A 71,498-nucleotide genomic window follows, 5' to 3' on the forward strand; every position below is an offset into this window, starting at 1 on the left:
TGGGTTGAAAAAACTCCTGCTCTAGAATCTCGATGATACGCATTGGCTTCTAGATTATATGACATATGGTGGTGTGACAGTTTACAGCCTTTGCGTACCATCAACTAATTTATATTGTTTAAAAGTAATACAGTCGCATGACCATATGAGGTTTACTTTTATGCAATAACTGCTTATAGAAATTACATTTAAATAGAAAGCAATGCAACAGGATTTATGTAAGCACTGTCGGTCTCATCCACATTGCTATTTTGGGCAATAAATGCACCTAAATGACAATTGTCATGTATAAATCTACTCAAAAACAGTCAGTACACCAAACAGTGTTTTCATTATGTCAATGAGTTTGATGAGAATGTTAAAGAAACTTGATTTTTAAGTTGTTGGCCCACATTCAAGATTCCTGTCTCCGCAAATATTCTTAAATCTGATTCAGGTCCAATTTTTGATGAATGCGCAGCATCTAAATTCAATTAAATTCAATAAAAATGCGAGTTCCTTTTTTTCCAGAGGCTCAATGGGCAAGATATCAATTTTAAAATGCTGTATACATAACAATGTATACTTTTTTATGTAAACTTGTGTTTGTCTCTGCACACCAAGCTTGATGTTAAGACCTTCATCTACATGTGTAGAGCATATGATTTCTTCAGAGAGCTACTCCGTGTTGCACCAAAGTCCTAATATGAAAAATATAATTATAAGCAGCCTCGGGAACAAGCAACAAACAGATGCAATCTTTCTATGAGCTGAATTTATGAGCTTTTTGATATGCTTATGCCTATGGCCAACAATCAGGAGAGAACATAATGTATTTCATGGTGCAGGAGCATTTGTTTACATCGTTGTCATGTGTTTATGGTTATTGCTCTGGGATTTAGAGGTTGTTGCCACTGCGTTCACAAGCTGCATTGTGTACAACAAAAGACGCTGATGTGACCGTAAATATATTTTCAAACTGTAACCAGCATGCCCTCTCAGACATAAAACATAAATCAACCCAGAGGATATTGTACCAGTAGTTTCCCTGCAGCCCTGTTGAAGGCAATAAATGTCTCATCCCCCAAACCCACTGCAAACAATTGAGTTCTTAATCACTCTCCAACGTGGAAAGCTATTAAATGGCGCTATCTTGTGGTTGGTTGTGCGTACTGTCTTGTTGCAGACTTTTTAATAAATTGCACCTGTACAAATTTTACTATCTTAACCGGACCTTTTTGGGATTTCAATCCTTTTTTTTTCAGATTAGATTGAGGAAACACCCATGTGATTTTAGTATATTTAATTGAAAAATAGGAGAAGGCACTAACGTATTTCCTTTTGTCAATCATTTTGACTCTTGCTTACGTGCAGGATATTTTTTCCAGCCAGTATGCACCAATGCTCCTAAATAAGCAACGTTTAAGGGGAGCCCTTCATGGGATATTTCCATCAGTTAGATATTGATAGAATTTTAAGTTGCACTATCATGGTACTGATAGGAAGAGAAATGGAGTAGGAGTTATCTTGAAGGAGGAGTTTGTGAGGAATGTTCTGAAGGTGAAAAGAATGTCAGATAGACTTAGGAGTCTGAAATTAGAAATTGAAGATGTGATGCTCAATTATGTTCATGTCAATGCCCCACAGGTGGGATGTCAGTCAGAGGAGAAGGAGAGGTTCTGGAATGAGTTTGATGAAATGATGCAGAATATCCACAGAGATGATTAGATTAGATTATATTCAACTTTATTGTCATTACAAATATAAGGATTCGCTAACTAAATGCAGTGTGAATGGTGAGAGAGTGGTCAATGAACTTGCCCAGACTTAAATGGACATGTTGGTGCGGGCAACAGAGGTGACGAGGAAGTGATGGGCAGGTTTGGTATCCAGGCTAGGAACGCAGAGGGACAGATAGTGGTAGACTTTGCAAAAAGGATGGAAATGACTGTAGTGAACACTTTTTTCCAGAAAAGACAAAAACATAGGGTAACTTATAAGAGCGGCGGTAGGAGCACACAGGTAGAATATATCTTGTATGGGTAAGGTAACCTGAAAGAGATCAGTGACTGAAAAGTAGTTGTAGGTGAGGGTGTATCCCAGGGGGGGGCAATTATTTTGGCTGGCAGGCCACATGTCTTATTTAACTTTTATGCACGGGTCAACAAGTTATCATGTCAACTGAACAAAATGAAAATTTCTAGTTAAATACTCCATTTTTTTGGCATTTTATTTCAACTTTAAAGTAATTAATGATCAAATAAATGCGCCGACATCAGTTTGTAAGTAATCATCCATACAAAATTAAGCAAAGGGGAAAAATAAAGAGTTTCTAAATTCAATATTGATTGAAAATACTTGTAAAAATATTCAAAGAAAATAGTTTGGCGAGCCGGATATGAAAGCAAAACGGATCTGGCCGGATGGTAAAATGCCCACTTCTGGTTTGTAGGATGACTGGTGACAAGGAGATCAAGGTTTTCAGGAAGGTGAGGAGCTGATATCTACTGAGTATACTTAACATAATAAATGTTTGTGGATCTTGCATAACTGTGTGAACCCTTACACTACAACAGAGTACTTTTTGGTAAATACCTTATTCTGTCGACTCAAATGGAGTTGAAGTTAGCTGTGAGAAAAATGACCGCCGTCCTGACAGCTGGGATTTTAGTTCCTTCACCTTTCTCCTTCTCAACTCACTTTTCGGAGGGAAGTCGGTGCCGTAGTTTTTATGAACGGTCTGAAAATGCTGATCCACATTTCTCTTTTTCGGTATAGCGATTGCAGACCGGCAGATGAGGCGAATGCACTTTGAAAATGATACAGTAAAAAAAAAGTCCACCCATTCTGTATGGAAGAGATACATCTTACATACATTGTTTTCACTCTTTTTATATTGTCGTTTAGCTCTGGTTCTGTATTTTTATCCCTTACTATTCCTTTATGTTGTCCATTATTATCCCTGATGTTCTTGTTGTATCTGTGGTCTATTTATTTGTGGATGTCTCGCTATCTTCTGTCTCTCTCTACTTATATTTATACTATATATACTTTTTTATTTTTTGACATCATTACTATTACACTACCATGAAAAATGAATTTCCTCTATGGAAACGGATTAGGTTGATCTGATCTTACTATAGGTTGCAGGTAATTGGGAGCAGGGGAGAGCGTTTAGTCAATGCTAATTGGTCGTGGCCTCCTATTGGTCCCTGCCAGGGCACTGAGCTTTTTAACGTCGTGACGTCATTTCTGGGAGACGCCAGGGCTCTGGGGGAGAGCCAGCTGGGTGCAGTGCGGCCTCCTTTGACTGGGAAAAGCACACCTTGTCTTATTTTGTCTTTCAGATCTAATGCGTTTGTTTGGCGAGTGCCTGTGGACTGGTATTTCTGACTTTAGTTTCATCAGGTACATGACACAGGCTCTGCTTAGTTTGATTTTTCAGCTTTTCTGAGTTACTCTGGCCCAGTCCAATGATTTGAGATGGGAACTTCCTTTGCACACCGTTCATGTCTGGAGTAAGTTGGTGTCAGATTATTAAAGTGGCCGTCCGTTCTGTGTTGGAAAACCCTTTCTGTTTTCCAAAAGTTTCTGAAATGTCAAACTAGACCATTGAGAAGGTAGCCCTAGCCCTCTTAGCTTTAACACTTTGAGGCGTACATCAGTTTCACTGCAGCACCTGTCTGTTCATCTGTGGCACTGTTTCCCCTCTATATGTTCCAGGCAGTTCTGAGCAGCTGACAGCATTTAGTAAACAGTAACCAGTTGCAGTCCCCTATTGGTCCTGGGCGATGCCGGGGATGTGAGATTCCGGCTGAGTGCTGCGTGGTCTCTGAACCGGGGAAATTCCTTATGGAGGCAGCAGTTGTTGTCATCAAGTCACAAACTGCTTAGGAGCCAAGGACTTTCCACTTTTTACCATTGTTTTTGCACGGTGTTAATAAATACACTTTCCTGTAACTCGTGTCTGCATACTGTTCCTCTTGTTGGGTCTCCCTGAGCACAGATAAATGCACAGGGTTGCATCAGACATAACTTGTGCCATAAACAAATATGCGCCTTGAACAGATCGGTGGAGGCCTGGGTTGACTGCCATTAGTGCCGCTGGAAATAGGGCAGCAGAGACGGAAAGTGTGGGACTGAGTAGGGTCATTGATTATGGGATGATACAGGAAAAGGCAGAGTTGGCTGACATGATGCGGAGAAGGAAGGTGATGGGAATGTTTGGTATCTGACATGGGAGGGAAGGATGGAAATGGCTTTAGTGAATATGTTTTCTAAGGTGACTTAAGAGCGGTGGCAGACTAAATCTTGTGCACGTGAGGTCATCTGAAGATCGGTGAGTCAACTATTTTGCAGGTTGTTGCAATGTTCTCGGAACGTCGTCTACGAGCCAGTCTTTATGTGAATTCAGTGGCTTCTTCGGGACTTGAAGGTTACAAGTTATATTCCCACTTATTCAACTATATAGCTGTCTGACTCTGGATGTAAAGTCCCCCTCAGAAAGGTTCTGTTCCTGCAAATCTATATATGTACATACAATTCAAATCAGCTTGGTGGGAAGTATCCCAGTGCATTTGCTCAATATTTTGAACATGTTTATGAGATCTGGCTGATACAGAAGGGTATTGGCTCAAATTGATGGATATGGTATATATATCTATGTAGTCTCAGTAAGGAGATAAATAATCCTGTCTATCATCCTCAAACAACTTGCTGGATTGCACGCATTCCTCGGGGTCCTCCTGTTTGACTAAAAAACTAAAAATTGGCATCAAGAAACAACCTTGATGGACTGTTGTCGTAATGTTTCTTTTGCAAAGTGTCATGAGTGTGTTTTTCAGAAGTGCTCGGCTAAATAATGGTAAGTGATGTCCTTGATTTTTCTTAGTTAATTCATGTTATTTAACGGCACTGTCTCATTGTATGTTTGCAAATCAATGTTATGTGTTTGACAGTGGATCCCTAAATGTTGTGTTTGTGCTTGTAGGTGCGGTGAGCCCCAGAAGTACGGAATCTAAGAGAGCCAAGGTAGTGTGTGCAATATGGATAGTTTTGTGTAAAGTTAGCAAAGTGTTTGAGCGGTGTTTTATTGAATCCTGTTTTTCCTCATTTTAAATGTTTTAATTTAGTTTTATCTTGTATTCTAAATTTGTATTTTTATTTTGGCATTTTCTTTTTAAAAACTATCTTGTCTTTTTATTTTCCTTGTATCTTTTTCCAAAAATCAATAAAGTATCCATACCCCACCAAATGTGTGTCTGGGGCCCCTATGTGGATGAAAAACCCGAAGTGCCACGGCAGTTTTTTTTTTTTATTTTCTCCAGCAGGCTGGCTTCAACGGTGTGTCTTTGCGTGTGCTACTCCCAAATTCCCCCTGGGGTGCCGTGGTTAGTGGGGGGCCCCCTCCTCCCTATCTCTCGCCCTGCTCCTTGCTTTGCCTGACACTGCCCCGCATCGGCCTTGTATCAGGGCTGGGACCCGAACTGGCTGTTGTCGGCCTTCCACCAGGTTGGGCACCCGATGTGGCTGTTAACTGGTGTCATAAATCCGGGTTGCACATATATAGCCTCATACTTAGAAGAAAAAAAATACTAAATGTCATTTCTTAGGCAAGATGCAGAGTAGCAGCAAGCATGCTGAGTCAGCTAGAAAGAAAATATGCGAGAGGACTTAGGTTTCGATTCAGGATTTCACTTTATTTTCAAACATTTGGCCAACTTTACACAACACTTGGAAAAAAGAATCCCCAACTGTCATTTGTAAGCTAGTTTACCAAGTTATCTAGTCAGCCCTCCATCCACAAATGTGCATAAAAACATCCATATTTTGTTGGTCTAGGAATTGAACCTCCTTCACCATGTGGATATTGACTTGTCGATCAAGATGTACACATACATCTCTATAGGAAGTCGTCGGAAAGAAAAGATGCGCAACTTGACTGGACACCGGTTCACCCCTCCGGATAAGAAAGTCTTGGTTTTAGGGGATCCAGTGTTTGCTTGTAAATAAATTGCCCATTAAAATCAGACTCCAGCTTTTCAGAGTGGTGATTGATGCTTACGTGTGTGTTCTGGCTTTACGTGACAGACTGAAATTTTTACAAATAAGGACACACATCTATCTAGACCTTGGACCTTCAGGCTGCAGCAGCTGGACAGACTGCCAGTAAAACCTTCACATTTTGGTACAAAAAAAAAATTTGTGTTTCCCCTTCACACACAGGTAGGGTCAAGTCAGTCAGTTCTCATGCTCTGCCCCTACAGGCTCCTGGGGGTCTGTGCATACAACGGCAACCCAACCCAGTAAAAGATCGATAGGGGCAATGCACCTCTGCATAGCTTTTAGATTATTGCCCTCACCTGCCCCGTTGCGATATGCAGTGATTTCACAGAAAAAGTAGACTGCTCCAAACCTCCCAAAATATGTCATATTGAAAACACCAAGTTAGATAAAGGTTGCTGGATGACACCATTAAACAGACAGCTAAAATTAAATGGTTCTTATATGCGACTTCTTGCCGACATTAAATGCCGTTTCAAACACATAACATACCGTGATCAATACAGAGACAAAAACAAGTCAAAGGACGGACAAACTTTTGATCTTGCCAGTTTGAAGGCTGAGCAGAGGATACCGGTGGGCAAGTGCTAACTTTCGGCTGCCGAGAGGAGACACGGCTGGGATTAATTCGCAATCGGCGTCAGCTGCCGCTAATCAAGAGCCCTATAAAGGGCAGCGGCACGCTCTGCCTGAGGCCGGGGGATTGTGGATGTCCCAGACCACTGCGGTACCCTGTCACAACCAGCCGGTGTAACATCTGACCCTGTCCTGCCGTCACCCCGCCTGTGCAACTCTGTCTCGGGGCCAGGGGCTTACCAGCGACACCCTACCTGCCGTTCTACTCAATAAAGCGCTTCAACCCAGATTCCTGCTCTGAGGTCTGGTTCCCTGCCTGAGTCTGCCCCCGCACCTCGTGACACAAATGGTCCCTACTTTGTCCAGCAGTTTAAAGTTCTTCTTGCAACATCAACTCTTAGTTGGGCTCTCGTGTGGGAATCATTTTCAAATTGGGAGAAGGCAGATGAGTCAGCGCCGGAACGGACGAGCCTAAGGGGTCCGCATGTGAAGAGACTGTATCTCGATCACCCGTCCGAGGAAACACAAATTAGCATTACCTACTTTGAGAGGGAAAAAAAGCACATTGGTGAGTTTACAGAATTCCAGCACAGGTATTTTAGTTCGAACAGAAGGAAGACTACAAACGAAAGATAGTCCTACCATATGCCGCCGGTGTTTGGGGAAAATCCAAAAGACCCCGAAGACCGTTAAATTTCGAAACCGACAAGACCCTGAAACAAAAAAAAAAAAAAAACTGTGCACTCAAAGGACATAAGATTGAGATTGTGGTGCGAGTGTGGTCACTTGCACTGAGGATGCCTACATTGGAGAGACCAAACGATCTCGGCACAAACGGATGGCGCGACACAGGAGAGTCGCCACTTCAGGGCAGGAGTCCACGGTCCACCTACACCTGAAGGACGAGGGCTGTTTGTTTGAAGACAGCAGTGTTCATATCCTGGCCAGAGGAGACCAATGGTTTGGGGTAAGAGTCAAAGAAGCCGTCTGTCAAAACATCTCTGAACGGGGGGGGGCGACTCAGGCATTACCTTTCAAACACATAACATGATCAATACAGAGACAGATTTGCGCATGCGGACAAGGACCTTCGGTATCCCCCGATCGACTGCCAGAGCCGACCCCTGGTAACTTTCGCATGAGCCTCGGTTCATGTGAAACTCAAGTTTCACGGCCTTGACATCGAGGCGGTTCTCCAACAGCTGATGCGGGACCGTGCCGACAAGGGTCCGACAGTGACACTGTCCTCCGGATAGACAAACACAAAAATGTTAATAAAGTCAAAGAGTACATGGTTAACCAGGGAAGTGAACAACGGGTCATAAAAGCAGTCTTACATTCGTCTCCCTGGCAGGCATCACAGAAGTCGAGGGTGTGGGGGGGGCAGTTGCACCTTGAGTGGGTTCAAAAGCTGACAATAGGAGGAGTAAAGGACCCGTCCTCTTGATAGGATCAACGAGTGGTCAAGCCGTGTACGAGGGAGGAACAACCAACGATCTGGCCCAAAGGGTCGCTGGCAGACTCCTCTTGTCCTCCTCTTGACGAGGCCTGATGTGTCGCAGGTGCGCCGCTGCTCCCAGCTGTATTCTGAAAGTTTAACTCGTGCTTGCAACCTTTTTTTTTTTCCCTTCCTAAGCTGGAGGAGCATCGTGACACCCGGAAGCGGATGCCAGAGCTGCAGAAGAAACAGACCCGGGTGGTGCAGGAGACGGACGACTCCTCCGCCCACAGCCTCCCCGCCAGACCCGGGCTCGGAGCTTGAGTCGGACACTGTGCAGGAATGGCAGTAATTTAGCAGTAATTTATCTGGCCGTGTATATTACGATTCTCGATCAATAAAAAAAAGTGTACGTAAATAGTGTACGTGTGAGTTTGCTGACTGACCACCATGTTGTGTTGTTTGTTGCACAGAACGGTACTTTGTGACTGCCTTTCCAACACTTTTGACGGCTTAAAATGGCTACACATTTTTAACTGGGATACGTGCATGTTTGGAAGCAGAGAGAGAGGAGGAAAGGAAAGAGCCCGGGACTGAGAGTAGGGACTTTGAATATCGGGACTATGATGGTAAAAGGTAGAGAGTCGGTCGACATGATGCATAGAAGGAAGGTGGATATACGGTGTGTCCAGAGGACCAGGTGGAAATGTAGTAAGGCTAGAAGCTTAGGAGCAGGCTTTAAGTTGTACTATTATGGTACTGACAAGAAGAGAAATGGAGTAGGAGTTATCTTGAAGGAGTTTGTTGGGAGCGTTCTGGAGGTGAAAAGAATGTCAGATAGACTTAGGAGTCTGAAACTGGAAACTGAAGGTATGAAGTTCTGGAATGTGTTAGATGAAGGGATGCAGAATATTCCCAGAAATGGGAGAGTGGTAATTGGTGCAGACTTCAATGGACATGCTGGTAAAGGCAATAGAGGGGATGAAGAAGTGATGGGCAGATTTGGTATCCAGGATGGGAATGCAGAGGGACAGATGGTGGTAGATTTTGCAAAAAGGATGGAAATGGCTGTAGTGAACACCTTTTTCCAGAAAAAACAGGAACATAGGGTAACTTATAAGAGCGGAGGTAGGAGCACACAGGTAAACTACATCTTGTATAGACAAGGTAACCTGAAAGAGATCAGCAACTGCAAAGTAGTTGTGGGTGAGAGTGTAGCCAGACAGCATAGGATGGTGGTTTGTGGAATGACTCTGGTGACAAGGAAGATCAAGAGGACAAGAGCAGAGCAGGGAACAAAGTGGTGGAAGCTGAAAAGGGAGGAGTTGAGAAAGGGTCTGGGTGGTCAGGGAGAGCTTCCAGATGATTGGACAACAACAGCTGGTGTTATCAGGGAGACAGGTAGAGGAGTACTTGGTGTGTCATCTGAAAGGCAAGTAGGAAGTAGAAAGTGCTCAGTTGGATAGTAAGGAGGGTGAGACTGATCTATACAGGTTGGAATGATGGAAAGGATTACAGCAGGTCCGGGTGATTAAGGATAGAGTGGAAAACGTATTGACAGATGCGAGAGGAGTGATGGGAAGATGGGCAGAGTACCTTGAAGAGCTGATGAATGTGGAAAATGAAAGAGAGGCGAGGGTAAAAGACGTGACTATTGTAGACCACAAAGTAGCTCAAATTAGTAAAAGTGAAGTGAGGAAGGCATTGAAGAGGATGAAGAGTGGAAAAGCAGTTGGTCCTGATGATATACCCATGGAGGTGTGGAAGTGTCTAGGAGAGGCAGCGGTAGATTTTCTGACTCGATTATTCAACGGGATCTTAGAGAGTGAGACGATGCCTGAGGAATAGAGACGATGTGCGATGGTGCCTATTTTTAAGAATAAAGGGGATGTGCAGATTTGTGCCATCTATAGAGGGATAAAGTCGATGAGCCATACAATTAAGATATGGGAAAGATTAGTGGCAACTAGATTGAGAGCAGAAGTCGGCATTTGTGAGCAGCAGTTTGGCTTCATGCCTAGAAAGAGTACTACGGATGTAGTATTTGCGTTGAGAATGCTAATAGAGAAGTACAGAGAAAGCCAGAGGGAGCTGCATTGTGTTTTTGTAGACCTAGAAAAAGCATATGACAGGGTGCCAAGAGAGGAGCTCTGGTATTGTATGAGGAAGTCTGGAGGGGCAGAGAAGAATGTTAAACTGGTGCAGGACATGTACGCTAGCGGTTAGACAGTGGTACGGTGTGCTGTAGGGGTAACAGAGAAGTTGAAGGTGGAGGCGGGCCTCCGTCAGGGATCAGCTCTGAGCCCCTTCTTGTTTGCAATGGTGATGAACAGGCTGACAGATGAGGTTAGACAGGAATCTCCGTGGACCGTGAAGTTGGCAGATGACATTGTGATATGTAGTGAGAGCAGAAAGCAGGTAGAGGAAAATCTAGAGAGGTGGAGGTATGCTCTGGAAAGGAGAGGAATGAAAGTTAGTCGCAGCAAGACAGACTATATGTGTGTGAATGAGAGGAACTCGGGTGGAAAGGTGAGGCTCCAGGGAGTAGAGATCAAGAAGCTGGAGGATTTCAGGTATTTGGGGTCAACAGACAACGGAGAACAACGGAGAATGTGGAAAAGAGGTGAAGAGACGGGTCCAAGCAGGTTGGAAGGGGGGGAGAAAAGTGTCAGGGGTACTATGTGATCGAAGACTATTGTCCAGAATGAAAGCAAATGCCAAGACAGTGGTGAGACCAGCGATGCTGCATGCTCTAGAACCAGGGAAAATTATGAAAAGGCAGGAGGCAGAGCTGGAGGATGCAGAGATGAAGATGTTGAGGTTCTCTTTGGGAGTGACAAGGACGGTCAGGATCAGGAATTAATCCATCAGAGGGACAGCACATGTTGGATGTTTTGGAGAGAAGGTCAGAGAAGCCAGACTGAGATGGTTGGGTCATGAACAGAGGAGGGATAGTGAATATATTGGCAGACGGATGCTGGAATTGGAGCTGCCATGCAGGAGGTCTAAAGGGAGACCAAAGAGAAGATTTATGGACGTAGTGAGAGAAGATATGAAGGTAGTTGGTGTGCGAGGGGAGGATACAGAGAATAGGGTTAGATGGAGAAGGTTGAGTCTCTGTGGCGACCCCTGAAGGGACAAGCCAAAAGGACAAGGAGAAGCACTTTGTATTTAATAATCAGCTACCGGTAATCTTATTTGACTCCGTACCCAACAGTAAACGACCGCCTTTTCGTGAAGCGTTCAGGTATTACTTTAAACTTGCCGTGAAGAAACATGGATTTTTATTTGACAATAAACTGTGTCACCTGCCGAATACCTCCGAGGTGATGTGACATGTGTTCATCATAATTAGACAAATGAGAAAAACTAAAATGTGAATAAAGAATCTCTGGGGTTTTTTTTTGGCCAAACCCACGAGTAGCGCTGGGTTTCCCATCGCCCAAGGAGAAGTGACTCCAACTACGACCGTTTATTTAGTGGATGTCAATATTCCTGTCCTTCTTAATCATCCTGCGATGTTATAGTCACTTATTTTCATGAAATGTATGAATTATTTTGTCATGTAAAAAAAACCTTTTAAAATACACGCAGATGACATATTCTTGATTTGAAAAATCTAATTGGGAACTTACTAGCGCTTTTTTATTCAGAAGAAACTATCTAGTGTTCAATAGTTCATTCTGTAAATGAACGGAATGCGACAGAGTGATGCACGGTCCAATATGCAAAGACTTTAACAAGGTTTTTCTTTTTCCCTCACCGGTTTTGTTGCAGAACTGAGGCCTTCCAGCCATTGAGTCTTATAATTGTTATGTGCAGAATAAAAAAAGATAAACGTGTTTTCAAAGTGAAAATTAGCCGTAATGGATGAGTACAGCTGAAGTGCAAGCACGAAATCCCGACTTTCACTTCTGAATCGATTGGTTATTATTGAATAATGTTTGGCAATAATTGTGCCAAAGATACGAATGAACTTTAGTCGCGATTCTTGTCTCAATGTGGAAGATTAATAACGTTTATTATGCTACATTTACTCGTTAAACAATAAGCTACAAGCCATTGCGCATGCGTGGCAAGCTGGCGGAAGTCGTAAGTACGTCTGCCGGAAACTGTAACGTCCTTTTTGCTCCCGGACTGCCATCATGGTGAGTTCGCCATAACGTGTCTAGCGATTCAAAAAGCAAATATATTTGTAATATCGTCCCCTTTCCCCTACCTCCGACATCTAATCGTACTCCTAACACATTTTTATGTATATTTGTGAAGTGTTTGAAATCCTTCATGTCGGGTTATCCTACTTTTCTACGACAATACTGAGGCTAATGCTATGCACCGAAATCCAACGTGGTACATACGGATAGGAAGGCCGAAAACGGCGCTATCAAGTTAACAAATGTAGTTGCCACCAAATATTACATTAATCGGCGATAATACATACATAAATCTGTTTGTTTCATGTTCTCTGGTGATGCACGATTAACGACAAATAAATGCTTGCTTATAATATGGAATATGTGTATTAGCTATGCGTACTCTCAAGCTAACCCTGGTGTTTTGGGTCAAACTGAGTTATTGAGAAATCAGGAGTATTCTCTATTTTCTCAGCAATTTCCTGGCCCTGCTTGATGATGTCTTAGATATCACAAACTCAACCTTATTATTTGTAAATATATGAACTGACGTTTTCTCAGGTGTACAAGCGCTTCGTTGAGATCGGGCGTGTCGCCTACATCTCTTTCGGACCCCATGCTGGCAAGCTGGTGGCCATTGTTGATGTCATCGACCAAAATAGAGTGAGTGATCTGCCGGAAATATGCTTTCATCAGTGAAATAGTGGATTTAATCGTTGGTTTATTTTTCTGCAGGCCCTTGTCGATGGGCCCTGCACAGGTGTGAAGAGGCAATCCATGCCCTTCAAGTGCTTGCAGCTCACAGACTATGTCATCAAAGTACCTCACAGGTGAGACTGCTGATCAGCTTATATGCTTTGAGTCCTGACATACCCCCGGTGTGGGTCCTGTTTTAGAGTCTGCCTTCATATCATCCACCTGACCTTTCTTGGTCTGTCAGTCAACTACATAAATAATAGTTCATATTGGAAATATAAAACTGGTAATAGCGTGAATTTTTAAAAATGTTGCGGAACGCAACACATGCTCTCTTTGAAGACTGGAGTTGTAGTTGTACCAGTAAATGCCCCAAATTCTTACCTTTTCACCCACTCTTATTAATGAGCTCCATTACTTGAAAATCCCAGTCCCTTGTGAACTGTTTAGCACAGGGTTAAGTGTCTTCCGATTTTCTGATTTGCTTTTGTCTTCGGGTAATGGATGAAGTGGTAACATTTTGTGTTTTTCATACTATGCCTAAATTGTGTTTTCAATCTAAAACGGGACAACTGTTGTTCAGTAAGGTTGAATGATGCTAAATTTTAATTATTATGAGTCTTCTCTACTGCTTGGCCGGGTTCTTTCTTTTATCGAACTTTTTTGTATAGCGTAACTACTGTAAATATTTGTTTTCCAAACGTGTAACAGGCAGCATGTCTGAATTGCTTTAGCCAAAATTGAACCACCTTCAAACAGTGGTGAAGAAACTGTGTCACGGCTGATCACAGCGATGCAGCTCTAACACGCTATATTCATCATTGACAGTATCAACATGAATCTGGAGTCCCCTTTCATCCTAGAAACAGGTTTATGAGTCCAACATTCTTGCTATAACAGTTCTGGTATTTGATGTTCCACAGTGCTCGTCAGAAGTTTGTGAGGAGGGCCTGGGAGAAGGCCCAAGTCAATGAGAAGTGGGCAGAGACCAGCTGGGCCAAAAAGATTGAGGCCAAAGCAAAGGTAAGATTTGTAAGAACTCTATAGCGGGCTGTATATATTGATGAGATCGTATGAAAAGGTGCATAACTGGTCTGTAGAAAAATAAGAACCTGGACATTTTAAATACTGTCTTGTGTTAAAGCCACTGCAGTATTCCCATATGCCCAGGTGTGGGACAGAGGTACAGTCTTATCAAAGGATGGTGGTGAAATATCAGTCATGCTCTAGATAACAGTGCTTCCCAACAAAAAAAAAAGTACAGCGTTCTAACAACGTTGTCAGAGCACAGTCAGATTTCCGACATGGAAGTAAGTTTGTGGCAGGAATGCTACGTAAGAAGATTACTTCTATAGGATCATTATGTTCGGCTCACATTTAAGAGCCTGATCAACTTAGATCATATGTTTACATTACTTGGCACAAATCAGTTTCACTATTTAATCCAACTAGTCAAAGCAATATGCGTCAATCCATGGAAGCATAATGCCCTACTAAAACAAATATCCCAACCTGTGGTGAATACTAATGTGACATTGGATATTTTTCATTACCACTGGAATAAAGATGTTTTTAGAGAGGTCGCTCATAAAACAGAACTGATTAAAAAGTATTACTGTTTATAGTATTACGTATTTGCCTAAAACATTATGAATAACTGAGTGTAATTCTAGCTTTAAAAAAAGATGTTGAATTCAGAAGAGTTGTAGTGGCATTACAATGCATGAGTTATAATATGCTGGCTTTTTTCCGTTTGGATCATTGTCATTTATGAGTGATGAAGTCAAAATTGCATCGCTTAGTCTTTCCAGGCTGAGCACTTTTGCATAATGTTTCGGACCGGAATCCCAAAATATTTGGAACATACTGGAAAAGGAGACTTTTGTATTACGTATTTTTTATCACTAGAACCCATTCATTATTTTAAGTAGTGATGTTTTCTTATATTATCACAGTCATAAAGCCCCTCTAAAATGCCACTGAGGGTACGGCTTTCCCTTTCAAAATACAAAGGTGTTAAGGAAAATCTTTTCAATTCTGTTTTTGGCACTGACGGTCGTCTTTTTTACTCTTTCAGAGGGCCAAGATGTCCGACTTTGACCGCTACAAGGTGATGAAGGCCAAGAGAATGGTAAGTGGCCCGAGGCACCAACCCACTGTACATTTATTCCTGGCTGTTCATAGCTTAAGATCTATGTGAAAGCTAGAATCAGACAAAAGGGGAAACTATAGCTATTGTGGAACATGAAAGAGGAAATAAAAGAGATTGTATACGGTTTGCCAGGGAAGGGGAAATGTTTTTGAGAAAATATTGGTTCTCTCGATATACCTGTGAAAATTGAGAGACTTGGGAATTCATCCGCAGTAGCTGGTGTTGTACTTTAGTTTTTCTTTATGCAACAGTCACCTATCTGTCATCTCGACACAGTCTTGAAGATATATTTGTTCTGTCTGTCGAGAGGTTGATCAGTCCCAAAAGATTGGCACACTCAGCCTTTTGAACATTTAGATTTTTGTTTCCAGTATTTGGAATGAGGACAGAAAAATGGTAGAGCCCTCAGATCAATAAACAATGTGCAGTAGTTCCACAATTTCTACAGAAACCTCGGTATGTGAGGAGCCCTAACAGGAAACCCCTACATGGACCAAGGCATTTATTCATTTAGCTTAACCCTTACTTTGTTTTGCGTACAATTTAAACTCACATCAGTGTTAACAATTAGATTGTTTTATTTTCCTCAAAGATAGCCACACTTAAAATGGTGTTTTATATTGAAAGTGCACTGTGACCTGTCTCACTTTGGGGTTTAGTTTGAAGGAAGAAGGTCAAACAACCAATGGATCTGTCTGAACTAATTTAGTGTCATTAGTGTTGTTGTTTTTTTTGTCTTCTCAACTATAGTACTTTCTTTGCAGAGAAACAGGATCATCAAGCATGAGGTGAAGAAGCTCCAGAAGGAGGCAGCAAAGAAGTGAAATTCATTTTGAACAGTCAAAATAAATGTTTTCAATTCTCTCACTTAATCATGTGTTTATTCAATGAAATTGGTTTAACCTGTGGCTTGATTGAAGACATTCCCACAGTTGCTGTCACTAAAGAAGGGAGTGTTTACAGCTTTCGGTCATCTGTACAGTATTTGCATGCTTCCGGGAATTCAATGTTCCTTACACACCTAAATTCTTGAGGGAGTGGTGTTCTGTCGCATGTCTGAACAACTAACTCAAATTTTAATACCAGCCCTGCGTGGGTCATTTTCTACTAAAGTGCGCACCACATTAAATTCCATAGCACTTAAGAAATATGCAACTGCTCCCTATCATTTGAAAGAAGGCCTTTTCTATAAGAACCAAACCCAAAGGGATATAAGACAGTGAGGCTGGAGAGGCAGTTTCAAATAAGTGTCAAGGCAAGATGCAGAATACCGCATACCAAATGCTGAAGCCTATTTATCAGTAGGTCTGCTCAACTTTAAGGCCTTTATCATTGTAGTTGTGTGTAGCAACCAGGTATGCTCATACTTTTGATGAGAAAGTGAAACCACTCACTTGTGACATTCAATGTATGCAGTTGAACGGTCAGGTGACTATCTGAATATCCAAGATGATCATTTGTTTTGGATTCTTAATCTTTGTGGAATCACTGCGTTCATGCAGCTACAAACACTCATTGCTGTGGGCAGTTACAGGCTTGGCTGTTTGAGAACCCTGTGGCTTCGGAGGGAAAACCACATCCCGGTTACGTAAACTTCAAATTTAAACTGAAGCAGGCGTGTGGAAAAATAAGATTTTATCCAGCTGAGCTTTCAGAGCATTGCAAGCACTGGTTTATTTCCTTGCCTAACCGCTTTTCGATGCACACAACCATCACAACACAGCTCATGTGCACAGTGGTTACCATGGCTACGCCTCTGTTCACATCTTCTTTCGATGATGCTTGCAGTATGGCTTTTCTAAAGCAGAAAACAGACATGAGACAGACCTCAAACCTGCTGGACACATGGGAAGTTACCAAGTTATACGGATGAAATGGTTATCTTCAGTCATAAAACTAGTGATTTAACCTCCTTTGTACAGAATTCACGGATAGCAGTCTAGAGGATATGGTAGAAGTTCTCTTTTCGTCCAGGATTTTGTTTACTTTGGTTCCATAAATAGAAAACAAAAGAAAATGAGGGTGGTTACACAACGTCGGACGGACACTGGGCGCTTCTGTCAGTGTTTTCTCACAGCCACTAGATGGCAACCTGTTATATCTGATCTTGAACCCCTTTGTCTATTTTTTGTCAACAAGGAAACCAAGGCGATTCATCATTGTGTCTCATCGGGCATGAAAGTTTAATGTAAAACCCTGGACTATTAACAGTAAATACTGACACTGGCAAAGAGGAGTAGTTGACCTGAGGTGTTTTTTGAATGCATTGATGCCCATCGAGAGGGCCTTAACTTGAAGTACCTTTTCATTTTCTATATCCCGACCAAGTTCCCTGTAGCGCCGTGTTGTATATTGCCAAGAAGCATTATATACACGCTTTTTCCTCCGAGCGTAGTTCTGACGTCAGAGATGAATGGTCGCGATGCGCAGTAATAACAGAGCCTTCGTTCGGTAGTAACACGGCCGGAAACACAACGGGTTGCAGTCACAATAAGAGCATTAATTACGAAATTGTAATTTCTTCAATGAGACGTTCTGAAAAGCACACACACAAACGTGACAGTGGATTTACGTTGGAAATTTTTGCATCACATTGATCGAAGGGGCTATTTTGTAATAAACTAGTTTCCTTGTTCTGTATTTTTAAATCTTCATCTCACTCGTAAGTCGGGTCATTTTAAGTGTGTATCCACACTGCCGATGCTAGAAAATGAAAATATAAAACGAAACCAAATACAGAGGCTACTTTCACCTCGCGAAACTTAAATGTGAAATTGTTATACACTAGAAAATAATGACAACATGTATGAGGAAACCTTGTCATGAGACGGATTATTAAACCAGAATCCGACAAAAAATGGATTTTGAAAGCAACGTGACGTAACTTCCGGTAAGACCAGCGTATCATCGCTAGCTTGACGCAGCTGCGAGCGGGAGAGAGGGACGGAAAGAGAAAGAGAGAGAGAGAGAGAAGGAGAGGAAGGGACAGGAGGAGAAGGCTGAGTTCACTGTGACAGATCAGCACCTTGGCGGAAGAACCGACCGACGCTCGACTTAACGGCGGCGCTTCACCGAGCCCTGGGCTAAGAGGAAGAGGAAGAAGAGGGGACGGGACTTCAGACTCCTCTCCGGTAAGAAGTGCGTGCAGGCCCGGTGTTGTTGTTGTGCGTGCGCGTCCGCGCGTCCGCTGGTATAGTGTGTGTGTGTGTGTGTGTGTGTGTGTGTGTGTGTGTGTGTGTGTGTGTGTGTGTGTGTTGGGGGGGTCCCGTCAAATCCACCTTCCGGTCACTTTGGTTAACTTCCTCTGCTTCCATAGCAACCGCATCCTGTCTTCAATCCCATAATCACTCCAGAACAATGGCGTGGGTCAAGCAGGAGTCTCTGTCCACACACTCTGCGTGGTTGGAAGCAGTGATCAGTGTGACTTTGTGGACTGATGGTTGGCAAACTCAGCAAAGCATGAAATAGGAAATAAAAATCTCAAATCCGCAGGATATCACAACTCAAACTCAGCAGGGGGTTTTGTAGAGTAGGTAAGAGAGGTGAGCACAAATAACTGCAAGAAGTTACAGGAAAGAAACTGCTGATTTCACTCCGAGTCATCTGAAAAGAAGGAATGGGAGGATGGAAATGGACAGTTTTTGGATTGGTTTGATAATTGCTTACTTGGTGTTGTCTAAAACACAAGTGAGCTGAAAAAGAGGGACATAAATATTGTTTCCGATGGGGAACCATCTGCTTCTTTCAGAACGGTGAGACGCATTTTTGGAACGAAGAGGGATGCTCATTTCTAACTACCGGTTTATAGCTCAAATCGCTCACTTTATGAGGGTTTACAATCTCATTACAACAGGCCCTTGAACTTGTAACTGCGTGCAGCACTTTTGTGCCTGCATGCGCGCACACACACACACACACACACACACAGTCAACCAGTTCAGTGCCAGTTGGTTATACAACCATCCCTGAACTGCATGAATTTACATTAACAAGAACACAAAAAATTGAAATAAAATAGAATTAGCTGTGCAATGTGCCTGTCAGACTATACCCTGTCTCCCATCTTGGTCACTTTTAGACACTTAGACCTTTTTGCTGCTACGTCTCGCCAGTCCTATTACATAATGCTTAACATATTGTATTAATAATAAGTTTTCCTGCTATATCATTTCAGTCGGAAAGTTAAAAAGATTTCTCCTGGTCTTTTTTCTTATTAGTAGTTTACTGATTTCTCTCTGAGATTAGGTCACTAAAGTTCTCGCACAATTTATTTTTTTCTCTGATTTCAGTAATATATCTAGAATTTTCTTTCTAAAATATCCTCCTATATTCTTTATTAATCTCTCAGACGTTAAGTCGCTTCATTAGCAGCTTTCCACCATGGTGGATCAAGAAAATTTACTTAAATTACATTTTTTGGTGCCGATTCTCCACGTATTATCTGACAGATTCTTTGGCCTCAGTTTTGCACACACATATGCACATGTATATACTGTTCGGGGGTCTACTAACGAAAAAGACGAATTAACTGAGCTTACCCAAGATATTTGGTATTCTGAGGAAGACCATAAAATCTTTGATATTATTCATGACGCCACCCGACGTGTAGAAACACATCGGATCAGCGTGCGTATTGTTGATATGGTTCAACCGATGCCCCCCCCCCATAACCCAAACGTCCTTCCAATGTGCAATGTGTGAAACCCCAAGTGTATTCATTTCCTCTCAAGCCTTGTTTTTGTTCATTTATTTATTTATTTATTTGTTTTCTTTGAAAAATCAACACCTGCTGTTAGATGTGTGTGTGTGTGTGTGTGTGTGTGAGTGCTTGTGTGCAAGTGGGAGAGAGAGCGAGAGAGAGAGCAGAGACAGATGGAGATGTCAGCCTGCTATTATAAGAAAAATGCCTCACTCTTTTCCTCACTCCTCCAATTGAAGATCACATAAGCCAAAGAGCTTTTTAGGCTTTTATAGATTCTTCGGAGCCACTAAAGGCTGCAGGCGTGTTAGCGATGCTCTTTTTTTTTTTTCCCCCTGCCGCCTTTCTTACTACGCCTGGTTACGGTAATAGGTCCATTCACTAGCAACAAATATTTGGATTGTTGTTTGTTCTGTGAATCCAGGTGAGTGAGACACGCCTAGGCGGTGATCAGCCGACAGGAATGTCCTTGCCCTTTGTGGAATGCCGGCTCTCCCCCGGGGATGTGTTTCATAATCAAGGCCGTGAAGCGTGACGCCATCGGCTTCTTGTGAACCCGGCAGAGGTTAGTGTTTGTGCTGAGCTGGTTTGGGAAATGCAGATTTTGTGTCACCCATTCGATGCAGAAAATCTCAAAGGAAGGTTTGGTTTGAGAGTTAGCTGGGATCTGGTGGACGACCTTTTGGATCTTAAGACCGGGCTTACTTTGGTCTAAATGAATTACCCAAGTGTGCTCAAAGCATTTTGTTCGATTGCATGTGATAGCTCGCTGGCAATTTTCCAGCCTGTTTCCCTCTGCCTTTGGGGCAACTTTTTTTTTTTTTAATTTTTGGAAACCCTCTTACTGGAGGCATCCAGATGAACGGCGGCGCCAAAGCAACGGGCCTCGAGGCCGTTCTCGTCCGAACCCCATGACAGAAAGCAACGAAAGCACACGTTGTGTCTCGTGTTGAACTGTGAGGATGCTAAAGTGAAATCTAAAATGACTGTGCCTCCGCCGCAGGGAGACTGCATGGAGCACAAGTTGGAGTCTAGGAGCGCCCCGTGTTTTCCACAAACACACCCGTCTACACACTGAACTTCAAAGTTCTGCAATTGGTGTTAGGGGCTTTCCTCCAACACGGTTTAATCAGTGTTGAATGTAAATGGGTGAATTTCAAGCTGTCATTTCTCTGCCTTCAGATCACCAGGAGATGGGACTGAGGTGAAGTCAACTCCGCTTCTTGTAGGAGGAGAAATCCTACCTTCAAATCTCTAAAACCTCTGAAGCTCCGACAGCGCTCCAACGCTTCTCTACTGCTCCTCCTCATCCCGACCCTCGGCCAGCAAGCCTCCGCCAACCGGATATGGCGACGGAGGAGTGACGGGAGCCAGCTGGTGTCACTAAGCAGCTCCGCCTTCCCTCCTGACCCCCCCTCCCCCGTCCAACCGCGGCCATGGCGGGTTTTAAACGTCACCACGACGGGAAGATCGCCGGGCTGTATGACCTGGACAAGACGTTGGGCCGCGGACACTTCGCCGTGGTCAAACTGGCCCGACACGTGTTCACCGGGGAGAAGGTGCGTCTGTACATGATTTCAGTCAGGTCTTAGTAGTGGCCAAAATATTCGATATTCACTCCTTTATCTGATATCGGTCGGCAAAATCTGAGAAGTAACACAGTCGGGCTCTTCATTCCTTAACCTCTGTGGGGGATTATCGCTCGGCACAGGTTTCAGCCTCGCCCCCGGTTACTAATAGCACTTGCACATGCGTGAACAAACCAATGATGTTGGAGGAGTGACTTGCTGACACTCACCGTGAATTGTGACTTTCATGAGACGTGCGCGATAAGATCATCGTGATGGTGTCACCATCTCCCTTGTATCTGAGCTGAATGTCAGCCATTATCAGCTGAGAACGAAGATTAATCCCACCTTCGCACTGAATTCGCTACACAGGTTAATCATCGGTCTCACCTCTTCTCCAGGTGGCGGTGAAGGTGATTGATAAGACCAAGCTGGATCCGGTGGCGCGGGGTCACCTTTTCCAGGAAGTGCGATGCATGAAGCTGGTGCAGCACCCCAACGTGGTGCGGCTCTACGAAGTCATTGACACGGCCACTAAGCTCTACCTCATCCTGGAGCTGGGAGATGGGGGAGACATGTACGACTGCATCATGAAGCACGACGGAGGCCTCAGTGAGGAGGTGAGAGGGAATTTTGGCAGCTGAGCCGATATCCCACCTTCAGAATGCAGATGGTGAAAAGTCATCAGCCTTTCAGGTTAAAGCCATAAATCAAATTGACCAAGAGCTTGTTTTGATCTCGATTGCTAAGATTTAACATCAGAAGCCAACAAATCTTTAGAATCAAGATATGATCTGTAGCTTTGCATTCATCTGTGATATCATGTTATGGATTGTTAATTTTTTTTTTAATATAAAATGTAAGGTGTCTAGAAATCACATGGAATATTCAGCGAATCATCATCATAAATAATCAATATATAAGCTGGAAGAAAATGCAAATTTACTTAGAAAGTCGCAAACTGCAACTTGGAAATCGGCAAGAAATTAGCAAAAGGATCAAAATCATCCCCCCCACCCCTCCAAAAAAACAGAAAAATTGGAGAATACCAGGAAATTGAAACAAAAAAGAGATCATATAGATTTATCATTGAAGTAAGATTCCTTCCATTGTAATCCAGGTGAAAAGAAAAGGAATTCAATTGGCCCTCATTTTATTTATTGTTTTGTTTTTTTCATATGAATCTCATGTGACACTCATTTTTTAAGTGTAATCTGAGCAAGGATATGACAGTTGAAGGTTCTTTGCTGCATGAAATGATTGTAAAACCCATGTTTTCTCTCTGGTCAAGGTGGCCAAGTGTTACTTTGCACAGATCGTCCATGCCATCTCCTACTGCCACCGACTCCACGTGGTGCACCGGGACCTGAAGCCGGAGAACGTGGTGTTCTTCGAGAAGCAGGGCGTCGTGAAGCTCACGGACTTCGGCTTCAGCAACAGGTTTCAGCCCGGGAAGAAGCTGAATACTTCCTGTGGCTCGCTGGCTTACTCCGCTCCGGAGATCCTGCTGGGCGACGAATACGACGCTCCCGCTGTGGGTGAGTCTCACTGAACGGCTTGAAACAGAGACGACGAAACTCCAATGATACATTTCAGTCTTTCACCTTGTGAACGGCGTCCCTTGATGTCACCGCTGGGAACAATCTCACTGTTTGCATGTCCTGTTCGCTCCGCGATAGGAAGAAATGGATCGTGTTCCCAGCACGATTAGTAGTCCTACTTCTGCTTCTAACGGCTAGACACCTAATTTCCTCACAGCATAATATGACTTGAACGCACACTGAAAGGCCTTCGCTTCCGATGATCCGAGCTGCAAATAAACCCCAAATTTCAAATTTAATCCCGTCACGTGATTCCGACAAGGAAGTGATCAAATCCCGTTTGATGCGCTTCCTTCTGGCGCTTGAAAAGCTCTCTCTGTGCCACTAGGTGATTCCCTGTCTTTCTCCATTTCATTTCACCGCCGTCAGCAAACACATCGGGTGTGCCTTGGGGTGCCAAAGGGGCCGGATGTTCTGAGCGATGGCTCTCGGCCACAACTCAATATTATATAAGAGCGCTCATCGTCTTTGATAGATTTGATTAGAACTAATGCACGTCTCTGATCCACTTGAGACATTGCTAAGATCGCGATTGAAGGGGTTCGTGACCTCTTGTCTGGTGAATGTTCCCCGCGGCTACAGAAAGAACACTCCGTCCTCTACTGTAAATCAACCTTGTTAACTGTCACATCAACACACACGCACTTCCCCCCGCTGATATAACCCGCCGATAGCTTCACACACACTTTGACCGCGCTGCATAACCTACGGTACGTCTGCACAGACACCTTGGCGCTCAGCTTTATCAGCCTGCTAATAGAAGGAGACGAACTGCCGAGACTCCGTCGGCCAAACACACAGCCATTCCGTGGAAAAGTAAACGCCGCGAACCTGCGGGTTATTTTTATCCTCCCGTTTACTTTCATTGAAAGTCCTGGCTCTTCTGCAAAGAATACAATCTGGTATCTGATTAGGCTGAAATAGGTTTCCACGGCCTTCTCAGCACCCTCTCCGTCTGTGGCCATCTCACACACACACACACACACACACACACACACACCTTAAAGACCGTCCTCTACCTCTATCCTATCACATATTTTACCAGCCTGCGTTCATCCACTGCATCGATACTGGATCAAAATGTGATGAAGAAGAAATGAAACTGAAGAATGCTGATGGGGGAGGGGTGCATTAACCGTCTCGGTCGACCCAGAAGTCGCAGCACCGCGGCGTTGGAGGGAAAAATGCATTATCTGTTTTTCTGTCTGAACGGATTTCCAGCAAATATTGTCCTGTCGCTTTTCATGCGTCCGTAGCAGACGAGCTTTGCTCGAACGAGATTCTTTTGATAATTGTCTCTTAAAGAACTGATTTTTGTTTGTCTTTTTTTTTTTTCTTTTTTTCGATTAGCAAGATGTGCGTTTCGTACCCCTGTCTGAGTACATGACCTAGATCCAAAACGAGACGTTTGCGGGCATTGTGTTTTCAGTCACCGCAAGCACTCGCGCTTCCAGTGTGCTTTGGTTCATCCAGGCTGCACGTAACGGTGTATGACGTGGAAAAGGCTAAATGGAGCCCACTGCTCCTGATGTTCAAAGAGCTTTCACACTGGCGAAAACAGAGGAGTGCACAGCTGGATTTGAGCAGTCCAGACCAAGGTGGAGGCGCAACCTTGAGAGAAAAAGCTGCATAATAAATTCTGCATTAAATTCCGGACATTCCCGCGTTCGGCAGAGGTTTCTTGATTTGGGGCCGAGCGGGAACCTGGTCTGACGATGCAAACTTGACGGGTGACGAGTCCAGATGAAGTCACCGCGTCGTCCTCGATCAGCATTCTTTCGCAGGCCTTGTGGATTGGTCTTCTCTGTGGTTTCTTGCTCTTATGAGGAAATGCCAAAAATAATGAGAAATGAATAACGACTTAAAATAGAGGCAAAAACCATGCCAGCATTATTCAGTCACATGGGGAGCCACTTAGCAGGGGCCCTGTACTCCAAGCTGCACCGTAACGAAGAAGTGTTTGTTTTCCCAGCAAACCACTTCCCATCATTCACACCCCCATAAAGGAAGGGTTTTTTGTTTGATCTATTTTTATATAAAGAGGCTCATGCAAAAAATGAAGGGCAAGTCTTTACCCAGCCCAAATCGAGCCCTCGCCAATATCTTTTTAGGGGTTTAATTAAAACGACAGTAGATCTAACAGCCATTTAAAAAGTATACACAGCATATTGGATACAGGCTGTGCAAATCCAGGGGCTCAAACTATCGATTCGTCACTTGGGGCGCATTAATTCATTGCGGCAGCACTGCATTGCATTTAAAAGAAAAGTTAAATACAATGGTCACTCTCAACTTAAACGTGACACCCAGACCACAAGATGGCGCACTGAGGGTGGACCGATGTCTCTGTAACCATATTTAACTTTTGAAGGGGGAATATAGGGTTTAATTTGACCCGAAGAAACACAAAACAGTTGAAAATGACCGGAAAAATAAGAAAACCCCACTTGAAAGTAGAAGGACAGTCACTGATATTCTTTGCAAGTCAACAAGAAATAACCTGATATTTGCAGGAAATCACTTGAAAGTAGGAAAAAAAATCTTTTTTGAAGCTTACTTTAAGGCTCGCCAGCATTCAATGCAGAAGGAATCGAAAAGATTTTATTCATATTTATCATTTGAATATAGTTAAAATGACTGGTGACAGGAATTTGTGAGGGCTCTGTTTGTTTGTTTTTTTCTTTATAACATATTCCGGAAGATTATCAAATGAGCCTTGTCTGTCTCCATCTTTATAACCACGTCACGAGTCGCTGTGTGGTTCCAGGCTCACTGGAAACCTCATTTCTTTGTCCTTCAACTTGTCAAAATCATTTAAACAGGTCCCCGTATCTCTCAGAGCTTCTGAAGACAAAGATAATGTTGAATGTTGCTGTCGAGAACACACCCCTCCAACAAAAGTACACAGCTTTTTGCTGTCTTTTGGGAATCAAAGGGAATAAAGACCTTATTTCTGCATTTTGAATTGATAAGTATGCCTACCTCTCTTTATTCAGGGCCTTTTCTCTGTAATGGAGCCTGTCTGCCCCCTCATTTTTGCCTTCAGTCAATGGAAATTTAAATATAGATTTCTGCTTACAGCTTAAGAAGCACAAACTGCACTTCAAAAGCACTAACTTTCGTAATACAATTACAAAGAACATATTGAGGGCACATGCATAATTCAGGAAATATCAGCCCGTAATGAACACCAACATGTAGGAATTTGTTTAGGAAAAGGATGGATGATTATCTTCTAATGACAGGGTAAGATGGCGGAATTGGATGGTTGTCGTCGGGGCGCAGCGATGGGTTGCGCCGAGGGAACGGTCGGAGGGAGCAGTTGAAGGTTAAGTCCATGCGATAGTTGTGGTTTCATTCAAGGAAGCAGTTGCGTGTTTATGCGAAGGAGCTTTGTTGCGTCAATTTTTGGTTGTTCATTACCCTTGTCTCGAATCATGGAAGCGGAGGTGGTCATTCTGGGGATGCAGGTGTTAAATCTCAACACGGCAGCGAAAAGAAGCGCTGTCCTCGTGGATTTCTGCCGCTGCGCGTCCAGCGACGTTTGCGCGCTCCATGCCGATCTGCATTGACGTGAGCAGTGTTATCCGGAGAGGTGTCAGCCATCTGTTTTGTAAATAAAGTTATCGAGGAAGGAAGTTTGGCGGACCACTGACGCAAGTAATGAGGAGGGTCGCAGTTGCTAGGAAACGCTGGCTTGGGGTAAGATGGTGACGGGGACTGCAGCAGCTTTTGCTCCCCCCACCAGCATCACGAAATGCTCCTTCACAGCCTTCGAGCGATAAATACAGGCCTCCCACGGTAAAGTGGCACCAGATGGAAATAAAACGAGGTGAATGAAGACAAAATTCCACAAGACCGGGTTTAGCAGATTTATCCGTGGAATAAGAAATAATATGCGCTGGATTTACATGTGAACACGGTCTGTTCCTGTATCAGTTTCTGCCGTTCATTGTTGTTTTCACGTGAAATGATATAAGCCTAAATCTTACCTCTGGTTTCAATTCAGCTCACAGTGTTGGGACAAAATTGGTTGTGAAACTGGAACGTCATCCCAATCTCTTCAGATAATTCCGAGGTCTAAATGTGGGGAGGGAGAGAAGCCGCGGCTGACATTTTGAGTCGTCTAATAGCGTGTCCTATTTTTTCTTTCAATCGTTTCAAGAGTTGTGAAAGTGTTTTTTTTTTGGTTTTTTTTTCGGAAGAGGATTTTGTTGTCCACCTTTGAATAGTAGAAATAAGTGTGATTACAAGTTTCATAGAGCAGGGGAAAAAAAGCAAATAATAAAAAAGCAGTGAAGTGCAGGTATGTTTTTTTAACTGTATATTAAAAATCACCCTACTATAATATTATACCGTGGGTCAAAATAACATGAAAAACAGTGATTAAAAATTTTACCGTCCATTTCCAGGAACCGGTCATTGTTCATATTATCAAAAAATTTCTGGAATGTGCAAGAAATCTATTGCAAGCGATGGAGGCAACAACAAGACAAATGCAATACATGACTTGTGAATAATCCTGTGGAGAAACCAAACATTAGAAAGAAATTACACAAGACCTAATCAAATCTGGTGACCAATGAATATGTTGTTGATTCTGCCGGGGGAAGTTTAGTGGATGAATAAGCGGGTTTGACGGCCAGAAAAACAGCTCCTTAAAATATTTTACCTTGCTCACAAAGAAACTTGCTTCATGTTCCACTATAACAAACCCCAGAGGCGTCTTGAAGCGTCAGAGTGTCTTGTATTGTGCAGTAACCTTTCATGCCTCTGCCGCTATACCTCCCCCCACTCCTCATAGACTGTGTGTTTCTGCAGAATGTGTGTCAGTGGACCATCCAGATGTCCGGGGCGCCGGCTAACAGCCCAGAGCACGGAGTTGCTCATTTAAAATGGCTAATCGGTCTAAGATAACTGTTCCATAAAATTAGGATTGGCACAATGCTTTAAGGGATGAACATGTTAACCCACTTTCTGCAGTGTGTGTGTTTATCTGTGTGTGAGCATGACGCTGGCGGCACTTCAGAGTCTCATTCTTGGTTAGACAGATGTGTGCTAAGCTAGTACATATTTATGGAAACCGCTCTGATTGAATATGATTCATGCTTGGTTTGAAGTGGGGATGGAGTCTCTGTGCTTGTTTTGCTATCTAGGTCACAAAGTAGAGAGAACATATATGCATTATGTTGAGTTTGTTTTTTTTTTGGTCAAATGTGTCAATTTACAAGCTCCGTCGTCCTGTCACCCCTGTGTCTGCAGATATCTGGAGCCTGGGGGTTATTCTTTTCATGCTGGTGTGTGGCCAGCCCCCCTTCCAGGAGGCCAACGACAGCGAGACGCTTACTATGATCATGGACTGTAAATACACAGTGCCTCAGCACATCTCCCATGCATGCAGAGAGTGAGTAACACACACACACACACACACACACACACACACAAAGATGGAAGGGCACTCTCTGCAGGTGCTGCATATTTCATGTTTCTAGATGTGTGAAGAAAAGTGAAGAGCAGCCTCTCCGCTGCCGTCGCTCGTTGTCCTGCTTTCACTCCTGCACCGCAGTCGTCTGCTCCGCCACGGATGCAGTGTTGCGTTAAGCGTATCTAATGCACCCTTCAAAACCGGCCCTCTATTTTCAGCATTGTGAGGCTTTAATAATGCGTCAAGAAGGAAAGCACGTGGCAAGAGAGACTTTGAATTTAAAACATATCGCTGTAGTTTTTAAAACCTCTCGTGCTCAAATTGGGCTTCGCACATCATCGTGTTTGACAAGCGAGCCCATGCTGGCTTGACGTGTTTATCCGCATTAAAAGGGAGGTTCCGGCTTGTGCGGGCTCAAAGAAGCAGGGGGAATCAAAAATTTGTCTCTGTCTACCTTTAAAAAGTTATTCTCACATTTTAAATCATTTAGAAATGAAGCACAGATTTGAAAACAATGTAATCCCCTGAATTGTATTAGTAAATCTGTCTAATAGATTAAAATAATATCAACGGGTCAACTTCATATCCTCACGTATAATGCAAAAATAATTTCAAAAATCCTGTCTCTCAACATCTAAATAGTAAATGACATTTGAAACTGTTCAGATAATCCTTAATATGTCTCACAAAGGGGACATCGGAAGCTAACTTCAATTTCTGTATCCCAATTCAAACTGTCATCTGTCCCAAAAACTTATATACAAATATACAAGTGTGTGTGTGTGTGTGTGTGTGTGTGTGTGTGTGTGTGTGTGTGTGTGTGTGTGTGTGTGTGTGTGTGTGTGTGTGTGTGTGTGTGTGTGTGTGTGTGTGGGTGTTTCTTTTGAGGTCGTTTTGAAGCAAAACTTCTGATGAGCTCTTCGAATGAGTGAATTTGCAGAGTCGATAAGAATGTGTGGTGCCGGGAAAAAAAAAGCACCTTTTTATAAAGCATTCAAGAACCAAGCTTTTTAAAGAGGACATGATGTTACATTTTTAAAGAGGACATGACAAGATGCTCAGGATTGAAAACCCACCGTGACTTGCTTGAGACTTTTTTTTGGCATTTGAGTGTAATGACTAAAGACGAACAAAGTGTCGCATTTGCCAAAAGCGATCTAACTGCATGACACGGAAACCAAGACGAAAACCTGGGGAAAAATATTAGCTCGGTAAGCCCGGAAAGACGACTTTCCCCGCTGAGATTTGAATGCGCCGGCCCAAACAACTGCTTGTTTGACTCGACTCGTCTCCCGTTTTCATCCTTGTGTCGTCTATGACTCCTCTCCAGTCTCATCGGCCACATGCTGCAGAGAGACCCCAAGAGACGAGCGACTCTCGAGCAGATCGAGGCTCACGAGTGGCTCCAAGGAGTGGATCCGTCCCCGGCCACCAAGCTGTCCACGCCTCTGGTGTCGCATCGCAGCGTGTCGGAAGAAGAGCACGGCTCCATCGTCCAACGCCTGGTCTTGGGGGGCATCGCGGACCGGGACGCCGTAACAGAGTGCGTGTGCATGTCTCTTCGAGGCAAAAATAAGTTTGCGGCTACTCCTTCCTGTATCATCTCCAGATATTTACCACGGTCGGCTCTCCCGATTAAAATTTAATTGAGTGTCATCAACAGCTTAATTGCCATTAACAACCAGCTGGCAGTCAGTCCTGACCTGCTGCTACGTCAAATTAAATCTTCCCCCATGTCACTTCCAAACTCAGGGCAATATGTGTGTGTTTTAGTGCGTGTGTGTTGCCATGCATGAAGGAGCATTTGCGTGTCTCTTGGAAATGAGCTCTCGCTTCATTTTCTCAGGGCTCTGGAGTCGAATCAGTACAACCACATCACCGCCACGTACTTTCTTCTGGCTGAGAGGATGCTGCGGGAGAGGCAGGAGAAGGAGCAGCACTGCCAGACCCGCTCGCCCAGCCCCAGCAAGGCCCAGTTCAGGTGCGCACGTGCACGCACATTTGCACGGTTATTGCCGCCTCAAGCCATTCCAAAATTCAAGATCGGAACCGTCACTCAGTTGTCAGAACGGCGATGCTCATCTTGAGAGATTTCACCTCGGCGGGGAGTGAGATGTGTGGAAATTAATCGGCAGTCGTGCCATTTGGATGGAAATGTTAAAAAAATGCTGTTCAATCTGTGTAAAAGTTTTTTATCCTAAATTCCCCCAAGTTTCCCTCACAATTTTTAAAAAGTGCGATCGTTCTTTCCGCGTGGATCTCGATGTTAGACAATTCATTTGTTCCTTTTTTGGAGCACAGTTTGACAATGCATTTGTCTGCAGTCTCTCCCTCCGTGGGCTGTTAATTAGATTCCCGTGCCTCATAAAAAAATGTCTGTTCGGGCTCAATGATATGTCATCTCGTAATCTTCACATAATTTAAATGATTGAAAAGTGTTCTCGATCAGATTTTTCCTTTTTTGCGGGCCAGTGAATCACTGGACTGAGCAGAAACCTGCACTCTGTTGTTGTTGTTCATGGGGTCACATCGTGATCCATTTTCAGCTTCGAGAAGTGAATCTTCATCTTTTTGTAATGCAGCTGTGCATTGTCATAGTCCCATTACACAAAGTCTACCTCCCATTCATTGAGCTCTTGGTAGGTCGAATTCTGCTTCCATGATGCTTCCCCCTGTCTTCAGATGATGCCATCGACACACGGTGGACAGATGGAGCTGATGTACAGCACAGAATGAAGCAAAGACTGAAAATCAAACCGATGGCTCAAATTAAAATTCCTTGTATCGTCACGAGGGAGGAGCGAGCAAAACGCGAGGGCGTATAACTATGGCTGTTTCTGAGGTTAGCTTGCCTTTCGAAGTTTTGCTTAAGCAGCGGTTCCTCAAGTGGGAGCCGCGGAAGGATTCCCAGCAATCAAATAAACTTTGGAGAATAGACATTTCCGCCATAGTTATTCAAAAGGCTTAAAATAGCAGCTCTTCGTCGAGAGCAATCGCATTCAGATGTGTTTGGACAGGACTATTAGTTCTTGTGGTGTCTGCGCGTTTCTCACATCTGTTGTGGGGGCTCTGATTAGCCGGCGCCCCGTTTAGTCCGGAACCCATTTTCCTGTGTATTGTCCTCAGAATGAATCAGTGCACAGTGATTTGAGACAACAATAGCTTATAAAACAATTGACAATCAACATTGGCTTGCACAATCAAGCCATTAGCAGCTGTCTCGTCGCTAACCTCCTCCAAATACATATGAACAAGCTGTTGTTGAAATGCAGAGCAGGATCCTGCTGGAAAATGCTTTGTCTTCCATAGTTCACATCATATATAACCGCAAGTTGTTTCCTCCAAAATGTAATAAAAGGCCGTAGTAAAAATGAAGTAAAAATCAACGTCAGACCTGGATGGTGTCTGTGGAATTTATATCACAATAGAAAGGAGCTCTCATCGTGCCCTGTGATTGCTTTTGCTGACACAATGTGTCACAGCCAGACTGACTCTGAATGTTTGTCCTATTTAATCCGAATGCTAAGCTAGGCTAATTTTTACTCGAAGGTCGAAGGACAACGGATGTTCTACCTTGTGGTTCAAAGACTTCCAAAACCCCAAAGTCTTGTTATTCTGGCCGGGTTAATAAAATCTGCTGTAATAACCAAATAAATCTTGTCTGTGTCACCAATCACAGGCAGTCCTGGCCCACCAGGGTTGACGTTCACCAGGATGTCGGTGACGGCTTGGGCGGTCCAGCGATCTCACATCCCGGGGGGCCCCAGTCTCCCGCCCGTAGTGCCGAGAGCCTCCACAAAGGCCCCAGACCCAAAACGGCGTTGTTGGACCTCAACCGGCAGGAGAACCGCACGGCAGCGGCGCCCCAGCAGCCAGCACGCCAGAACCAGGAGAGGGGCCTCAGGCCTCTGGCGAAGACCGTCTCCAACCCCCTCAGGTTGGGAGCCTCAGTGAGCCCCTGCAAACCCCGTAGCCCCAGTCTTTTCAGCGTGGAAGAGGACGAGGAAGAAGACGTGGAGGACAAATGTTCGTCCCCCTCCGCTCTGCCCGCTCAGGTCGTCCTTCGCTGCAAGAACTCCTCGTCCTCCTGTCTCCCTGCGTCTGGCAACCGGTTGACGTCCCGAATGAGTGCCCCGGTGCTCAACCAGATCCACGAAGAAGAGAAAGAAGATGAGGAACGGGATGAGAGGAGGGAGTCTCGCGGCTTCGGCCCGCCCAAACCCAGCCTCAGCCTTAATCTGAACTCCAGGATACCTTCGCCGTCAGCGCTCGCCTCCTCACCTAAAGCTCACAGCGTCACCGCGCCGGTCGCCACCCTGACGCCGAGCTCGGAGACGAGCGACGAAGATTTGGAAAGCCACCGTGAGCGAGACGCGGCGGCCGAAGGCGAGCGTCGAGAGGGCCGGGAGGCGCCGAAACAGGACGGGGAGAGGAAGGCGCCGGGCCAGGACAGCCCCTCTAACTGTGCCAGTCCCGGCTCGGGGTCGGGCCAAGGCAAGGGGACGGCTAAAACCGCCAGCGGCCTGGTGGAGAGCCTGAAGCTGATGAGTCTGTGCCTGACCTCGCAGTTCCACACCCTGACGGGGGGAGGCGGGGGAGGGGGCGGCGGCAGCGGAGGCAGCGTCGGCGGGGACGCTCCAGACCGTCCCGTGTGGAGAATGTGCATGGGGGGCTCCACCGGCAGCCTGGATAAAGTCTCGCTTCTCGGCGGTCCTTCGCCCAGAGGTAACCCCTACCACCAGCAGCCCCCTCTGGGTGACGCCCTGGCCGACCCGCTGCTCGAGGGCTCCTGCTCAAGCACGCTGAGGTTGGGAGAGCTCGATCTGGCCAGAGAGAACCACAGGAACATGAAGAACCGGGTCCTGCAGATGCCTCTGAGCGACAAGACGCTGTCTGTCAACATCCACCGAAACCCCAAGGACGGTCTGCTCTGCACCCCCACGCCCCACAGCTGCTGCCAGGTCATCTAGAGCACAAATAGTGGTTCTGTATCGTTATCGTGTGATCGGGGAAAATAGCTTTGTAATTTAAGGGGATTCGAAAGCAAACGTGTTACTCGCGTAGATATACTTGTATTTCTATGAATAGAAGTATATCTTAACCACAGATCTTTCCGTGCTGCTGGAAGACCTCCGTCGGATCGCGGCATCGGCGCGGATCCTCGCCGATCTAGTTTTAATGGGAAAACTTTACGTTCCCTCACATGATAGAGACACAAAGCCACTGCATGATCTGCTACTCGCTGGATCTTCTCAGCTGTCCTGTACAAAAGCCATTCACTTTATCACTATAGGTCGTGTTTATTTCAGTTCTAATTTTATTTTATCTTTTACTCAGATTTATTGTCATTTTTTCACAACACTTTGGGATTACCGGGACAATTTACAAATGCCAACTTTGCACATTCAGAGACTCTTCCGTGTGTGTGTAAGTAAGAAACTTTACGTACAAATATGGATATTTTTCGCTCTTACACACCTTATATACTGTATGTCCACAACGTGCGCACACATTTGCATCACTTTCTGATGTGATTTAAAAAAAAAAAAAAAGAAAAGCTGAGGAGTTTAAGTGTCATGTTACATAACATGTGTTTTGCACTTTGATGCTATTTTTTTAATTGTCATAATTTTAGAATTATTTTTGAAACGATAATTTTAATTGCTTTCTTTTTTTAATTTAACTCTCGAGTGAAGCTACGACCGCGTCTCCATTCGAAATGGAGACGCACAGCAGAGGGACAGCCTGAAACGAACAACAGCACTAAAGTACGACGGTGGCACACAGTATTTTGTAGCCTATCACTGTTTTATTTTTCTATTTCCGCAGGAAAATGCACAAACACCTGTCGAGTGTGCAGTTACACGGCAGAGTTTGTACATATGTGAATAACCTCCGAGACTCTTAGCCGTACTCTGTATCTGTAGTTTGACAGTGACGTTGTATTGCAGTAGAATCCTGAATACTAGATCCGTATACACCGTTATTGTTCACTCCTACTGGATATTCAAGGTGTCATCGCTCCCAGAGCTGGAAAGGCTTTTTTAAGGCCACGCGGTGGCAGCTAGATCAGGTCGAAGTGAAGACCTGTCGGGGGGGGGGGGCGTGAAACCTTGCAGATCCAGTAGCCGGCCCCGGATCACGGTAGCCACTGTTGTAGCGTATTCCAAGACGAAAAACAACCGCGGAGTTTCAACAACGCCACAACACCGCCCCTCTAAGCGTCGGTCTGTGTATCTTGATGTGCCACCCGCCCCTTGTGGAATATATAACTTGACAGTGCATGTGTTTTGGTGTAGCAACACCCCCCTCCTCCCCAACCGAGGTCAATTCACCTGCTGTATCTACCTAAGTAACAGATTAAAATGGTCACTTTACCGTAGCCACACAGCAATACCAGCGACTGCAAAATGTACAACAAAAATGGATGTGCCATAAAATCTGTCTTGAGCATATTGTACTGTATGTATATGATAGAGCTATATTAGAATAAACAGATGTGAATGAAAGTTACCGATTTCTTGGATTTCTTTAAAAGAGAAAAAGTCAGACCAACCATGAGATAAAAGTTATTATTGAAAATCTGGTTAGCTAAACCAGTTTAGCCTCCCGGGACAAGAGGAAATCCTTTGGAGACCTTTATTTGTATCTATAAAAAGCAGGAAACGATCTGTTTCAGGACAAATAGAATTCCATGTAAAGGCAAGACAGCAAGCCATGACGGATTGTACCATGTAAAAGAATAACTGAATTGTGTCTGATTTTATTTATTTTTTGGAAAAACAGCTGTGTTCGTATTTAAACAGTGGTGCGTTCATGAGAAGTTCACGGGCAGGTAAGACGAGAGAGGAAAAAGCTTGAAACTCTTTTGATGTAAAAACCTTCAAAACACCCCAACCAGGACATTACGAACACATGATATTACTAAACATGGTGTCACAGTGCCATTTCTCTGTCCACGGTTGTAACGACAACGAAAAGTTGCGACAGCGATATCTATATCCATATATTTTGATTTTGATTCATCTGAGGTTGAAATGTGAGTAAAAATTGTTTTAATTTAGTTCGATTACATTAGATAACTTGGTCGCAACTCTGATGTTTTTCAAAATTCTAGGATCCTATTCCTGAAAGTATTCCAGGCTTTTATTTTAGGTTGCTTTTGTTTCTTTTGTTTTTGTCAGAGGCTCTGAGCAAAGAAACCCTTCCCTTCTGTTTTGGTACGCATTTCTGATAATGGCCTGTGGGGAGCATCAGCGTGTGTGGCAAATATACTCTAGAAGCCTGATACCATTTAGAAGTTTTGCAGAGTTGCGTGGAAGTCAGAGGATGCAAAACTGATTTGTTTTTGCAACTGACTTTTCAAACCTTTAGATATACAGGGGACTTGTATGAGCCTTGTTTGCCATCTGCGGTATCTATAAAAAGACTGTGTGTGTGTGTGTGTGTGTGTGTGTGTGTGTGTGTGTGTGTGGAAGGGAGTGTTTTCCTGAATGGTCTGGAAACTTCCCTCCGAAACGCAGCAGTGAGTAGTAATCTCTTCAACATCTGGACACATCAACTGGCTGGGAGGAAATCAGATCAGACCAGATGAGCTTTAGGTTGGAGGGATGAACCTGCGTGGCCTTCAGGCTTTTACACACACACACACACACACACAAATGCAAATGCAGTGCTTGCAGCAGAAAAACACGCGGCATGGGATAAAACACGCGATTAACCGTGGGTCGGGGACCTGACGTGGTCCTAGCGTGGTTTTACAAAATAAGTGTGTGAGGAGAGCAGCGTCTGGACGCCACATCAAAAATATGTTGGAATCCAATCCTGTGGATTTCCAGGGCCTCGGCAGCTTTGTCTTTATGTCTTTTTCAGACACTTCCTGCTGGTTTTGATGTCTCTCCCTCATTTTGGTGATCAGCGGATGCATTCCTGATCCGTTGCGTTGCTTCTCTTCACAAAACCAAATTCTCACCTTCATCCTCCAGAACGTCCGTGGTCCTTGCAAACATACATGCAGGAGAAAACACAGATTAGAAGAGCAAGTGCGCTGTCTCTGATGCTGTCTGTCCATCTGGATGGCCCACCGAAGCTCGGAAACTGCAAAGAGCCTGCCAAGAGAAACAAGCTTCGCGTTGCTATTTTAAACCTTCACATCTTTATGACAACAAACACACACAAGATACAGATTACACAAACAGTGCTGGTCTGTCTACTGAAGCTTTTTTTTCCCCTATCTGACACTGATGAGTGTGTGGAGTACATCTGATTTGACCGTACGCCTGTCAAACTTCTACAATGCAAGGCCGAGGGCTGCCATAGCGGACGATTCAATTAATGGCATCGGATTTTCATTGCTCATTGCAGTCTGAAAAAATAACAAACGTCAACAGTGACATTCTGGCAAATCCATACCAACATAAGAGGCAGGGAAATGATGTCACCAGGAAAAGAAAGCGCAGGAACACGTCTTCCGCTGCGAGCCAAACCATGTTTAAACAGGTTAAATCAATTTCCAAATAATGCAGAACAATTAAGCATAATTTTATATATATTTGTATGTCAATAAGGCCCCGTAGCCGTAGAAATAGAGTTTGCAAAGTCCACTTTAAATACATGTCAGCCAGCTATAAATATCCAAAAATCTCTTGGAAAACAATTTGGCAAAGAACACATGGATATTATCTAAAGGTCTGCAAGTACCATTTAAAAATCAGCCATAAATATTGAAATTCTTGATAGAAAGTTAGTCCGAAAATTATGATTTCCATCCGAAATATTAGCTGACATTATTTGTGAGTTGGGACCAAAATCATGAAATGGCAATTTTGGCAATAAAATGACTTGAGGTGACGAGGACGTTTTTATTGAAGGGCAGATCAGGCAGATCCTTCAACATGTTTGCGTGGTTAAAACACTTTCACCGAGGAGCTGGCGTCACCTTTTGAGCCACATTGAGGCCAGTGAATGCTAACAGGATATATATATATATATATATATATATATATATATATATATATATATATATATACATATATATATAAAAAAAAACAAAAAAAACAAGAATGATCCCATAACGTTAAAGGAAAAGTTGCATGTCTGTGACATGCACAGATGCCCCCTCCAGAGAGGTTCGGTCAGATGTGGGTGGATTATTTCCAAGAGCCTCGGGATGTTTCATGATAAAGATCAGTGGAAGCAGGTGGGCCTTATTACCCACAGGGTGCAGTCAGGAACAGCTGTGCGTTGCGGAGCCGGTTCTCCGTCCCCCCTCCATCCCGTCCCCAGCCTTCCATTATCTGAGCCGCCTCTCCTGTTCCGTTCAGGTGATATTTGACGGGAAGCTTCGTCCACATCTTCCTCGGAGACGCTCTGCGGTTTCCTGTTCAGCTGCCGTGCTTTCCAGCTGCGTCCTGCTGGCGGGGCCCTCGGGGCCGGGCCGTCCCTGCTGGAGGATCCAGGGACACCGAGCGACCACGATCAGCATATATGAACTTATTTAACTTTTCCTTAGAATCTCACCAGACCGTATAAACATTAAAAGTGTATTTCGGGCACAGATTGATAATTCTGTGACCCGCTGAGAAGTGCTGCATCGCGACTGACCTGAAAATCGGAAGTAATGCGATTATTAGAAAAAAAAGGAAAACTAAATACAGAAGTCAGCCGGTAATCGCTTAAAGAAACATTTTGACAAATTTGGCAAACAGTTCCATGTTAATTTACTAGAAGTCAGATCAGTCTTATCACTTCGCCAACTTCTAGAAACCCACAACAAAAGAAAAAAAAGGGGTTCAATCCTGATTCAAGTTCAACGTGAAACACACAAAGGCTGCATTTGAAATAAAATAATCAATACCTGGTAATGAATCCCTTGTCACAGATATGCAGAAATTACCAGCTTGTTGTGATTTCATGAATCAGTAGCGCACAGCGACGAGTCTGTCGCTTCGGTTTGGGGTTAAAAAAAAAAAAAAAAAGGAAGCACCTGGCTGCTTCCAGATGAATCACTGATGTCAGAGGGCCCGAGAGGTCCCGGCCAAAGCCTCCTGACAGTTTGTGCGGGCAAACGGCGGCAACTCAGCGACTCAAAATCAACCAGACGCTCTCTTTGGACCCGGTGATGCTGCACAGGCTACATTTTTAATGTGGAAACATCAGTTTGGATGCCAACTTTTATGGTAAAAATAAACCCCTCAACTGCGGGTGTCAACAGTTCTGCTCATTGTGTTCCCTGTTCTTACCGATAACCGTGACTTATATTTGTCATGTATCAGACATGCATTTACATGCTTGGGCTATTATCGTGATACATGTCGATACCAAAGAAAATGACCTTTTGAAAATATTTGTTTCTATTCCGCCGTACAGTCCAGGCATATTCCAAAGCAGCAGTTCAGGGCTCACGATGAGTTAGGAAAAGAGAGAAGAATGTGTCCAGGATAGGCATATAAAGGTCAAAAACTCATATTGCTGTTTAATTATGAAGTGCAAGCTGGAAGGCTGCAGTTAGCTTGCATTTACTTATTTTGGGCTTTTAAACCGCTGCGTGAAGGCTTCTGTCACTTTCCTTATGTCTGCTAATGAAATGGTTTTGCACCCATGTGACTGAGTGGGTGTCAGAGATAAAGACACAATGAAGAAGCCCACAGGCTGTGTATTCTGTGCAGAGGCTTGGGCGTCGTGCATGCTCTCAACCCCCAGGACTTGCACATGTAGCTGCTGCCGAATGTTCACCGCCTGGATAAGCAGCCAGCCAGCGACCTCAAGGGAAACAAACAACCCATAATTACCCTGTCCAACCACAGCATCACTTCCCGCGGGTCGGCAATCCAGAGGACTTGGTCTCCGTGGCTACCCTGTTGCCAGGAGACGTTGCAGGTGGACCGGGTTGTCTCACAAATGACAGAAACAGACAGAAGTAACAGAGGCGTCGTACTGTTAAAAGCCAGGCTGCTCAAATATTGTCTCCAGTGCGGGTTGCCAGATAAGATTTGCAATTTCCAGCCTCGCGACGTCTTCAGAACAGCTTGATTAAATAAAGAAGCCGACCGTTACAGACAACAGGGAGCGTTAGATAAGCACACAGGCATCATATGTACATGGAAAATCAAAGATTAAATGTCTATAAATAAGCTAAGCCCTCAGAGCCCCCAATCAAATGCACAGTCGAAGTTAATTGATAAATCAGCTGATATATGAGCGTCATTTATTGATCACATTATCAAAGTGGAGCTAATTTTAACATGATTTCAGATCATGTGAGTGATCTGGGGAAGACATCTGGAGGAAAAAAAACAAACTAATTGCATCAGGAGCAAACTCGGCATTGGAGAAACATGAATATTAGGTTTCCCAAAGACCAATTCAACACAAGGACATGACATTTTAGGTAGCCAATGAATATTAGGTTGACATTAAAATCCAACAGTTGATTTCAAATCAATATAATATCAAATGTAAGAGACACTTAAACATTATTTAATGCAGACATTAACATTTTCCACTTTTGAAAAGCATCGGATTTGGGTGAGCGAACAATACAATTTTACCTAATTAATGGAAGAATATGAAGGTCATCTGTCATGACCGTCCAAAGAGAATCCTCAGCATTAGGCATCCTGACAAGCAAATGCCAGCCTCTGAACTTGTTGGTTTCAAGCTCGGAATGAATGTGCACCAGACTGATCTGGCACACGTCAAGTATTGATCCGTGGAGGTTTTATATCGGCAGATATAGGTGTGCGTTTGCCTGATAATAACAAAGAGGTCTGTCAGAAACCAAATGCGTCGTAAAGCGGCAGTAAACGTGGCCTTGAGAGAACCTCCGTAATCCAACCAATAGCATTTTTCTCCCCGAAAGCTAAACATTTATTTGTAACGATTAGAATAGCTACAATGCTGGAATGAATGCATAAATAAATCCTGAAGAATTCACTCTCAGATTTTCCTTTCAGTTACCACTGGAAACACTGGATTCGTCTGTCTGACACCGGGTTGTCCGATGTAACACCGACTGCTACTGAAAATAACTTTTATTTTTCACATGTCTAACTCATATTTGACGTGCAAATGATTTCAAAGAAATTTAAAAACAAAACAATTTCCCTTGTGTAGCAATTTTCTCAGATTCAAACACAAAAAATAATGTCACTGCACAAAAGAAGCAACTTGTTTAACTCACAAGTGCCCCTTGAAACAGGAGGCCTATTTTTAGACCAACACAAATCTCTGACCCTATTCTGTCACTGCAGTTGAGACTGGAAAAGAGCTGAGAGTCGTACCGCTCTTGGAGCATCACTGGCCAGGTCTCCTGAGTAGGTCACTCTGCTCAATATGCATGTGAGGGGCTTCAGAGTGGGATTCTCCTGACTCCTAAGCACAGCTCAGGCCTTCTTCTGTGGCTCTGCTGCCACCCGCTGGCAGCTGTCCTGCAGCGCACTTCTACAGAGTGGATGGTTTACTGGAAAACCCAGCAGCCCTTTGTCCTATTTACATTTCCCTGTATCTGTGTGAGGTGGGTAAAAGGTGATCAAGGGACGTTCTGTGCATGTTGCGTGGACTTGTTCACATAATGAAATACGCTCTTGAGGGGAAAGTGTTTGACAGCTTGCCGTTGCGCAATGGTTTCTTGGAAGGTGCTTGATTTTGGGGGAAAAAAAAAAGACAGGAAATGAAAAGTGAGGGGCACAGACTAAGAGTCAACTTCATTTACAAAATGTATTTACACAAGACAGAATAAAGATTGTATCAGACAGATCCATGAGCGTCTTTTGTCAATGTAAAGTGCATGATTGGGAGGGTTATTGTTCATTTTTCCTGGTTGTGTAACTCAGAGCATCACTGCTCAGGGCAGCCGCCTTCGGTCCTAGAGAGAATACGAAGGACTGTTTGGTTGAAGTCGTCTGGCTGGTCGGCGAAAACATAATGTCCTGCTCCTCTGATCACCTGATAAACACAAATGCACGGGCCAGCTAGTCCAGTCGTCCGTCTCAAGACAGGAAGCAAATTCCTTCAATTCACTCGAATGTGGTCTATTAGATGAATCCATCACAAGATTATTTCCAATAACACACAAACTATGCAAAACCTTCAACTCCCATAATGAACATGCAGTGTGAAAATACTGCCATTAGGGGTCGTCATATGAAGATCCTATGCATTAATAATGATAGAAGTGACCATATAGAAACAGTAAAATTGTAGGAAAAAATACAGGCATGTTATAGACTGGGCCCAAGGGGAGGAAACTGGGAAAAGATCTGTTCTATCAGGAGACTTAAAGGTCAGACTGATGTCCAGTTTGATCGCATTTATTGATGTTCTGTCATTTCATTCTGTGACCCAAAATATTAGAGCCTATTAGTAGTAAAATTTGAATTTATTGTTAAAGTCTACATGTTGATCTTTTTTCTAACATTCACCAGGGTAACACAAGTGAGGAATCACCAAACTTGTTGAGAATTAAAAATGCATAACTGGTAACCACCTTATTAGAATAAACTGACAAAATATATCATAAATCTTTAAATAAAAGAAGAAGAGTTACTTCTCAATATTCAGCAGATCCGATTTTAGATCTCAGGATATAAATATCGAAAAACAGGCTTGTGAATCGCGATTGTCCTCACTGCGCTCAGCCACGAATTTAGTCGGATTGTGTCACACATTGGTTACAGAGGTCAAAACATCTGGGCTAAATATAACTTTATGACTGTTTTGGGAATGGCTAGAGTGTAAAGGGGAAGCGACACGTGGAAAAACGAAACACCCTTCTTGGTTGATAATGAACAGAGTTAAAAAAACAAAACAACTACGCTCCGTCGGTAAAATAAACAACAAGATGGACCGCGAGGATTCACAAAGCCTAGGGGAAAAAAAAGAGGACTTACTATGATCTCCACCTCTGGCCTAGTTTTCTTTAGGGCGTACCCGGAGTCACAGTCGATGCAGGATCGAGACCCGTAGATGAAAGAAATGGGAATGTTGCCTTGCACTTGGCCAACCCTCTCCACCATGGGCCTCTTCGCCCAACCGTAAGGAATGGTCATGTTCTTGAATGCTGTTTCTCCGCTGAAACGGGAGGGAGTGAAGTTTGGGTCACTAAAACAAAACAAACCCCGAACACTGACCTCACGGCGCTTGCTCACCTGGGGGACTGGGCATTCACGTGGTAGATGTAGTCAGACACGGTGTTTTCCCCGTGCACAGAGGAGTATTTCTGCTTGAAGTCGGACCTGATTGTCTGGACCAGCATTGGACCTTGGAAGATAAAAAGAGTCTCTTTCAAGTTTTTGTCAAGATATCTCCAGACAAAATAGCGCCCCTTTGAAAAACAGTCAATGTGATATAGCCCCAACACTGCAGTTGGCATTCAGGGTGATGTGTCAGGAAGAAAGGGGGGGAAATAATCCGAGGACAGTTTTCAATGGTAAAAATAACTATCACGTATGCGTTCCTGCTCAACTTTGTTCAAAGTGTTCATTATCACATGCACGGTATGGAAACTTGTTTCCCTGTTCACTGAAATTCTTGTTTTGCTGTCCACAGTGAAGCCAGAGAGGTAGCAAAACAAAACTATAAGTAGTAAGTATATTGTTGCAAGTAAATGCCACAGCGCAAAGAAATTTGAGTGCTATATTTCATAAAGTATAAAACTATGTCTTGCTTTATTCCCTTTTAGCTTCGATGGTTGCCCTGAAACCGTCACCCGCCATTTCATCGAGTGTCATGTGTTTAAGCGTGACTGAAGATGTGTGTTGACCTAGAGGCCCAGCCAGCCTGAGTCCAGCCAGAGGGTTGAAGGGGCTCATCACGGCTCCCACGGCTCGGATCCACACGGGGATGGAGGTGTGGTTGGGGTTCTCCGGGCGAGCCGGGAACCCCCATGGCTCCACCAGCATGAGGTATTTTACCCTGCACACAAACATGTATTGTGTAAATCACAGGCCAATGTTAAATGCCTCAATTATATGAATGCTTTTCTATGATTTTCAAATACAAAACCATTCTAGTCAGATCTAGGGCAGTGAAGCAGTTCTCCAAAAAATCCTTGAAAGAAATGTCAAGATATACACTCTTTGCATAATTTCATTATGTTGTTACAATTGAACAAGCTAAGGTTACATGAGTTAGCTTATTATGAGCAGACTTACAATAATTATGACGACTGGTTTGTTTTTTCTCCAAACTGTTGTCAGTATAACTTTAGACATCATCACAGTCTTTCCATCTTATTTCCACATTTTCCTCTGGCGGGCGAAACTGATAAAATTGACAGTCACCCACTCACGGACACATAAAAAACAAACAACCTGTGTGGGTATTTGAGTGTGTAGGCGGTAGACAGATATCCTCCGAGGTTGTGTCCCAGCAACAGCATCTCCTCCAGTCCCACCTTCTCCCTCCACTCTTCCAGAGCCGCCACAAACTGGTCCTCAGCTCCTTCTGGGTCTGTGCTAAAAGGGGGGCGGCTGCTTCGGCCGAAACCCAGCAGATCTAGGGCGTAGACTGGACCGTTGCGGGAGAGACAGTCCAGGTTCTGGGCCCAGAGGGCCAATCCACCTCCAAAGCCATGAAGCAGGACCAGAGGAAGCCTTGGCCTGGCGTGGGCAGGGTGGGAGGAGGACTGCAATCCGGTGGAAAATGAGATAGTCCACAGGTAGTTTCCATTTGAGATGTGAACGTGCTGTCTGGTGAAAGGCCACTTTACACCTGCAGAGGAGGTGAAGACTGAGTCAGAAGAGAGGGTGGGGGGGAGTGGTATGCATCCTCTGTTTTCAGACATTTATTCAAAACAATCTAATTATTCTAACATGCTTTTTGATCCTGATCTCTTTCTAGTTCTGACCAAATGTCAAGGTTGGAAGCTGTGAAACTCATCCAGTGGTGAATAGTGGATACACTGGATTTCTGGTATTTAAAGCAGTTATGCAGAAAAATATTTCAGTCTATTACTAGTGTTGTCTAGTTGAAGGGATTTATAATAATTTTATATATACCTTATGTTATCCTGTAGTGATAATCAGACTATCAGGGCATATATTGGAAAAATGGGGATTTAAGAATCACATGATTCCGATGATTGAATCATTTGTATACAATCGTACATTCAAGTGTGGCCCATCGAGGATCTTTGAAAATAGAGGAATAGCATGTACACCTGTGTATTATTTTCCATATCTGTGTGAATGCCACGTCTTAGCTGGGAATACGAAGTGCTAAATGTTAGAATTCAACTTTAGACTCGAAACCAATGAAATAAAAACATCAGACTGTAAAATGTTTTGTTGTCTGGACAGTGACATTTGATCGATTCAAGATTTTTGCTAATTAACAACTAAGAGACAAAACAATGTCAGTATCGGATATGGTCAATATCCACGGCTGGCATTAGACTCTGACAATGACCTCAGCCTTCTTCCTCCAAATATCATCCTGAAAATCTGCAGCTGGTTCAGAAAGTATATTGCATTTTTTTTTACTCTTGTCAATAAAGTTAATACAGGAACACAAAATGTATACGTAATGAACAGTTGTTCATTAGGAATGAACAAAATGACATGAGCAGATTTGGGAGCTATTCCTGTTGTTCCTGCACTTTACATGATTCCCCCCCAGAGCAAAACAAAGTTAAAAAACAAAAAAGTAAAATAGGTTTTTTTATATCGAAGACCACTGGTGCTTACATGTGAGCATCTTTTCCTCTGCATCTTTGAGCTGAGATGGGGAAGTGGGGCACCAAGAGGGCAGCCAGCTCAAAATCCAGGATCTGTAAAAGTCCACGGGACACGAGGAAGACAGCGCATAAAGACCAGGACAACCCATACACACTGTGAACTTTGACCCTGGGACATATTTGTTATCGATGTCGCTGACATGCAGTGTATAACTCCCCCTGCTTTCCCCTATAGGAAATATTGGACAGGTTTTGTAACTTATTTCTTGACTGAATGTGTAAAGGTTTGGTCGTTTAATAACTGAAAGTTGCCAAAATGTTTTCGCCCCACCGAACACATTTTCGAATTCCCTGTTAAAAAAGACAGACTTCACGCCACAGTTACATTACCGTAATGTTACTTGAGCGCATAGAAACTTGAACATATCGGGTTTATTCCAATGAAGCGTGGCCTAGTGGACTATACTGTACACCGATTAAAGTTAAACGCATTTATTTTTACGAACCCCTTATATTCATTGCTAAAACTGGACACATTATGGAAGTAAACCCCCCAAAACAATATTTTTAATGGAGATTCTGTTGACCGAGGGTCGTCGGCCCACGTACCGTCTGTTTGCCGAGAGGTCCGCTCACGGTACTTCCAAAAAAAGAAAGTGGTCAAACACAACCGAACTTAAATGGGAGGGAAAACAACTTGACAGATATAACAAGACGACGAAAGTTGGTACATTGATGAGTTTTAAATGTGTGAAACTTACCTCTCCTGTCTTTCAGGTGGGACTTCCTCCGCCATCCGTCGCATTTTGTAAACACAGGACTCACGGCCAGGCAAGAAGGGTCTGTCAAAGTCTGTCGTGGTGCGTTTACAAACACTGCGTAAATACCATAACAAACTCCTCTTTGTCATTTTCACTGATTACCACATTGTAAATAAAGCATAAGCCAAAAAAAAAAACCTGATCTATTTTAAAACGAAAAAAATGATATAGGTGTGTATTTTAATTCTAGACATCGTTTCAGAAAATCCCGATTTATTTATTGACACCTCCGACTACCCTTGAACACAACAGTGCGTTTCAGCTGCGGCACATGTCCGTCGCGTTATTATCTTAGAAGATAGTTTGTCAGGTGTTAAGTAGACTTTATAACAGGTTTGTCGAATACAATGACAGTGTATGCTCAAGTATGTGAAATACAATCTCATGTCAAACCGTAACACCACGTTTTCTGTATTTTCCTACCGCAGTCTGTTGGATCCGCAGCGGGGACTGGCTGCATTGTATTCAAGGGTACAGGTAAAATTATAACGTACGGCTCCAACAATAACCGCTGAAAAGTTGATTTGATTTTATCATCAGCCATTTGTTATAGTAACTGCCTATTCAGCTTCAAACATTAACAAGGACAGAATAATCCTGTACTGGCCACCGGATAGACCACGCATCGTCAGATTTATGTCCAATTAGCATACAGTATACTTCATTACGTCTTTGTTAAGCGTTCCTGATCATTTCGTTTCAAGAAACGATAGTTTCGCAAATACAAAAAAACACGTTGTTTTGAGTATATTTTTTTAGTTTATGTGCTCTTCAGTCAGGCAGAACAGTAGCTGAAACTCAATTTGAACTAAATTGAATCACCGCCTCGGAGAAGGAGCTGTGGGAACCCTTTGAGGAGGCGGCCATCTTGGGAGAACCTTCGGGAACTGGAGGGGCGAGGTAGAGGCTTTCATAGGATCATGTGTGACTTTTCTCGTGGGGAGATAAAAAATGGTCATCTATGCACCCAAAACGGTGACATTAGGTCATCTTGTCTATCGGGGAGAAAACTGGACAACAGAAAATGTATTTATGTATGTAATGTATTTAACTTCCGGGTCCTAGTAAAATGAAGGATGTAATCCAATATGGCGCCCATGTTGCAAATGGTAGAACTTCCAAAGCAGCGGTCAGGAACCTATGGCTCGCCGGTAATAAGTGGCTCTTCCGGTGACGGCATATGGCTCCTAGACAATATTGAGTTGAAAAAAAAAAAATCAGTTTGGAACTTATTTTAAAATATTTGTGATATTTCTTCATAATACTGCGTCATCTTAAAGTAAGCAGAAATTAGATTTGAAGATAAATTTCACTGGTCACCCATTGGTCTGGTCGGGAACCAACGGCTGCCGAGCATGTAAAGGTCAATGTCAATGTAAAGGTGAAGAAATCAATTTTACCAGATAGCCAACTAGTTTATCCTTGAAACGGAAAAGATGGCGAAAAGAAAAAAAGACAATGATTGCCGTGGTTTCCAGGCTGCTTCGACAGAGGAATTTGCATTTGGATCTGTGGTATGTCTAATATGCAAAGATAAAATTGCATCGACGAAACGGTCAAATATAAAGCGGCATTTTGAAAAAATCCATGCAGCACCAGAAGTCGCATTAGAAGTAAGACATATTTAGTTTATTATACGTTAGAATTACTATACGTCTCTCAATGAAATATATTTAGAAATATCCAGTAAAAAAGGTTCCTGACCCTTGTTCTAAAGAGTCAGAGAAGAGGAGAAAAAAGTAAAAACAAACAACAACAACAAAAAATACACAAAAGAAATCCAAGGTGGGTCAATTTCTGCATTACTTTATGACAAGAACACGTTTTGTGGTAGTTTGTAACCAAACAGATGTTTGGTTTTAGCTCTCAGAATCACTAGTGTGCCCCCCAAATATGTTGAATTCTTTGGATATACAAATGATACATTTGCCCCTCTGGAAATTGACCCTACTGTTTTCAGAATTTTAGGGAAAAAGAAATGTCTCAACAGAGGGATAGAATAATCCAGAAAAAAAACAGCCAAAACCTTAATTAAATTAGCAAGGACATTTACAAATCACAAGGGAGGAGAAACAGAATACCAAGTGCAACATTTTTCCCTAAGATTAAGGGTCTGTTTCTAAAATTGGAAACATGTTCTGTAATTTTTAATTAAGTTTATAAAGCTCTTTTTTTCCATTTTATTCCTGTGTCTTGTTCTTTAATCTCATTACTATTTATGTAATTATAGTTGTTTAAGGCAGATTTTTGAATGAAATAAGCCTTCCATTTCATTGACAAGCATCCATGAAAATTCCAGGAACACACAATAAACGGCACAAAATCAAAAAAAAACATTTGAAAGGCACTCATTCTTTAGAATACAAAAGTAGTGGAAGACAAAACAGTGAATTCTTTGAAAGAATTAATAAGGATTCTTAAAATATATGTGGAAGTTGATTTCCTAGCATGTTTATAAACGGTTTTATGGTACTTTATTTCTTCGATCTAACACTTTTTGCTGTTAACCAATGATATAAACTATGAGATAATGAGTAATGATATGACCAAATCTGTATCTGTTTTGTTTTTACGGGGAGAGGATTTTTGTTCACAGTTATATTGAGGTACTTCACAATTTAAAATGAGGACAGCACTATTGTATATTAAGGTAAAGGTGTTCATTTTAAAGATTAGAAAAGTTGCGAGCAGCGGCAGACACAGCACAATGCTGGACATTTTGCAATAGTACCCTCCTTGTGCAATGACAAACCAAGAGAGAGGATTTCTGACTTCCCACCAACATCTTGTTTAATAATAGGCAGAAAACATAATTGCTCACGTAGAGATTAAACCTTAGCTTATCTTCATACATTTCTCCCTACAATTTAAGATAAGAGAAGAGATTAAAGCAAAAGTTAATTTAATTCATTATCCTCAAGGATTTGAGTGTATAGAATGATCCCATCGCTTTAGGAATAGCAGTTTTTGCTATCTTAGTTTTTTCACTTTTTTTCCCAACTTTTACTCTCACTGTGAATCTCATTAAATGTTAAAAGGGGGTTTATCTCATAGATTAAGGGAAGTGTCACCCTTGAAAACGTCAGGCGAATCCTTCAAGAATTAGCCGGTTTCCACTCCAGGCAGATTTAAGAGTTATTTCTGTCTTTTGAAGACCTGGGGCGTTGGTGTACAGGAAGATTGTAAAAAAGACATTTGAATGTCTTAAAAAATAAAGAAATGTTATGTACAAAAGGCCTGAACAGTTAAAGGACCAAACATGTCTTTATCTGATAATGTGACAGAAACATGTTATAATATTTAAAAATATGTGACACATCATTTTGTTGAACACATGAAGACGCGGATTGTGGCCTAGAAAATATCCAGTTATTGGCTATTGATTCTTCTTTTTCTTTTTTTTTAAATTTTCTATTTTTATTTTTTTTGCTGATTTCAAATGTTCTGTATTAATGCCCTAAAAAGTAAATTAAAAAATTCAGTCTGCATGATGCATTTATTTAATAATTGTCATCCTGAAACTCAGCCAAGAACCTGAAACTTTTGTAGGAAAATTACAAATTTGAGCATTGGCCTTTACTCTGAGGAGATGCTTTTTGAAATTATTAATGCCACATATCCAAACTGTTTTACTAATCCATGCAAGTATTATATATGATGAAAAATTCATATTTTGGATAGAGTCTTGCTATTTTGTTTTTATTATATGCCAATTTCCTCATATTTTTATGCTCCGTAAGTTCATTTGATGATTTTCAAAGTCTTGAGCAAGTGATGTAAAAAAAAATCTGCTTCAAAATTGCTCAAAAGCAGGAAAAACATCCCAAACATTAGCAAGAAATTACCTCCATGTGTCCAGTGTAATGCCGACTAGACTCCCTCTGACTTACTCAGGTGCTTTATGTGACTTTTTTTTTCCAAACCCAATGGTAGCCTGACATAAATATATATTAATAATGAAAAACAAGCTGCTGGATAATGTGATCGTGTTCTTGTCTCTCCTACCCTGAAAATACATTTCTTATTCACCCACAAGGTAGAAGGAAGAGAGCCATGGCTGTCCTGCTCCACAAGGTGGTGTAATTGTGTTCTATTCGAACACACACATGCGCGCGCGCACACACGCGCATCAGCGCGCACACACAGCTACTTTGTCCTTCAATTCTCCAACACAATTTTCCTCTCCTACCACCTACTTGTGGGGGCTCTTCGACAACAGGCCGACTGAGCGGTTCCTAAGTGGTTCATTTGCTTTGCTCTCAAATGTGTGTGTGTCCATGTATTTGTGTGTGTCCTACTGTATGATGGCTCTACTGAGCGCTCAACGTTTCAGAAGCCGGTGGACGGTGAGGATGTTGCCAGAACCATAGAGAGGAGGGAGTATAGGCGTCTAGAGACCAGTAACTGGGTGAAGCTTTTAGTGAGGAGACTGCATAAAACTGCAGCACGGCGCTGGCCTGCACTCCTCAGCACGTCTCACAGCTAAATGCCAGTCATGCTAGCTGGAGGTTACAGAGTGTAACCTCATCGTTTTGTTTTATCTGAGGTCCAAAATCAGCAACCCATGGTCTGGAAGTAAATTGACTTTAACAAGGAGTCTGTTCAGTCTCATCAGTTTTTAGACAATCTGGAGGAAATTACACAAAACAGGCATGACAACTAAAAACCCTCTGATTGTCCTTGAAGGTGTGGATAACCTCGTCTCAGTGAAATCATCAGGGGAATACTGAGGTCGTGTCGAATGATGGCACTAAATTTTCTCATGCAGTGGAGAATTAGGCGTTTATTTAGCAATGATAATACTCCTGAGGATATATCTCCAAGACATTTAACCTGTTATCATGTTACAACTGTTCTGGGTTTGTCCATACAGTTTTGAGTCAACATACACAAGTTGTTAAAGTCAAAACAAAAGAGAGGAGAAAAAAACAATGCCTGGGTTTCAAGTGATTGCAGAAACTTGATGAAACTGAAGCTGTGTCCCAATTCAATACAGATTAATTCTAATCAGTTACTAATTATGTTCTCCCTGGAAATGGGACCAAATTAGATATACTTAAATAAGTCAGTATGCATGCTCAGAAGAGCCTGATTGTGAAGTGTGCTGTTGAATTTCAATATCGCCACACAATGCAGAGCTCAAAGAGTAGATGCTCATGGCTGCAAAAGCTCCAGACAGAAAATAAAGAAATAAACCTCAGAAGGCATTTCATTATTATTAAATATTCCTGAAGCTTAGTTGGTAATTATTTGACTGATGTCTCCTTGTGATTTAGAATGTACAATTTAGTGCTAATATGAGTGTTATCATGTCAATTTTGTTTCACATCAGTGTGTTGATCATATTTGAGCCGTAGTGACAGTCAGACCGCATGAGCAGCCATGCTGTCCCAGGTGATCCTGATGCTGGGAAACCAAACTAGACTCGACTGCGTTTCAAATGTGCTGTAATGATTCAAAACACAACCAAACTACATGAAGAAATCTGCCTTCGCTCAGTCCTAAGTCAGGACTGAGCCTGTGATTTTTATTGTTTTTCAACCTGGCATTATCAGAATTTCAAAGACATCTTGAAATTACAATAATGCCATTATTTAAATTAATTTGGACATCTATTGAGAACGGCACACAATATCAGACTGAAATGTTGCAAGGTGATTACTGCTGTGTCATGGTGTGGCCTCTCACCAATCAGAGGGGGAAGGGGGCTACATGTGTCAGCGTTTCCGCAATCCCTATGTAAAGGTTTTTTGCTAAAAGGTTGAATTTTACATTCAATTCTTTATGTTGTTGTACTGATATAATGTAGTAAATTCTCTCAGCATCTCCTCCGCTACTATTTTTGTTCCTCGTCCTAAGATAAAGACATCAGGGTTTAACAGACGTCCTCATTTAAACACTTGAAATGATAGAAGAGTGTAAAATTCCTCTTAAGTTCGAGTTTCTTCAAATCAATGTGACTCTTAAGCAAAAGAGCGTACAGAGGCCCTTCCACAAGCTGATTTTATAACAGTCCAACTGCACTGTTCTGTGACTGTTAACTCATTTTTTGTTGGTTTAATATTTAATCTGGAAAGATTGTTCAAAGACAAAAAAATGCATGCTGAAGGTTAAATTATGCGAGCAACCCTGTACTCAAATAATAACAAAAGAACTATGATATCATAATTAGACAGTATTCTGCACATAGAGCTTTCTTAAAAAAATCTACAACAAATCTTTCTTGGTGAAGGCCTGTGGAGAATTACCAGAGAGCATTTTTACTGCAACCATCTGGAGGAGCTGCAGCGGGAGGGCAGCACAGGTGGAGACGCTAGCATTGACTCTGGTTACATCCACGTGTCAGCGAGCGAGCGCGCGTGCGTGCATAGTGCCTGAGATCTTGGTCTGGCTCCGCTAAATTGAATGCTGCCATTATTGATGTTATTAATTCCCCCTTTGCTTTTCCTGCTTCGCACAATTCAAAATATCTACCGTAAGGACGGCCTGTATTGTTTACGATGGATTTAGAAGCACTAAAAGTTATTACATATCACACCTTCCTCACATTTTTGTTTGTGACATGCTTCTTATAACCATTTCAATTCCCACACTGGGGTTTTCATACGTAACGTCTGATATTCTGCTCCGCTTGGATCTTGCAATTCCTTTCCTCTGTTAGTCATATTATACCTGTTTCAGCTGAGTATGTCTATGACCTCCGGTATGCTCACAACTTTAGCTTAGAACACATAGGAGATATGTAGCAGGGCCTGTCTTTCCCTTGTCTTATTACCAAATCCATATTATTCTTAGGATAAATTAAAAAAACAGCAAATATTGCAATATTTTGTTACTTTTTTCTTATTATTGGTATATATTGTATCGACTGAGGTGTGAAAAGTCGCTTGGCAAATGCTCAGCGTAGATAAATGAAATTACATATTCTTCTTTGTCATGTTCAATATTTTTCTTATTTTAACAAAATCTTGTGAATAATTTGGGATTTGTTTTCTATTGCTTCAGTAATTTTTCGTTTTGATCTGTTACAAAATGACAAAATTATTTTTCTGGAAAGCAGTTTTAGGCAAGTCCTTGGCAGTCATTTTATCATCACCCCTTTACTTTGCAAGTAATATAGTCATAATATAGGCATAATAATATAGTAATATCTGACGAGCAAAAGAAGGACTTTGGAATCAAAGACACAAATTATAACTGTACAACTGTCAAAAGCAAAAACTAAGATTCTTGCCAGGCTGGGTGTGTGCTGCACACTACTGTGTCATAATTTTCTACCAAAAAAAAAAAATGCACAATGTGATATCACAGTTAGACATTATCTGACAAATATATCGATATATATCCCAGCCCTTCTGCACATTATTATGCCTCCAGCAGCCTGCGTATTGAGAATCTATGGAGCAGGATGTGAGAGAGGAATGGAGATTGAGCCATAATGGTCATATTCTTGATCCACTTGGTTGTATAACGTGTGTGTATGTGTGTGCGCGTGCACGTGCATGTATGCACGCGCACGCATACTAGCCAGCGTGTCCATGGTTCATGCAGCTGCTATCAGTTGTGATCAGCGAGAGGTGAGCTGTAGATTACTCATCTGTAAGCTGCGATCCGCACTCTGTCATGAGTTTTTTGGGGCATGGCCCAATGCAGTATAGGTAATAAGAGTGACCAAGCTGTTAGCAGAAGATAGACAGGGGATGGAGGAGAGGCGGAGGGTCTGTCTGGTTGCTAGGATACGTGGCCGGCGCCAACAGCGGATATGATTTATAATGGCCAGTCTTACTGTCTCGCTTTCTCCGCTAGTTTCCTCTCCTCCCTCTCACTTTTCCACCAGCTCTCTCCATCCTCCACCCTCAGTTCGATTCTCAGCATCTCTGTCGGTCTATTAACCAGCCTATCTGACTGAACTGAGTACTTACTGCTGGCATTACTAAAGGCTATTATTTACGTGGGTGTTCCTGACATTTGCTCCTGTGTCCATCATGAACATGCTGAGTAGAATTCCAAGTAACTTCATTTTTTTTCTTTTTTTTTAATAATGTCGAAACTCATACCCAGTGTGTCTCCGTCTGTGTGCACGGAAAGGATAATCAAATAGATGCAGTAACTTTTAGTATGAGCACGTGTCACAGTGCACGATCGCATGAACATCCGTGAGCTGCACCCACATGAATGGATGCCATTGACTTGCAGATACTCGATCTTTGGCAGGATGTCCTCAGGGACAAATACTGTGTGAGGAGGAGGAGGCCACAAGACCGTATGAGGGAAGCAGACAAAAGGACCTGCAGGGACATATCATGTAATGTTAAAGGATGTCTTACAACAATGCCGTGATGTACACGAATGAAGATGGCTGTTCCAGGGCAGGGCCAGGGCCCTGGGTCGGGATCAAAAATGCGGCGACAAACAGTTTGATCCATTGATTTGTAATCTTCCAAGGTGATCAGTCTCTATTGAAGTCCGCCGTGACGTGTGCACATTGCATAACAAGCTTGTCAAGTTTGTGTGCTTCAAGAGAAAACTTTCATGAAAACCAAAGCATGCTAAATACCCTTTATCCATATTTTGAATTAATCAGTGAGGGAAGCATAATAAAATAATGTTTGGAACATTAGGTCTCTCTTTGAACCAAAAAAACATGATAAAACTATAATAAAAGCCCAGTGAATTAATGTGTTTAAGTTGAGTTTTTTCAAAGTATTGGCTTCTGTATGGAAACTTCAGTTAGATATACACATAAACTGTGTTGGTCCCGTCTTGATGAGGATTTGTTTTAAGGTGTACTTTTATTCAAATACTTCCAAACCTAAATTTGTGAAATAGAAATTTCTTCAAATTGTGATACTTTATTTTGTGATCATTTTTACAGGTGATCACAATGTTTGGTAACTTCCCCAGGATTTTCCAAATATACTTTAGGGTGTGGGAGTTTGGCAGCACTCTATACATTTAGATAAATATTCATTTCTTACTATTTATTTTTACAAGTTTAAAGAATGTGTTTCTTATCCTCCACCATCAACCCTAAACCGATGATTACCTGTACATTTGTGCTGTTTCTACATTTGTACAAATTACCGATGCAAAACAACCACTGCTCATCCTTCTGAAATTTTTCTCAGATCGATGTCTGTGACCAGAGCAGAGATGGTAACGTAGTGATGAGTCTCCCCGCTGAGGAAGATAAGTTCAATCAAGCTAGCGGCTGCTGAGGTCACGTTGATTTCACAATGACGCGTCACAAGCAGGAAAGATTTCTCTTCTGCTTTGCCGCTTAGTATGGTCTTATGGACTTATTGATCAGCTGTGTTTGGATCCGCCAAGCGATTACGGCTACAGCCCGTGTCATTTCAACCTCTCTAAACGTCAGACACCAACTTATCCGCACTTATTTTATTGGAGGAAGACTATTTGATGAGGCGAGTTGTCTGTTCGGCTCCTTATGAATCCAAGGAGACAGAACAAGAGTGTCCACGTGTCTGTTTCACTCTTTAGTCTGTCCAGTGTCTTCCAGTAAATGGAGGATAATTTTAGAGCGATAAAGAGCCCAGAGGATATCGAGGGGAGGGCACACTCAGACAGACAGACACACACACACACACACGCACACAATAAAATGGTCCCTCATTCCCTGTTGCACCTGCTGACCCCACAGGATCCACTGAGATCGGCTACTGCTGAGTGTGCGGCTTCTACACAAACACACACACACACACACTCACACACACACACACACACATACAGGAATGCGTACGCACTTTTGACTAATAGGCCTAATGCTTCCTGAAGAGGGCCCAGCACTGCATTAGCTACGGATGTGGGATTGATTTAGAAACTGAAAGCCTTCTTGGGTGTGTGTGTTTGTGTGTGTGTGTGTGTACGTGTGTGTGTGTGTGTGTGCGCGCGCGCGTGTGAATATGCTATGCATTTATTTCACTCTTCTGACATTATCTATTTACTCATAAATAACATGCAAACACACAGAAAGACCTACAGGATGCTTAAATTCCGACCATTTTTAAGATTGCTCATCTATGTTTAGCACTCCATGTATCTACATCAGACCATTTTAATTCTACAAATTAAATATAAAAGCTTGAGTGTAAAAAGACGCTCACCAGAGACTCAAACCCTCTTGTTGATTTTAAAGTTAGCAGTAGAGCTAATTAACTAATTTGACCCTTAACACCAATTAAACATTGGTGAGGCTGTGAAAAAAAATGTTATCTAATACCAGATTATGTCCTGACATCAATTTAAAAAAAACGAAATGACTGAATACAACGAAATTAATGACATTAAGATTTAATTTTTGTTACTGCTCCATTCGGCTGAGGCGACAGTTGAGGGATTGACTACACGGACGAGCTCATTCCTTTGCCAGATATGTTGGTTCCTACGGAGGAGGACTGCGTTTTTTTTCAGTGGCTGGAATTTTGCACGGCAATCTTTGGAAGGCAGCAGCCTCACGGCAACTTTCCCAGCTCCATGTCTTCCATGTTGCAGCCACATTTACAGTACGACTCATAAAAGCTGCATTGCAGATGGACAGTTGAAGAAAAAAAAAAGGATCAATCAGCCGGAGGGCTGGGCGGTGCAACATCTTCTAGTTTAGATATCACATTCTGTTTTTTTTTTTTTTTGTAAACTCAAAATGTGAATCACTATTTACTGTTTTTTTTTCCATGCTTAAAGCATTTTTTTTTAAGAACTTTCTTTTTTACTGCCTTTCCAGTAATTCCAGCCCATTGTTTTCACAAACAAAGGGAGACGGGTGAATAAAATGGCGTTTCATCCCCTTTAAAGACAAGCTTAAATATAAAAAAGAAATACAAAAGAATGTCATGAAAGTTTGCAGAGGCCAGCAAGAAATTTCCATAGGTTTTAGTGCCACTTATCTGAAAATTATTCCTGAATATTTTTAACTGTGTATTATTTATCCAAAGGTGGGATTTCTTGTATCTAAACGTTTTAAGAATGCACTAAGCACTGTGGTCCCCTACTGCGGGGACAGTTATCAGGAATGAGTTGATGCTATGTATCTGGTGTGAGACTGATGCTGAACACAGTGCTGAAGGAATCATTGAGATAACATCTAAAATCAGAGACCAGGTCCAGTGGATGAAATTGCCTAATAAAAGGGCCAAGCTATATTATGGGTCATATTTGTGTTCTGGGTGAAAAGGAAAACAGTTCCATCTTCTGTATATTAACATTTGCATTTTCAATAAACTAGAAAAAAAAATATGATTTGTATTATCCGTCAGATAAATAGTCAGATACAACAGTGTCCTTGGTCGCTGTCTTGAGAATGGCCGATTACTCCGCCGCCACACAGAGGAACACACAGGTGTCTGGATTGGCGTCAAAAATATCCCAACGAGGCCCTTATAAAAAAATTAAAAAGATGGAAACTGTGTAACTAATTGTCAGTCAAGAACATAGAATAATTCCAAAGTAACGCAGGCTTTTGGTGCCCACTGGTGAATTCAGGTGCTAACAGGAAGTTGAATGCCTTCCCTAACACCATGGCAAAGGAGAGCATCTCTCAAGGTGCTTGGTGTCAGTAAAATACATAAAGAAATCAATAGAATTGTCAATTTTGTGAAATGAAACCCTGAAAATATGTGAAAAATCCCAGCTTTGATACTTTTTATGACAGGTTTCATGTAGTTTGGAGTAGGAGCTCTGTCAAACTTCACAGCTCTTCGGGAAACTGCCTAAAGACGATAAGCTTAAATAAGAGAGATGGGAAATCTTGAGACATGTCTGATGCTTTACAATTCAAATATTTGTCCCTTTGAGTGAGCGGCACGTACTTTAGTGTATATATTCAATTGTAGTTGAGGTTTGGACACCGTGCATTTTTTGCATAATGACTTTATGTGGTGGAAGTAATAATGAAGTATAATTATATGATCAAAGTATCAATTTTTAGATAAATATTTTGTAGAGGCACTTTTTTGTGCATGTATTTACATTTTACGCCCTTTTTCCTTTTTTCTTATGAATATCCACATCTTTTATTTTTATTGTGTTGTTTGAAAGCATTCCCTGACAGCAGAAGACGTGTGATATGTCATCGGAAAAGTAACCACAGTTTTACTTGAACCGCCGGTCAGGAAGCCCCGCATTTGGAAACTCGCACCAAAAAGGGGTATGTAGCTTGACATGGAGATAGCAGGATTCGTTTTTACTTTACTTTCAGGGCAAAATTTCCCTTCCTTTATCAAGGGACACACTGTCACACTGCCAAGGTTTGAAATGAGGATGAAGAGGGAGAGTTCTTAAGAATTTACCCTGGAGCAGTTGAGGAGACAGACGGCTATGACATTAGTCTGAACAGAGGAACAATAACACCTTTTAAGTTAAGGGCCAGCATTTATATTTCTCTTTTGAGTATCGCATGTTAAGAGCTTTGGCTTTGGTTAAATTTTGCATTGTTTGTTACGGTTTTACTCTTTCTGTTTTCTTGCCGGCGCGGTTAAAGACTCCGCCTCCGTCGTCCATATTTTAATGCTATGACTAACATATGGAGAAATGTGCTGATGCTACTGCCTTAGGAACCCAGTCCCATGGTTTGTTTAAAAAAGAAACGAGTACATGTTAAAACTCCGAACTGCTCCACCTCCCGCATTGTGCTGTCAGGGGCATCCTGGGAAATCTTGGCAAAGTGATGAGGCTGCGAGGTTCTGAGACAAAGAGGCCGGGGCGTGCGATGCGAATATTGTCGTAGGAACAGGTAGATGCTGCTGGGAAGAATGAGGGCAGAGGAGGAACGGGTTAAAGAGTGCTGAGAGCCGAGGAGAGGGTGAGGTGGCCTGGGGGGGGGCAGGGAAACAGAAAAGCAGACGTGGAGGAGGTGGGGAATTGATGAAGCAGAAAGCTGGGTTATTCCTGCTGTGAATCTATGTGTCTTTGCTGTGTGTGCGTGGGGGTGTGTATGCACGAACATGCACACACGCCCGGGTGTGTGTGAGTGTGAGTATGAATGGCAGGCTTTGGCAGTAAATGAAACTGTTTATCAGATCAATATGGCCATCATCTCTCAGATGACTGTGGCCTCTACTGAAGAGCAATCATAAATCACAAGCAAATATGGAGGACAACGATCTATACAGCTTTGTGCGTGTGTGTGTGTGTGTGTGTGTATGCGTGTGCACGCAGGTGACTTTCTACTCATGCGTTGTGGAGGTCTTTGCATCTGCACATCTGGGGTGTTTACGTATCTGTGTGAACCCTTTTTCCGTAACTGTCGTCTTTCTCTCCCGCGGCTCTCAGATTTGAGGACAAAAAATGAGACGCGAGAAAGATGGACCACACCTTCGACCGGTGCCGGCGACACACTCTTTGTATTTCACATCGCACGGATCCCAAGACTAGCAGTGCCGCCATATTGCAACTGCCACATCCTCGATCCTTTCCATAGGGTTAACAACGGCGCTCTGTGTCTGACGGCCCCCAGTGCTCCCACTCTGAATAATGTAGCCTCCTGATATCAGTGAGAGGAGTCACGATACCAAAATAGCATCTTGAGCTCTGATAAATATAGAAGGTAATTAAATCGGGAGCAGGAGAGAGAGAGAGAAGGCCAGGAAAAAGAGACGGTCTGTTTAACGTGCGAAGATGAGACTCCCCTCTGCAGCGAACTGCGCGCGATCAATTGGACTCCAACTAAACAAAATCCACCTCCGTTGCATGCTCTGTTTTAATCACCCCTGTGCTCAGGTTTAGTGGAAAATCAATGTTGTTTTGAGAAGTTGTTCAGTAAATACCCCCAAAAAATCCCCATTTTGGGGCCTACCAAGTGCATAGTGAGTCAGCAGTATTAGTTCTCCGTCGAGTGTGTATCTCTGTGCGTGCGGCGCACACTCGCTGATGCTCTTTCTACTTTCTTGCCGCCTCTATGTGCGATCTGTCCCATCCTCCGCCGTCTTAGTCCACCTGCCCTTTTTTCGTTCTCCATCAAGGATCCAGCGAGGGAGTCGGAGGAGTGGGGGTGAAAGGTTGTGCAGGGGTTGGATCTGCCTGTCAGAGCAACTGGCCACCATCTTGACATGATCTCTTTTGGGAGCGTGTGTTTGTGCGTGCGTGCATGTGTGTGCGTGCGTGCATGTGTGTGCGCGTGCGCTCGCGTGTGAGTGCATGTGCGTCCGTCCAGTGTGACATGTTGTGACAGGAAACTGACTGACAAGCCCCTTTGCAGCCCAACACCCGCCATTGCAGAGAGACTAATGATGACAGCACTCAGGCCGTACACACTGCTCCTTTTTCCTCTCTGTCACACACACATCTGCGCACACACACACTCCCCATGTCTTCCTATCTCTCGCACTCTTTGTCTTGTGTCTCTCCCTCGACTACCTCTTCCTCTATCACACGCCCACACAGACAATGGCATCCTGTATACCGTCTCCCTGGCACAAAGGCACAAACACACACATATACATGAATGCAGAAGCAAACACACACTTCCGCAGAAACGCGCGCCGATATGAATACAGTCATGCTAGTCTGCATGACAAGTATTTCTCAGATACACACATGAAGGTACACACTTTCCTTCTTGCATTGTCTGTCTTTCAGGCACACACGCTTTTTCTCACACAAATACACACTCATACCCAACACACACATACACACAAGCGCAGCACTACTCTCTCTGTCTTGGAATTTTACATTTTGATGAAGGAGGAAGCACGTTGTCCAATCAGAGCTGTGGGAGCCGGGAGAGACCATCTTGGCACAGACAGCAGGATCATTCAGAGGCAGCAAAGCAGAGTGTCATGAGCGTTTCCTTCCTAGTTGTGCCCCCTGTATCCCCTCCAGGCAGGTGGTACAATCCTGAAGGCTCGATAAGAACCCCTCCTCTCTGTCTCCCCCTTTTCTGTCAGTGCTAGGGTGTAGCTACTGATCCTATACTACAGCAGATAGAGAGAGAGGGAGGGAGGGAGGGAGGGATGGAGGGAGGAGGGGGAGGAGGGAGGGACATCAGGTGTCACAGCTCTGCAACCCCAGTTGAGGCTGCATTACCACGACAATCAGCTCCAGGGGCACTGCCAGGTGAGTCTGAGGACACACACACATTCTTACACACTTTGACACACATACCCCACACACACACACACACACACACACACACACACACACACATACACACATGATGATGTGATGCCATGCTGCTTTCATACATTAATGTGTTGAAGTGAATAGACACAGGTGTGCAGGCTCCAGTGTGCTCCAGCATGTCAGGATGGCCACTAAAGTCCTTTGCATCCTCATTTTTATCGTCAAACGCTGAGAGTGAGAATAGCCAAAGAGTGTATGTGCGTGTGTACATATGTATTCTTAATGTGTGTGTATGTACGTCGTCCCTCCCAATGTGGCGGTGGGAGACAAAGGGTCGTCTCTGTCTGGCACTGTGGCACCGCTCACACGGCCGCCGATGGGTGGGAAAGTTCCCTTCGTCACCAATCATGTATGATCCGGGGAGGGGAAAAAGAAAAACCCTCAAATAGGATCCCTCACTGTCACCCCCTTCCCCCATCCCCACCTTTACACCCACCCACCCATGTTGAAGACTCCTGACTCACGGTGATAGCACACGATCACAGCGGATGATCACCCGGCTATGGGGAGGGATGGGGGTGGGGGGGGGGCTTGGGTGCGTTCTGAGGACATGAAGGCTGGTTGGCGGTCATAACACTAGGACTACTGTAATGTGTTACTAAAGAGAATAAGGTTGAATCTATGTGTCCAGGGTGTGAGGCGGTGGAGATGCTGTGTGTGTGTAAATGTGTATGTGTGTGTGTGTGTGTCGGGGGGGGGGGGGGGTATTTGCCACTCACATGACTCCTCGTATGCATTTGTCTGTGTGTGTCACACGTGAGAGAAAAGAGAAAGCTGAACTGATGCCGATTAGTGACTGATGAACCCAGACAAAGGGCGGCGGATCATATGTGCAGTTGCATCAGGAATGTGCGTATGTGGGTGAGTGGGGTGGGGGTGGGGGTGGGGATGGGGGTGGGGTTGCATGTTGAACGCTTACATACATGGACGGCGGCTCCGTGAGCGTACAGTATATCCGAGTGCACCGGTACGGTAGCACTCCACAGCACACGTGCGCATTGCACCTCTACGATCTGCGTCTTCAGCCGGACCCTGACGCCCTTATTTCAGCCGCTCGCTTTGACAGTCACACGTCTACCCATCCGAACTCTTCACCTCCTTGCGACACCGGCGTTGCCTTGCACAGCCTCCACCTCGAAAGACTTTAGACTGATTCAAACCTGTTCAAACTATCAATTACCCCCTTTGTGTCAACCACTGGAATAGATTTGATCTTATCCTTAAGTGGCCTTTGTTAAATCTCGCCCATGTGATTGCAGATGCACTTAAGCGGTCGTCCGTAGTGGATAATAGCGCAGCATTTTGGAACTTGTCGGAGATTTTGGAATCAAACATGTAAACTCTCAAATGACATTTTACTCTTTTCAGAGACAATGACGATCCGCATGCGAAACAACCCGTTTTCTCTGCCCCCCCCCCCCAATGTCTTATGTAAGAACGATGATGCCGCCATTTTTTAAATCATTTTTTTTCCGAATTATGAGGCGGTTCCATGGCTGAAAGATTGGAAAGTTAGGATAGAGAATGTCTGCATGGGTGGTGAGCTCATGACATGCAAGCGCACGCGTTCACCTACAATGTGCAAAGAGGACGGTCAATAAGCGGAAGAACGCGTTTCAATATTTGCAGAAGAAGACTACCGAGCTGCTCTTAAAAGGGAAAAGATTTATGAAACCTCACACAGAGTGGCAGGTGTTAGCTATGATTGTCCTCTATTCCATGAGTATTTTCTACACCATGAGAGAGAAATCTATAATCTTAGACCGCCGCAAGGCATCGCAGAAATTACATGAACAGTGACCAAGCTGCAAGAAGCTGTTCCTCCATTCACGCTCTCTCTCTTTCTTTCTCCCCCCTCCCGTATTTTATCAAATATTTTCCTCACCCTTTTCCCCATTTCCTCTCTTTTCTATGAGCTCACTTGCACCTCCTCCTCCATATGTGTGAGCACTGTCAAGCTGTAGGGCGTGCCCCCCAACACACACACACACACACACACACACACACACACACACACGCACACATACAGGCTCACACACAAATACACACACAAATGCATTACAACGAACCATGTAGCAATATACATTCATTCCAAGTGGAGTTCACACATGGCTGCACAAAAACCGACACGCTGTCCATCATATACGTCCCCGTCGATACGATGGGGGCCTCTGCGCTTGGAAAAGGCTCCAAAGACACATAATTAAGAACCCTCTTTTATATTTTCCATATCATGAGTCGACTGAGACGGGGCGCTGCGTCGTGCACAAGATGTCTGTAATGCTGAAAAACGTTTGCGACAATTACCCTAATTGAACATTCCAGAGCAGTCCTGCAAAATGGCTGCCGAGCCGGTACGCTGTCTGTGATGGCCGACACGAGTGTGTAGGTCTGAGGTGCGTGCGTGTATAGCTGCGCTCGTCTGTTCTGTGTGTGCGTGTGTATGCGCGTATACGTGCAGCCATTATGTTTGTGAGAAACGTATGTGAGAGTAATCCTGCTTTTGCTTTTTTTTCCTCATTGCTTTGTGTCGAGGGAAGTCTCGGCTCACCGGAGATCTCCGGTAATCCATAATTACCAACTACAATGTACCTCAATTGTAGAAGTCATTCTGTCAACCATCTTAGTGTGACAATTGATGATTGCGCTTTCCAGCGTGTATATGAAAAGTACCAACGTTTACATTTCAGAATGAAACTCTGGTGAGCAATTCCGTCCGCTATCTCCGGTACGTCTGCATTTTCGAAATCGGGCTTTCGGGTGCTCAACGTGTTCCGCCAAACAGCTGACCGTGTCGTTCCTTTACAGCTCTTTGCCTCACCAGCCCAGCAGCCGGTCACCCAGCGGTCCGGCCACCTTTCCGCTCATCCTACCTTCCGGGCCGACCCAGCCCTGCCCCGGCCAGATCTGGCAACCTGCAGGAGTCATCAGGGTTAGTGCTTCTTTGGCTCACCTCTGTGCCAAGATCATCCCTTTGCAGCAGGCAGAAACTTGAAAATGTATAGATCTGCACTTAAAACCAGAACAATCAAACTTCGACTAGTGGAGGGAAGAACAAGGGTGGGGTGGAGCGCTTTTATATTAGCGTAAAACAAACGCTGTGGGATCTTACTGGAGATCGTGAGTCAGGGTAATTTTGTTTGCGGGATTTATGCTTGCACAAAGACAGAAGTGACTCGTCTTTGGTCATGACTTTATTTTTGTTCCCACATGAAGTCTATTACAATATCAGTAAAATACAATACACTGATGAAAGTACAGCTTTCAGAGGTGGGTACATTCTTACATACACGAGTGCGCACACGCGCACGCACACACACACACACACACACACACACACACACACATACACACACTTGTACCAAGATAAGCAGCATTCTCTCATTTACATATCCACTTTTTCTTCCTTTCTCATTCAGCCACGCACACACACACACACACACACACACACACACACACACACACACACACACACACAGCACAGATTATAAGCATTGGTGGATTAAGTTAAAGCTGCGCCGTTTTGCTAATAATTCAAATACTGCAAGTGCTAGCATTTTCTGCAGTTCATCAGGGAGACGCTGTAAAAAGACAAAGCTGAACTAAATGACTACCAGCGCTAAGGCCTTATCGCAACTGTGTGGGTGTGCGGCTTGTGTGCCTGTGCGCGCCAGAGAGAAATGCGCGTGTACGTACGCGCACCAAGTCTCGAATGTGACAGCCTAGGGTTGGGCTTACACACCAAAATCTCTGCCGCTGTTTCTTATGCATTTGTCAAGCAGGAGTGTGGCCGCACCGTAAAAAAAAGCCAGCAGAGAGGAAAAGACGCTGAAGCGGCGTGGTGAGAGGGAACACAATGCTCCATGTTAACACGCAACCCACCGTTTTAGGGTGTGTCTGTGCATGTGCATTTATATTTATGTGCCTATTGGAGTGAAGATATATGTGAAATTAGTTTATAAATATAAAGTATACATAATCCATATATATAAAGATATATAATATATATTAATTCCCTTTTTCTCACACTCGGCCTTATATCTTCTCTCCTCACCCACTCCAGTGTTCCCATGTGAATACAGTATGTCAGTTTCATATGAACACCAGAGAGCAGTGGGTACATTTTTCATCAGTGTCTGTGAAAAAATAAAAATAGTCTTAATAGGGTTACAGGATTTTGTTGAATTATTTACTTGTTTATTTTTTTTTATTTTACTCTCAATTGTGACAGGGGAGAGAAATGTGAACGCACAACTATTAATGGATCGTTTGGGCCCCGATAATCAGAAAGCGACATCTTGCAGAACAATCAAAGGCTTATTTCCATCACTTTTGGTCTTATTTAGAACTGATGTGCACACCGCTTTATTCAAAACGAGTCAAAAATAACGCCTCAAAAGAGACAAAAGTAGAAAGGTTTGAATAAAGACATCGTCGTGATGTGATTGATGTTCATTGCTCTGTAAAGGGAAGATGAGGACAACGGTGTGTGTTTGTGAGTGTGTGTGTGTGTGTGTGTGTACCTGAGCTCAGAAAAAAAGGCCTTTTAGACCTGAGTAAAGAGGAAATGAGTGCTTGGTAAATGCTTAGCCAGCATCCTTATCGCTGCTGTGCTCAGAGCTGCCTGCCACAGCTCCTTCATAATGGACTGAAAACAAAGACTCATTTTTATTTATCCACTCTCTAACATTTTGCAGCCTTTCATTGTGCTGCTTCAAAAAGTCCCAAAATTATGGAACATACCCCAGGATTTTTGATTCACATTTGTCTTGATTTAAAGATGGATAGAATAGGGGGAGGGGTGGAATACATTTTGGTATGAAAAAAAAATAAATAAAAAAGGGTGAGGTTTCGAACGCACCTTTCTCAGCTTGAGTGGACGTGAGATAAAAGGCGATAATATTTGACACGAGTGGACGACTGCCGGCTAATAATGTCAGAACACAGAGGGAGGGGAGGATGTTCACCACCGCAAAGCTTTTCGCTTCCTTGGCTTCTATCTCGACAGCAGACGTCGTCATTTTCCAACTCAATTTGCAGATGCATTAGGAGATGCTGAGGCGCACCCAACTCTCTCAAATGCAATCAGCCTGCCTTTGTGTTTTAAGAGGAAATCGAGGGTGCCATCTTTATTGACTTTCCTTAACTTCTATTTTGTAGAGTCATCCTTGCCAATGAAATGCTTTCCAAACATACGTAGCTTCATTTAGATTCTTTAATGACCCTGTTTGTCTCCCTTTCAGGAAAAGAGGATGTTGAAAGTCATCTCTTAAAGATTTAAATACTAAATACATATTTAATGAGGTAAGTTTAAAAGAAGAAAATAATAAATATATACGTTTCAATACAAGCATCAAAATAATTTTCTGTTTTTGCATCTTCTGTCCCTATTTGAATTGCAAATGAGTTTTCTGTCTTCATTCCTCTTGACGGCTTTCCAAATAGCAACACAGTGGAATTGTGACAAATAACAAAGTGAGTGTGCTTTGTCATAAAATAAACCCCTATTTTTTGGTATACGATGGTACACTGTATAATAGGATATGTAAGCGTTCCTTACCCATCATGATGAGACGTTTATTTGCGTCCCCTTCCATTTAATTGCACTTCTATTGCTATGAGACAATGTACGGCGTTTCACAAACTATCAAGTTCGATATCGGCGGGACTCCCTTTCGAGACGAAATTGTTTTTCCAATCGTAAAAACGACTCGTACGGGTTTGTTTTTTCCTCTTCTTGTATTTGTTTTTGTTTTTTTCCAGTTTAGATTTGACAAGCAGCCGCCATTGTCTCATGAATGAAATGTAGAATCGATCTGGAATGCAGTTCCAGGTAGCATCGAGGAGCTCTGTAGGTATGGTTTTGTGAAACCTGGCAATACCTTGAAAGTCTGCCTCTGCTTCACTACCTATAATTGATTTCACACCTCTGGGCCTCACAATAGTTTTCTGAGTGCACTTAGGGGAGAGATTCAGGACAAAGTCAGCTTGAGAGGTACAACCGTGAACATCTACAGGCTCACACGCGCACAGCCTGCCAACAATACCGCCGCGTTAATGTCCTGTTTGACCCCCAGCTAAACGTATGTCTAATTGAGGGCTTGGGTTAAAATTCAAGAGAGGGAGGACGAGACCAGTGGCAGGCCGACAGACAAAGGATGGGGGCTGGGAATAGTACAACCCAGAAGAAGAGGTGCTTTTAAAGAACGGGGAGAGCGAGGAGTTCTTAAGGAAAGGAAAGATGTCTTTGAAAAGGTGGCTTGCGCGATTATTCTCCGCTGGGGATCCTATCTAGAGCTATCTTTCAGTTTCTTTGTTCTCCAAACAAATCGTCACAGATCATTCATCTTTTTCCACCCCTCATTTCGTTCTTTATCACCCCGTTTCTTCTACCAGCTGTTCGCTCTTCTGTATCACTTTAGGAACCCCCTTTTCCTCCAGTATCAGATTTTTATTTTTCCATACCTTTCATCTCTTCCTCCTTCCCCCTTATCCGTCACACACATTTTTTCAGTTCTGTAGAATCTAAGGGACGTGATCCCGTAGATAAAAGCGCAGGTCAAACATCGACTACATCTCAAGCCGGGGACATGTAGACGCACGAAACGTTATTCATATGTGCTGTGCAGTGGCTGCATAGGCTTAACAAATCTCTTCTCGCAACTCGGATCTATAGCACTCAGGTAGGGGAGGTCTCTTGGAGCATGTGGACGTTATCTTGAAACGAGAGGCTGGCTACCATAGCAACCATATGATGAGGCAGGCAGGGCTATTTAAAGGAATTCAGCTGCTGCCCGCGTTCCCGTCGGCTTCACGGCGGTCTGGAGAAAGACAAAGAAATGAAACTAAATGCACATCAAATGTCGATCCCTGTGTTTGTGATTCTGCTGGTTAGTATCTGATTTTGGACCTGGCTTATAAACCTTCTGATTTTATGTTGCATTCAAGACAGGTTTTCTTACAGAGTCTAAATATTCCCTTGTCTCGATTCCTGGCTGAAAACCCATTGTGTCAGTAATATTATCATTTTGTCCACTGTATTTGTTCTTGCAAAAAATTGCTTCTTTATCTAGAGCCAATTAAATAAATCTGATTTAATTGCAGCATTTTAACTTGAAAAGAGTCACCCATGCGCACCTGGAGCACATACAGAAACACCAATTTTACTGCAACTGTGTGTGCGTGCGTGCGTGTGTGTGCGTGCGTGTGTGTGTGTGTGTGTGTGTGTGTGTTTTGGGGGGCTGCATATGGTTTACATATTTTCTGTTAAAGCAACATAGCTTTATGTGCACTAGTGACATTTTTTTTATGATGTTCCTACGCTTGAATTATTTGCAGAAGGGGCCACTGATTATTAAAAAAACAAACAAAATAACGCTCTTTTTCTCAAGAGGGGTATTTCTCAGTGGACAACAGCACATGAGGAAGCAACTGTGAGAGGAAGAGCAACTGCTGGGACAGATATGGCGAGATGGCATACGGGGCACGGCGCAGCTTCTTAAACACACACACGTCTCGTTCATTTCAGCTGGTGACGTAGCCGCGGCAAAACCCACAAAGGAATCCTGTACCTTTACAAAGGTTTTCTTCCCCACAGCACATCTGGCTTCCCTGTCCGAGCGCTTTAATGACATTACCGGGCGGCGATCAAAATATTGGACTATTCAAGGTGAACAAAGGAAGGTGTGGAGATGTTTTCAAAAATTGCCTCTAGGTTTGAATTGTGGTCAAACAAATATATTAACCCCTTTTGCAGAGGTTAATATTTAATTGAACATAAATTGGGTGATGAGGCGATAGGAAGCCACCCCGATAGATAACAACACACTGATGTATAGTTCACAGATGTTAACCATATTTCATTTGTATTGAATTTGTATTCATTTTCAAGTACAGTGGTGTGATGTGAACACTCTTTGTCTTATAGTACTCTTTTTTTTTTTTTTTTGTTATGCAATAGCTGCTGTGTTTTAATTGAGAGACCAAGTAAATTTGACATTCGCCGTAGATTGCACCCAGACAGTTCTCCCCCGTAGCACGTGATGTTTTATTTATTTCTTCGTCTTCGGGTGCAGGCAGGTTACCGGTTTTCACATCCGTAGATGAATTCATTCAAGTATTTATCACATTTTTCTTTACTCATTGAAAATTTGATTTTAAGAAGCATAATTTGCAATCTCGTAAATATTTTCAAACCGATTGTGGTCCAATATCCTGCATTTACCATTCGGGTAGGATGTTGAAGCTTGATGATTACATCGTTCCAACATTTTGGAGGGAGAAAAAAAAAAGGGAGAAATATGGTGCCCAGCAGTTCAGAGATTACATATTCATCCTGGAATCACGGGTGGTAGAGGTGGCGGCACCTCATCTATAAATAAGAGCACCTGATTTCCGTGTTCTGTATTCCAAAACATTTAAATTTGAAGTGCACAGTCAATGAGGAAACTCACTAAAACGCAGCCCGCCACTCCGACGAACAGCAAAGCAGTCAGGAAGATGAAAGTGCTTCGTACGACCAAAATAATGAGTGACCTCTCTGGTAACTCTCCCCGTGTTCTCCACTCCCCTCTTTATCTCATTCTAATCCAGACTCATTTTATATGCTAAGTATAAGCTTATATGCCTCTTCACTGTATGTACACACACACATCTCTCATAACTGTGGTGCGATTATAAAATTTGCATTTGGATGTTGTTGGAGCTGTGAAGAGCAGAAGCACCAGGGGGTTGTGGGTGGCCTAATGCCTGTCAGGTGCTCAGAGGTAGGGCGCGGACCCCTATTTATGACGCAAACACAACAGGAAGAACCCGGAGAAAGTTCCCTACGAGTGTCTCGCTCTCGTCGGCTCAGAATGTTCCCTCAGATTCTAATTTGCATGTTCTCTTCTCACAGCTGTCACAGATGTAGAAGATTACTGAGAGAGGGAGAGCGGACTCCGAACCCCCAAGGAGAACGCAGCCAAGTGGAACCACTTCTTTCCTTCCCAGTGGAGAATCTTCTCCATCATCAGAGTGCCATCTGCTGGCTCGGTGGGGCGGGACAGCTGGTGTTGTGAATCAGGCCGCCACAGTCCAGGGACCGGCTACTTCCCAACACCAGGGTCTCACCGTCACCCCTCACAACTCGCCGTGCAGCCACCCATCGCTTGATGTGACGAGTCTGAAAACTGCTCAGGTCTGTGTTGTTTCTTGCGATGATAATTATTCCAAATGTTATGACTTTTTCGTGCTTGTTTGGAGTGGAATCTGGTATGACAGAAGAAGATACTGAAGGGATAAAGCAAGGGGGGCAGTGAATAAAATCTGAAAAAAAAAAAGGGACTGGCTGGAGTTTTCTCCATATGGCTCATAAAACAGTGACAGATAAAGTAGGGAATTAAATAAAGCATTTGAAATATTGTTTTCGTTTGTTTATTGTCTCTTTAATTGTGTTCTCTGTGTCTGAATTCTTCTGAATATATGTGTGAAATTCTTTTTTTTTTTTTTAAATAATCACCCAACTCATGGAACGAAAACACTGGTGCTCTGAGTGAACCTCGACCAAAAATATTTGGATGACCTCAATGTACATTTGACTTGATAACCTATAAATGGTGCAGAGTTAAAAAAAAAATTAATAAAAGAGGCCGTAACACATCGCAGTTCCTTGCAGCCAAAAGGACTAATTGTGACAGGAACTAGATCTAAAACAGTACCATTTCACTTCAATCCCACAAGAGTGATGTTTAATGGCGGCGATAAATGAAAATGAAGAAAATAACCCAGGTTCCATCACAGGGTGTAAAACAAGCCATGACTCAGAGCTACTCTTCACTGAGATAATGCTGGACTCTACACAACCTTTTCGGTGTAACATTACGTATCATATTTGCCTCATTTTGAATGTTCATTAAAAGATGTACAGTTGCCCAATAAACCTTTTTTTATAATAAAAACAAGTCAAATAAAGATAAGATAAACGTTATTGATCCCCATAGGGGCAATTCCTTTGTCACAGCAGCGTAACAGTTATAACTTTGAAAAATAAAAAAGTTAAATTAATATGAATATAGATAGAGAGACAGAAGATAGCAAAACATCCAGGAATAAATACACAGCAGCAACAACATCAGGAATAATAATGGACAACATAAAGGAACTAAATATACAATACACACATATGTCTGTGTGTGTGTGTGTGTGTGTGTGTGTGTGTGTGTGTGTGTGTGTGTGTGTGTGTGTGTGTGTGTGTGTGTGTGTGTGTGTGTGTGTGTGTGTGCCCCGCCCTGACTGGGCCTCAACTGAATCCATAATTAGATAACAATTAACAGCTGGGCTTGTTTTCAAGCAAGTTCCATTTGGCCACTTGTTGACATTTTGCTGTGGAAAATTCATTTATTTTGAAAGTTGTAGGCATATTTTCATCATCCGACAGGGTACAACTTAACAAGGCTGTGAATTTGAAGGCCGTGCGGCGGCGGAGGAAGATCCCTCACTTGTACAACCAACGGCTGCAAACAAGAGAGGATGTAACCACTTCCTGCGTTTGTGTCAG

General features: G+C 43.1%; 3 protein-coding genes across 5 annotated transcripts; 2 read left to right on the forward strand and 1 right to left on the reverse strand.

Annotated features, from left to right (window-relative positions):
• The first annotated feature begins 12,152 nt into the window (after positions 1 to 12,152).
• Positions 12,153 to 15,909, forward strand: rpl14 (ribosomal protein L14). Its single transcript, XM_086171655.1, has 6 exons — positions 12,153 to 12,204; positions 12,751 to 12,852; positions 12,925 to 13,019; positions 13,809 to 13,908; positions 14,963 to 15,016; positions 15,802 to 15,909. The coding sequence occupies exons 1-6, from the start codon at positions 12,202 to 12,204 to the stop codon at positions 15,859 to 15,861; spliced, it is 414 nt and encodes a 137-aa protein (XP_086027781.1). The 5' UTR covers positions 12,153 to 12,201; the 3' UTR covers positions 15,862 to 15,909.
• Positions 15,910 to 17,989: 2,080 nt separating this feature from the next.
• LOC147219758 (SNF-related serine/threonine-protein kinase-like) lies at positions 17,990 to 33,887 on the forward strand. The gene is made up of 9 exons (XM_086171161.1): positions 17,990 to 18,168; positions 20,161 to 20,301; positions 20,919 to 21,295; positions 21,706 to 21,924; positions 22,596 to 22,842; positions 28,168 to 28,309; positions 29,661 to 29,873; positions 30,177 to 30,311; positions 32,010 to 33,887. Exons 3-9 carry the CDS (start codon positions 21,173 to 21,175, stop codon positions 33,298 to 33,300), a joined length of 2,370 nt encoding a protein of 789 aa, XP_086027287.1. The 5' UTR covers positions 17,990 to 18,168; positions 20,161 to 20,301; positions 20,919 to 21,172; the 3' UTR covers positions 33,301 to 33,887.
• A 5,652-nt stretch (positions 33,888 to 39,539) lies between these two features.
• Positions 39,540 to 45,825, reverse strand: LOC147219759 (1-acylglycerol-3-phosphate O-acyltransferase ABHD5-like). 3 transcript variants are annotated; one of them, XM_086171372.1, is made up of 8 exons: positions 45,767 to 45,814; positions 45,615 to 45,645; positions 45,016 to 45,098; positions 43,642 to 44,041; positions 43,092 to 43,243; positions 42,478 to 42,589; positions 42,220 to 42,400; positions 39,540 to 40,968 (listed from the first exon to the last, which is right to left on the reverse strand). In XM_086171372.1, exons 3-8 carry the CDS (start codon positions 45,023 to 45,025, stop codon positions 40,816 to 40,818), a joined length of 1,008 nt encoding a protein of 335 aa, XP_086027498.1. In that variant the 5' UTR covers positions 45,026 to 45,098; positions 45,615 to 45,645; positions 45,767 to 45,814; the 3' UTR covers positions 39,540 to 40,815. The 3 variants fall into 3 exon arrangements, with proteins under 3 accessions (XP_086027498.1, XP_086027496.1, XP_086027497.1); XM_086171370.1 differs by lacking the exon at positions 45,615 to 45,645 and having other exon boundaries at positions 45,767 to 45,825; XM_086171371.1 differs by lacking the exon at positions 45,615 to 45,645 and having other exon boundaries at positions 40,826 to 41,275; positions 45,767 to 45,825.
• Positions 45,826 to 71,498: the final 25,673 nt, after the last annotated feature.

The sequence above is a fragment of the Fistularia commersonii genome, chromosome 24, assembly GCF_037954325.1.
Source record: "Fistularia commersonii isolate RoL2024-O1a breed Wild chromosome 24, RoL_Fcom_v1.0, whole genome shotgun sequence".
NCBI lineage: Eukaryota > Metazoa > Chordata > Actinopteri > Syngnathiformes > Fistulariidae > Fistularia > Fistularia commersonii.

What these genes read in the sequence shown, in the direction of transcription:
- rpl14 (XM_086171655.1), top strand. An exon ending in AGATTGAGGCCAAAGCAAAG is followed by an intron (nt 13,909 to 14,962) that starts GTAAGATTTGTA and finishes TTACTCTTTCAG; the next exon opens with AGGGCCAAGATGTCCGACTT. An exon ending in TGATGAAGGCCAAGAGAATG is followed by an intron (nt 15,017 to 15,801) that starts GTAAGTGGCCCG and finishes CTTTCTTTGCAG; the next exon opens with AGAAACAGGATCATCAAGCA.
- LOC147219758 (XM_086171161.1), top strand. Translation starts at nt 21,173, where the DNA reads ATGGCGGGTTTTAAACGTCACCACGACGGGAAGATCGCCGGGCTGTAT. An exon ending in ACGGAGGCCTCAGTGAGGAG is followed by an intron (nt 21,925 to 22,595) that starts GTGAGAGGGAAT and finishes TCTCTGGTCAAG; the next exon opens with GTGGCCAAGTGTTACTTTGC. An exon ending in ATCTCCCATGCATGCAGAGA is followed by an intron (nt 28,310 to 29,660) that starts GTGAGTAACACA and finishes ACTCCTCTCCAG; the next exon opens with TCTCATCGGCCACATGCTGC.
- LOC147219759 (XM_086171370.1), bottom strand. Translation starts at nt 45,810, where the DNA reads ATGCGACGGATGGCGGAGGAAGTCCCACCTGAAAGACAGGAGAG. An exon ending in CCACCTGAAAGACAGGAGAG is followed by an intron (nt 45,099 to 45,766) that starts GTAAGTTTCACA and finishes GGACTTTTACAG; the next exon opens with ATCCTGGATTTTGAGCTGGC. An exon ending in CAGGCTGGCTGGGCCTCTAG is followed by an intron (nt 42,590 to 43,091) that starts GTCAACACACAT and finishes TTATCTTCCAAG; the next exon opens with GTCCAATGCTGGTCCAGACA.